Source organism: Elaeis guineensis, chromosome 2 (assembly GCF_000442705.2).
Source record: "Elaeis guineensis isolate ETL-2024a chromosome 2, EG11, whole genome shotgun sequence".
Classification (NCBI taxonomy): Eukaryota; Viridiplantae; Streptophyta; class Magnoliopsida; order Arecales; family Arecaceae; genus Elaeis; species Elaeis guineensis.
Window position 1 is genome coordinate 83,849,226 of NC_025994.2, and position 72,089 is coordinate 83,921,314.

Below are 72,089 nucleotides of genomic sequence, written 5' to 3' on the forward strand. Positions count from 1 at the left end.
GAGTGAATGCAGATGACCCAAGATGTTTTAATGACATTCAAAATATCTAGGTAAGCATACCAGAATTCTTCGAATCGAGATAATTTACCTCTTTTGATTGCTGAAGCGATTGAAGGGGTGAGAGAGATCTTTAGGGGTATGTGATCTGATGTGGATCTTACCATGGCAGTGCAGTTTGTGAAAAGGAAGGTATTTTGCTAGTCCAAGTTGATGAAGCATCTGTCTAGGTTGGCCAAGCAAAGCTTTTGTCTAAATTTGACTAGATGAATCTTCTTTAATTGTGCCAAGATGATTTCAATCACCTCCAAGTTGTTTAACAGATTATTGAAGATTTTAGAAGAGGGGGAACAGCTTCTACGTCTAAGTCTATCTTCCAGTCATCGGATGATGTTGAAGTCACTTAGGATGATCCAGGGAATCTAAATATGATGTTTAAGCTGCATGAGTTCAAAGAAAAAGAGTTCATAGTCTTGAAGATCGAAAGGGCCATAGACATTGGTGATCATCCATTGGAGGTGGGTGTTAAGTTTCCTAAACTGAGTTGTTAGGGAGAATGCACCTTTGTGGAAGTGTGTATCGAGTAGAAACAAACTTTTCCAACACCTAACGATGCCACTGCAAGAGCCCTCTACTTCTTTAATGTCCTAAAGATCAAATTCTTGTCCACAAGTTGATTCGAGCAATCTCCTATTAAAAATACAAAGTTTTGTTTCCTATAGACAAGCAATGAAGCATTTTGACTGGCGGATCGAGTTCATGATGATGCACCATTTGCAGAGTCGACCCAATTAAACCTTTTATGTTCCAACATTGGATAATCATTGAAAGTGTGTCCAACTATGTACAACCATTAAGGAGCTTGACAGAAGAAAAGGGAGATAACTAGTATTTGATGGAGTTTGATGACAAAATCCTATGGGGAAATAGGTTACAAAAGGTAGGGATATTTTCAGCAATCTCTAAAAAGTTTAGGTTGCGTTTGGTAGCTGACAATCTATTCAAATTATTAGTAATTTAATATGGTAATCTAGATTACTGTGTTTAATATGCTTTTTTCGATGGTAATTTAGATTACCTCGACAATCCAGATTGCCTCATGGAAAACAATCTGGATTGCCTTAGAAAGGAGTGGCTATCCAGATTACCACTTCTTTAGCAATATTACAATAAAAATTTTGGACAAAAGTATTTCTTAAAAGAATCACACAAAATCTATGGCCTAACCCTCTTCCTGTTGGGATGCATAGATGATTTCATGCATGTATTTCGAATTTTTTTAAAAAAAATTATAGTGAAAGATAATTAGATTAATCAAATTAATCTAATATGTATATGATCTAATCATCAAATCAACCTACTCTAAGATCTATGACTTGTTATATTACATATAAAATCAGCATGCATGTATATGAGCAGTAGATCACATCTACTTCTAATATGAATTCAGAACTCCATACTTGATCACGGGTTGACGATCTCTACTACTAAAAGATTTGATGGAGAGGATCTTTGCTTGTTGCTCATAGTTGCACATACATCCGACCTCTATGAAAAATTCACTCGAAGCCCCGATCTGTTCGGTCTTCTCGAGAGTGCTAGCTTATATGATGACCTTCTTGACTGATCTGGATCTCTTTTTCAAATCTCTGAAATCTTTTCAGAGATTGAAGATGGACTTCTGGAGGAGATAAAAAGGTGAAATAAAAATGAAGAAGAAAATAATTTTTTTCTAATTTATTTTCTCCTCCCAAATCCTTAGAACCACAAACCTAAAATTTAGGTTTTTGCGCACACCCCAAGAGAGAGGACCCTCCATTTTATTTTTCACATCATGAACCATGCCCAAACTTCTACCATATGAAGAGCTCTCTTTTGCTATCTTACACCCATAAAAGAAACCACAAAAGCCTCTTTTATAGACGTTTAAGGAGGTGGGGTGAAGAGTCCTAGTGATCTTGGACTCTTATAGAATTTCACCTCCCTTCACAATTTCACACCCCAAATATATCAAAAAAATATGGGATACTATCCCATATTTTTTTATAGTAAATCAATTCTCTAATTGATCTCCCACAAAAAATCACTTCAAAATGTCATAGATATAAGGAGAAAAAAATTTATTGGCATGGAGAGGTTGATCTGGATGAGAATAGATTCTCCTGATAAGGAATATTTTAAAATTTAATTTCAAAAATTTTCTTTTATCAAAATCAAATTAGATTTGGATGTGAAATAGATAAGGAAAAGAACTCTTTTCTGTAAAAAAATCTCACATAAAATAATTTTATGTGTGGAGATATATGGCATGCAATCTGGGTTGGCACAAGGAGAAGAGTCCTATTCCAATAAGGACTCTAAGTTTTCTTATTTGAATCCAAACCAAATCACATCTGGTTTAGCCTAAATAAAATATATGAAACCCAATCTAATTAGGTTCATAAATTTTTAATCAAATTTTAATCAAATTAAAAATTAATTGAACCAAAATTCTAATCAAATCAGGGATAATTCTTTCTTAGCGATTAGATCATCTCATAACCTAATCGGGTCAAACCTAATTGAATCCAATTTAATTAGATTTATTTAATCCTCTTTGCTCAATTAAATTGAGCTAATCAGTAATCTAATTAGTAATTAATCTTTCATTAATTCACTAACACTTGATGAATTAATTTATTATAACTTTTACATAAGGTTAACCATCAATCAAATTGACGATTAAGCCCTTGAATGATTCTCAATCATTGATCAACCACATGATCAGTCAGAAATTTTTTTTGTGTGTGATCCTATAGGTTTGAACCTAAGCTGATAGTATAGAAACACCTTTCTGAATCAATCGATGTAACCATCTAGCAATGATGACCCGACGTCCGGATAGGTCGAATGAAGGTGAAGCAACATTCAAGAACCTAATGGCATATGGTTACCGTATAATTCATCCCTTTGACCCTAATACTTGAGGACGATCTAAGATTTAATTATCAATCCTAGATAAGTCATTCACATTGTATTTTAATCTTTTTCAAATCTATCACATGAATTATCCGGACCCAGATTTTACTAAGTTGAAATATATTGATGCATATCTCCTGCTAATTTGGAAGGATCAATCCCATCTTGACTCACGCATCAACTTGACAAGCACTTGACTATACCCAAAAACCTTCCATCATTGAATTAAAAACTCAGTTAGTCTGACATCAAAGTACAGTGAGTTGCTTGCAAATCACCATGGTGATCTCAGGTCGGAGGGATACTTATACCCATACCCTTCGTGAGCTACTCTTGACAGCAAAGTGCTCTGCAGTTGGTCACGTTCAGTGATGATGTACTCCTACATCTCACCTGCATGCCATACCAATATCTCCATGCCATTTGCTTATGAGGATAACCAATGCATATGGTACATAATGATCTACACTTGATATCGCTATCGTCCTAATAATAGCGTATCGTTTGATCGCGAACCAATTTAAAGACAACGTGATAAATCTTCCTTTATCGATCAAAGTAGTCCTAAGGACTTTATCATAATATAAGAGTTCATTAGAAGATGTATCCTTATGATGAAAAATATCAAATAATTTTTATTATTTATCAATTTATATACATTTATAATTAGCACAATCGTCAAACGATTGGCTTTAGGACATAATTTCCAACAACTCTCATTTGGACTAAAGCCAATCAGTATAGTATCATATATCCATCTTCGATTTATCATCTCAGAACTCTTAGATACTGAGACTTTAGTAAATAGGTTGGTCAAGTTCTTCTTTTCGTTGATCTTCTAAAGTTCGACGTCACCTTAGATTTTCTGAATAAGATAGTAGCTATGCAAAATGCCTAGTCAGCTAATGGGACTTCAACTCCTTGGCATGAGCTATGGCTTCGATGCTGTACAATACAGCAGGACCATCATCGGAGGGTGCCACTCCTAGCTTGTCAGTGAACCTGTACAATCATATAGCTTTCTTGTAAGCATCGAATGCTGCAATGCATTCTGCCTCGCAATTTGAATTTGGCTATATTGCTCTACTTGGAACCATTCCAGCAAATTACTCTATTATTTAGGGTAAAGATATATTCCGACACATTCTTGTTATTATTATGTCCAACTGAAAACTGGAGTCATACTCCATAAGTTTTAAGTCAGATTCTCTATAACCAAGTCACCGATCCTTAGTATTTCTCAAATACTTAAGGATGATATTTCAGTGATTCTCACTTAGATCTTGCAAGTATCCACTCACTACCCTAGTGAGTATACCATATCTAGTCTCATACATGGTGTAATGATAGAATAAATTCTATTCATAAACACTCTATGTATGTTGGATTGAGAAAACTTAAGCAGTCTCTTAGATCTATCTCTATAGATCTTCATCCCTAGGATGAGAGATGCTTTTTCTAAGTCCTTTATAGAGAACTATAATAATAGCGAAACCTTTATTCCCTGTAATGTAAGGAATGTCATTCTTGATTAAGAAAAATTTATTCACATATAAGATAAAAAAATACGCTCATAAAACTATTAATCCATTTGTATTTACAGGATTCTTCTTCGTTCTCAACGAAGCCATGCATTTTAATCACTTATCAAAATGCACGTTCCAACTCCAAAATATTTAGCATTGCCACAAGAGAAAATATCTCATTATGGTCAATTCTATAATGTTGACAATATTCTTAGACAACTACACGAGCTTTATAGATCTCCACTTTCTCATCTACGCTACTCTGATCCTATTGGAGATCACTTATACTCTATGGGTATTATCCCTTCGAGTGGATCAATGAGTGTCCATACACCATTGATCTTTATGGACTTCATTTCGAATCTATGATTTCAAGCTATTATTCAGAGTCGAACCTCTGCATGGCATCCATGTAGGTGATCAGATTCTTATTGTTCTCATCGAGTTCAACAAGTTCATGTCCTGGACCTAGATACCGAAGTATCTATCTAACGGACACGGTACTCTATCGGATCTCCTTAATGGTACCTTTACAATGGATTTTGAGTTTGATCTAATCAAATCCAATTCTATGATTTCACTAGATTATGTCGGTTCTTCTACCTGTCGAACTTCTAAAGTTTCACATTAAAGGCATCAATACCTTCATCAAGGTACTCCCTTTCTAAAAAGAATGCCGAACAAATTTTATTCTTTAGTAAGGTAGAAGTTATATTTCCTAGATTCTTTGAAGTTATCTTATAAAATAATATAATAGGATCAAGATCCAAGCTAATCGGTCTGCAAATGCTTGACATAAACCAAATACTTTCAAACCTTGAGATAAGAGAATATTGGCTTATGCCTAGTCCATATCTCATATGGAATTATTGCGACTGATTAATTCAGAATCCAGTTTAAAACATAATAAGCAGTCTCAAGAGTATAACCTTAAAAAGAGACTGACATACTTTTGAACCCCATCATGGATCAAACTATGTCTAACAAAGTCGATTCCAATAGGAGAAAATCCTATTCTCTTCTAGATATGTTAAAACTTACTTGAAATGCATTCTCCTCTTTGGTTTGACCGAAGAATTTTAATGCTCTTTCAAATTTATTTCTCTATCTTATTATGGACTTATTTGAATATTTCAAATAATCTAAATTTATGATAAATATTTTCGTAGATCCAATACATCAGTATATATCAGATTCAGAACATCATTAGCTCGTTCACCTTTTCCAGCAAAAGGTGACTTAGTCATCTTACTAAGGAGACAGGATTGATAGGTTAACAATGATTCATAATCATTGACTTTGAGAATTATCCTGTTGATCCTATTTTTGTTTATATGATCGAGCCTAAATTATCAAAGGTAGGCTTTCATGATATTATCTACTCTAAGGAGTTTGTTTGATTGTGTACAATACACTAACAGATTGTGACTATTCATAAATATCATTTTTTAGTTATTCACATGATTTTAACATCATTCATAATGAAATCATAAAATCATTAGACAATAGTGATAATTACTAAAATGATATTGTTGGAATTGAAAATAAGCTCGACCATTTCTAAAATCAGGATTGGAATATGACTTCCAACTCCAATGTTCAGAAATCTCTTATGATTTTCAATATTTCTACTAACCTAAAGTTATTACAATAATTTGCATAGACTTCTAATATCCAATACTCAGATAGTAGTGTCATAGATAGAGAAATCATAAGGTGTTATCATATAAGTATCTTGTTTAGTAATCCTTTGCTAATTTCTCTTCCTTAGCCTGCTCGAATCAAGAGATTCTGCCAGACCAAATTAACCTTATACTCTTTTGTCAGTTCAGACTCATTAGCCCAAGCACGATTTTTTTACACCCTTTTTTTTCTTTCTTAAAGAATTATTACCTCACTGAAGATATATCTTCAGAGGTGCGAAAGAACTCCTTCAACATTTGAAAAATTTTCTTCCACTGAGCATCATCGAATTTACAACTAAATTCATATTTTTTACTGCTCTCAAAAATACCACATGATGATTTGATCATGTGGCCACTTCTGATAAGTGTCTTTGATCGCATCATATGTGTTGGATGTGAAAACTTCAGATGTTGGATCTATAATCATATTTAGGATCTATTCATACTCTAGAACTATTTACAACTTTCGATATCAATTATCAAGGTTGGATCCTATAAATCAGTCACTGTCAAATAGTGAATGGAGTAACGTACATCTAACCATAACTGAAAGAAAAATATAAGACCTCTATATTTATAAATTGATTAAGTCTAAAGACTTGAACTTTAGTCTAAAGGTTCTCTCACTATTTTAGTCGAATTGGTAGCCTCTACCTTCAATCCAAAAAATTATCTTAATATCTTAGTGGGTACCAGAATCCACACAGACTGCATACAAGTCTGAGGATGGCTCGATCAATCCATATACATCTATGGGTAGGTTCTCAATCAATTATTTCTTCAAATAACTTTTCATAATTAATTTTGCTCCAGATTTTATTTCAGTAGATGATGGGCCTCCACTAAAAGTTCTGGTTAGGTCAAACCATTAACATGAATCTATTCAGTATTTCTAACTAATAAATGAGCAGGTCCGAGAATGCCTTAGTCAATCCAACCATTATCAAATAGTACAATAGAGTCATCACATGATGAATAATAATTTTATCATTTAGAGAGAACACCAGACGGATGGTGCCTGCAATGTCAATCAGAAATAATGGACCCATTATCATTCATCTTAATGGGAGGCTATGATCTAGTTATCTCCATAACTAGCTCATTTTAAGGATCTAATAATTTAGAAGATTTTAATCAATTTAGAGAAGAGATGAGAAGAGATTAACCAGTAAACCACAATCTTCCCACTGACTTCATCAAGTCATTGAATTGGATTAGGATCATGCTGGTTGAACTGGCATCTAGATCAGTCACACTGATCAAGCTTAATGACATAGGTCAACTAGAATCATTTAGCGGTCTAATCAAAACATAATTCACCAAATTGATCAGTTAAGTAAGATCAGTGGGAGGGTTTGTTAAGCTTGCCTTAGACACCATCGAAATGGTCAGGTAAACTGCTCCCAATTAAAAACCACCAATCGAAATCACATAAAATCTATTACCTAACCCTCTCACCTTGTCGGCCCCCACCTCCTCCACGTGCGCCCTTGGCCAGTAGCTCCTCCATCTCTCTTTGCCTATCCTGGCTTCTCCGCCTTTATCTCTCATCATCCCTCGTGGCTCCTTCACACCTGTCCCCACTACGCCCATGGCTCCACACATGTTGGTCTCCTCCCCACCGCTCCAATACCCACGGTTCCCCACACTCCTCAGTCCGCCACTTCTCCGTGCCACCACCACACCCTCATCACTTCTATTACTTCTCATCAGGAAAAAAAGAGCACCAGGGCAAAATTATTGAATATATTTTAAAAATTTGATTTCACATTACTGGTAATCTGATTATCATATCAAACATATCAATCAAGATTTTCAGTAATTTTACTGTAATATTATCTATGTGTACCAAACACGGTAATCAACATTACTGCTAATTTAATGGTAGTAATATATCCCGAAGGCAATCCACGTTACTTTTCAAGATTGCTTGGAGATGCACCAAACGCAACCTTAAGGATAAGATAGAAGGAGCGGCTAACTGCAAGTACAAGCAAGTGATTTGAAAATCCAAAACAAAGACATTGCTTTGCCAAAAGGAAGTTGTGATATCGATGTTCATCAAGCTTCAAGCGCAGCAAACTTGCAAAAGAATTATTGCAGTATTTCTGTTCGAGCATTTTGATCATGCCTATAGGGTCGTTGTTGAGATCGGGTAGAAACTTGACACCGCACGCAGCATCAAGCTTGGTGATGTTACCGACAGTCAAAGAGTTAATAAAGAGGATGTCTTCCTCGGAGAGGGACTCGATCTCGAGTTCGAGAGCCCAGCTTTCATGGTGCAAAGGTGGGTACTTCTCTTGGTGGTCGAAGGAGAAAGCTTGGTGGAGAGATGGGTTGAAGGAGAGTTGGAGATGTGAGTCAGATGATTGAGGGATGTCTTTAGGGTGGAGAAAATATGATGAACTAGGACAAGTTTAGTAGAGCCACATGGGGTTTTAGTTGGTGTTGGGGTGAAGGAAAAGGTATCAAGAGTGCTGGTCATTGGCAAGGTGAGTTAATGGAGGTGATTTTGAATTTGAGTGAACCACAATCAATGGAGAGGAGAAGGAATGGGTAGATTTTGATAGACGGCATGATGCGTATAGCGAGTTAGTGGTCAAGAGGAATAAATATGTAGAGGCTACAAGCTTCGATAAATCTAGGATGAGGATAAGATTAGAGAGAGAGTGGCCAATGGTTAGAAGGAGAACAGTTTGAGTCGAGAGGTGAGGTGATGTAAGCGACAGGGAGTTCCGACTTGCCTGATAGTGGTGGATCATCTGCACTGGTGAATTGGCATTGGATCGAGGCTTTGGCTATTGCAAAGTAGACTGATCAACCCTTTGGTTCGTACCATTAAACCAAAACTCTGCTTCATCTTCGTCCATACTTTTATGATCTTCATCTTGGGAGAAGCTGAGATCCTTTGAGGGATTGTGAGGATAATAGTAGTTGATTTGTAGCTTAACTTCATAAGTATACCGACCCACAGTAACTTTAATCACCTCAGGCAGAGTGTCAAGATTCTTGCATAAAAAGTGAATGTCAAAACTTGTAAAGTCTTCCCAACAAGTGCAAGCCCTACTTGCATGAATATTCTACAACTTCGACATTCCAGCAGATCAAAGGGAGGTTGAGGAGACTTGTAGCCACTTTGAAATTCAGATTATATGGCAATCCTCCATATGTTTGATCCCTGTGGACTACTTTTAGGGAGTACCCATCTCCGAGTATGGGACTCGAAGCCACTAGATTTTGCACCACTGAGAGGGAGGGACAAGCGACAAAGGAGTTGGCGCTTGAAAGCTTACGAGCAGTCCAGGAGCTCAGAGCATTGGCTTTTTGGGCAAGAGTTGAAGCTACATCATCCAATTTTATTAGGCAACCAATTGCTTCAACAAAAGCTGCCAGCGTCAAGTAATTTTGGGTTTCTAACATCTTGCACGAGTCGGGATGAATGCCTTTGCCTTGCGAATAGCTGGAGCAGGAGAAGGGCTATCCAGGAGAGGATGATCAGGTAGAGGACACTCCATGGAGAAAGATCTGGTAGCGGTCGATGATGGAAAGGACAGAGGTTCCGACTAGAGAGGAGGTTTTTGTCGATGAAATTTTTCGGCAGCTTAGGAATGAATCGACTGGAATAGAGATAAGAGAAGCACCTTAAAGGACTTTTACAACAATCTTTGGTATGGTCTCGGTCTCCACATTGGAAGCACCTCCCCTTCTTAAAGGGATAAGGAGGGGCAATGGAGGGCACTATGAGGACTGAAGTGTTAGATAAATGATGATTACCTCGAGCAGTGGGAGCCAAAGAAAAGATTTTGTTGAGAGAAAAATTCGCAAGGCAAAGCGCATGCTTTGGAGGTCTTGGAGGAGAAAAATTCTTGTTTCGGGGGAGACGGCTGAAGTCAAGATGATGGGAAGGATCCCAAAATCCCGTTGCCTCGAGCTGCAAACTTGGACGGTGATGAGGGTGCGAGGACGCGGTGTCCCAAGGGTATGAAATTGGCACTAGTTAACGGTGTGAAGATGCTCCTGACAAAATCAAGTGGTCGTCGACGAACCACTTTTCCCGCAGGAAAACGATGGTGGTCTTGAAACCTTGCAGACCCTCGCGGCCTCCAAAGGGGAGTACTGACTCCGAACTTTCTAAGATGCCTGCACTGAGTGCCTAGCTGTTCAGGCTGATGCCTCTCAAGTGAGGTATTAAGAGTGGATCCAAGCGCCGGTTGGAGCGTTTGTCGGAGACGATGTTGTCCCCTACCCCTAGCTGATGGGTTCAAGGTTGGAGATTGGTAAGGGTCATCAGCATGGTGCCTCCGGCGTCAAGTGTGAAGTGGAAGTGGTGACCATGATGATATTTTGTAGGGAGAGCATGACTCCAGGTACCAGGATGCAAAGAGGGAGTTTTGAGGGAACGGGCGGTTCTAGGCTGATTGGAGACAGGCTTCTGATGTTGTGGTGTTGCTTGAAAGGTTGGGGAGTAGAAGCGGGAGGATGGACGAAGGGGGCAGATTTTGTCGCAATCCTTTCGCTGGAGCATCTCTCTCTAGACCGGATTTTGTGGCATCATGCTATCTACTTTGTTTCAAGATACCAGCTTTATGTAAAACCTATAGACCATCGATTTCAACTCGTGCAAGCTATGCATGCAAGATTAATCATGCATCTTTCCCTGCTTTAAAATGATATTGTTTGTGTTTGAGAAGATAGAATGAAATGATTTAAAAATCGGAGCTACAAGAATCATATAAGATCAACATTCAACATTGGAGAACTACTTGATGCAAGTTTAGCTTGGTCTTTATATAACCTTCAAGATTAACTAGATGTAATATTCTTGGGATCATACAAATACATAAATACCAACTTCGTTATCCAAACCATATCTTATACATTTTTGACAATACAATCAAACATTAATCATATTAAGCACATCATATCTTTTCGCAGAGAGACACACATGCACAGAGAGAGAGAGAGAGCGGGATCTTATAATAACTAAGATGTGATCAAGAACCCTAATACCATAGATCATCCAATACTCTTTGAGGGTGTTTGGTTCGCAACCAGAATCAGAATGAAAATCAGAATCGGAATGGCTTGGAATCAGAATCAGAATGATCAAATTCCCCAAAGCGTTTGGTTCATAACTGAAATCAAAATTAGAATTAGAATGAAAATTTGAATCCATAGAGGAGAGTAAGAATTGAATTCTATATAGATTGAACCATTTTCATTCTATCTCGAAATCGGAATCGGAATGGGACTCCTTCCAAGCAAACGGTTGAAATAAAAGTCACCGATTCCAATTCCGATTCCAGATCCCCACTCCCTCCAATCAAACACCCCCTTAATTCATAATTTATCCAGACATGCAACAACAAGCTTCCAAATCAAGGTCGACTGCAGAAGGATCTAGCTCCTATCCTCATTCAATAGTGACAATATAATAATAGCCAACCACACAGGACCATAAAATCTTAAGCTGCAGCATTGTAATTTTTAGCAGGTGTATTTGCATATTTCCACTTGTAATGTTCTGAATGGACAAAGGCATTAGATCCCGCCACCTCTTCTTCATTCACTGCATTTGATATTTCCTTCAACTCCTCTTTTGTGAGCTTCAGCTTCAAAGAACCTATATTGGCATCTAGGTTTTTGATCTTGGTCGTTCCTGAAAATATTGAAGTTAGTTACAAGATAAAAAAATTGTCATACGTACACAGACAAGCACATATGGTATCCAATTCAAGTCCTTGGTGCTTCACATTATGCTTAGGTTGGATACATGAATGTTTCATTTGTTTAAGCATCCATCATATTGGTAAGTTTATTATGGCTGCACAATAATGATATTGACCATGCCTCTGTGCATCCCAATTTAATGCAAAGTTCCAATTTAAAAATTTAACTATTGGGAGTCATTGTTGAAAAGTGATGGAGAACACCAAAATCTTTGATATCTTGTATGAACGTCCAGCTTGACATTTTACAGGTTTGTGTGTATTATTGAGTTTATAAAATAATGCAAGCACCTACTTGATTATAATTAACAACTTGCCAGAAAGGTGATGCGTGTGTTGGGTTGGGGGTTGTTGTGTGTGTTGTGGGGTGGGCGGGCTGGCGGCATGGGGGGGTGTTAAGCTACTTAGGCTTTATATCACTGTCATGCAAGCATGGCTTATTGTTCCTGCTGATAATGGCAGAGCAAGGCCTCTTTGGAAAAGCATTAAACCATGATGATTGAGTACATCACATAAATCATGCTGGATGTAAACAGAGCAGTAAAACAGTGCAACATAAAATTACTGGGAAGAACAATCATCAGATGATGTTTCAACCATTCAAGTACATTCAATAAACTGCAAAGACACTTTTATAGGATTTTACAAAGGATTAGATCCTTAAAAATAAAATTTAACAATACATGCATTACTTGCTTTCTTGAAAAACAACCTATGTAGACATATCAGACCAACATAGTTTTGATCATTTTCGACCATTGTGGGCTTGATATCTTTGGACTAACTAGATTCAGTTCATTAAAGTTCCATAACCCTAGTGCAACTTACTACCTTTTGAACCAAAATAGCTATCCAACATTAGTCATAAAGCTTTTTGGAGAGAAGGTCCAAAATGTAGTTTTTCTTAGATAGAACTTTTCAACTTTCTAACATAGCCAAAATAATTTTTTAAATTTTTGCCAAACACCATTATTCCATCCGAGAATGCTTTTGGAGAGCCAGAATCCCTCCAAAAGCTTTGCCAAATAAGGCCTTAGTCTAGTTAGTATTTATATCCAAAAATTAAGAAACAATACTAATAGAAATGTAAAGCATCCTTCAAATATGTGTGCTAAATTTATAATGATAAACTAATTTTCACATAAATACACACTACACACTTCAGGTCCAATTACTTGCCTGGGATAGGAACCACATCATTCCCTTGATGAAGAACCCAAGCAAGAGCTAGCTGAGCAGGGGTGCACCGATACTTTGCAGCTAGTTTCTCTATTCGCAAGTACAGAATCTTGTTCTTTTCCAAGTTTTCTCCAATAAACCTCGGATGTGAAGCCTAACCAATAATATGGATGCATAATGAGTACAGAAATTTCATTTTTTAAACATTGTGCATGTTAGCATCTCAACATAAAATAACTTCTTCTTCAAAGGTGAAAGTTTCAATATAGAGGTTGTGATTATCTAGAAGTTCTTACCAAAATACTGCCGGCAGAAATACTTTCTCCAACTCCTTTTCCTCCAAAGAAACCACGACCGAGAGGACAGTATGCAACTATTCCGATGCCAAGTTCTCTGCATTTTATAAGATACATCATGTATTTGTGAACTTCAAGTGCATATCACATCAGCCAAAGCCCCCAATTATTAAAGAATACAATGATCCAATGGTGCCCAAGATAGTTTATTAGTCAAAAACTAGTACCATTCTAAGAATTTGTTTCTTTTTTTTCTCTCTCTCTCTATTTGCTCCACAGGATAATTCCGGAAGGATTTCCACAATAGCCTATTTTACAGGCATGTTTTTTTTTTTTTCAAAACAGTTAACCCGGATTCTAAGTAGACCTGCAGAGTGGGACCATTTCTCCTTCTATATCACGAGTCCACAGAGACCACTCCATCTGGAGTGCAGTGATGGGATGCACGGCATGGGCGCGCCGGATCATGCCGGGGCTGGGTTCTGATAGTCCGATGTACTTCACTTTGCCCTCTTCCACCAACTTCTTCAGCTCCCCCATCTATCAAACACCAAAACAAATATATGTTCCACTGACACAACACAAAAAGAAACAATAAGTTGAATCCAAGAAGCTAATGCTTACAGTATCCAAAAAGGTGTCGAAAAAGGTGATTCCCTTGCTGAAGGCATGCTTGATGACGGCCATACCATCTTCGTCGCTGAGTGAAGCATTGTATGCTCCGGTGAGGGTGTAGCACCCCAATCCCAGCTTGGATACCTGGAGGTCATCACAATTCACAATGGTATTAGCACTGGAAAAAGAAAAAAAAAAAAAACAAATTAAGTATTTTTCTTTTCTTTTTCCTTTTTGAAGGAGAAAAAGACAACAACAGCTGCATTCCTAAGAAACAGATCAGAAAACATAATAATAATAATAATATGGAATCAAGAGGATGAGAGGTGAGATCAGACGTGTATCCACTGCCATGATCATCAGAAGGAGGAGGATAGCTTTCTAATCAGAGTTCAGAATAAACCACACAAAATATGATTAGAAAACGCAGGAGGTATAGAAAGAAGGAAAGTAACCTCTAATCCCTGGGATCCCAACTTCACTCTGGGGATCATCAGAGTCTGTGTCTGCTCCTCCATTTGTCTACAGCCCAAACTGAAGAGAACTCGACTTTGTCCAACAATGGTCTCTGAGTTAGCTTGCCTTGCCTCACCCTGTTCTGGTAGTTTATATCATTATATGATTCTGTTTGTAAACCAGAGTGGGTGAAACAGGCAGAGTGGTCTACAGTAAATTAGTAATTTACTTGGTTTCCATTACTTTCTCAACGGTACATGTTTTTGTTTCCAGCGAACCGCATGGGTCCCGACGACCAGGATGAGAGTGGGAACGAACTGGCCGCTCAGAAGCCGTAATCCGAGCTAATGGATGAAGATTTCAACTTAAACAACTATTTTTTAAAACTTATTTGGTATTTTGGCAACCGCTAAATTTAGTTTCACTTTTTCTTTAATTTTATAATTTTGTACTTCGGCAACAGGCAGAAATTCCTGACTTAATAAATCTGAGAGCAAAATAAGTCTAATTCGTATTCATTTATTTTTCAGGATTGTATTTGATTTAATAAATCTCAGATTAAAATAAATCTTTCTTATTCATTTATCTCTTAGCATTATTTCTTATCAAGATTAAAGTCGTTTGATTGAGTAGGGTAGGCATAGCATGAGGCATGTATCTGATAGGCTCTTATCCATCGCCACCTATCCCATAATACGCTACGATTGGTGATGGTGGACTAGATCCTGGACTGAAGAGAATCTTAACTTGCGAAATTGGCCATCCATGATACTTGAGATCATAAATACATAACCATCAACTGCTTATCCAAGTTTTTCAATTAAACCTTAAACCTTAATCATATCTTCTCACCACAATATGTATATAGAGAGTGGACAAAACCTTATAATGTTAGTGTTGGTGTATTAAATCAGCCTCAAGATATGTGGCATCATCATACGAGATCAAAAAGATGTCAATTTGAAGATGCTAGATCTCAGCAAACCAATTTATCGGTGAGCGGATTCAGCTCAATATTTTACCGATCTGAATAAAGAACACCATTATACTCTGATCGGATGACATTTTAACTAACAAAGAAATATTCAGATCGGATATTTACCGATCTTAACTCCGGTACTGCCTTATCCGAGATAAATATTATGGCATCTCTATTTCATCCCGGTCATCTATCGAGATAAATTATTATAGTGACGTACTTAATCATTCTACGAATGTCCATGGTGATTTTTTCAACCAAGACACAGGTGGCTACGATCTCATGTCCAGATCATATGCACAGCTATACGCCAGCTCGCTTACAGGTGGCTCTCTAATCGTCTAATAGACTTCTCTAACGGCCTAACAAACTCTAAAACGGCCTCCTCAATCCCTCTGTAAATAGAGGATCGGGAATCCTCCATCAGTAAGTTCTGTTCTCGAAAATTAGGAGAGACTCTGCTGGTAGAAAATTAAGCTAGACTCTTGGCTTTCACTCAGTTCTCCTCCAATTCCATTCAATCTCTCTTGCTCTTCCACTCTTTTCCACCCTTGTTCTCAAAACTCGAACTTACCTAAACATCGGATGGTCAAGAACCGTAAGATCCCCATCCGATTTCTTGACTAGTTTTGCAGATTAGAAGAGTTTTCACCAGGTCACAGAGATTGCTCCAGCCCAATCTCACCCAAGTCAATCCACTATACTCTAGATTTCGAGCTCTACACCAACAGATTGGCGCTAGACGAAGGGCTTTGATTTCTTTTATGACAAAGATGGTTAAAGCACGAGCTCAGCATCTCTCTCCCTTCATTCTAGAAGAAGGAGCACTTGAGAAGCCACCATAGCAATCAATTGCTGTTGACCCTTAATAATTCAGCCTTCTTGTTCAGCAAGTTCAAGTCTTGATAGCAGCTGTTCAACAGCTTCAAAAGAAAGAGGAACAACCATTGAAAAAAGTTTCTCCCTCAAATGCTTCATCCCAGTACAGTCTTCTACCAGTCCATCAAGATGAACACCATATTGATGAGGCGGACAGCGAATTTGCCTCCAATACTTTGAAAGTTTAAAGAGAGGATGATCTGGAGCACAAAATCTTGGATCTTGAAAGGTATCTGATGGAGCTCCAGATAGGAGATTGATCTCAGAATAAAGATAGCTTCAATCTTCGATCTCCATTCTCTCATGAGATCTTAAGTGAACTAGTTTCGAACCGATTCAAGATGGCCGCCATCGAATTTTTTGATGGCTTTACTGATTCGATGGATCATATTGAAGTTATAGGGCCCTCATGGCTTTACAAAGGGCTTCTGATGTCCTACTGTGCATTATTTTTTCTGCAACACTCAAGAAGGTGGTGAGAGTTTGACTTTTTAGACTCCCACAAGAATCCATCTCTTCTTTTAAGCAGCTTAAAAAATTGTTCGTTACTTATTTTGGTACTAACAGACTTCATTTGAGACATGTGAATAGTCTTTTCTCTGTTAAACAGTAGGAAGGAGAAGATCTCCAGAAGTATGTAGCTCATTTCAATGCTACCATTTTAGAAATAAAAAAATTTAATGAATCAGTTGTCATGTCTACTTTGAAAAGAGGACTTCAGAGAAATCATCTAATTTTTTTTCTCTGAATAAGACCTTTTCAAATATCTATGACAAGATGCTTGATCGAATGCGTAAGTATGCCCAGGTCAAGGAGGAGGAGTTTATCTTAAGGCAAGCGAAGAAAGATACAAATGAAAAAAAATCACCTTGGAAGAATGATGAGCAGACTGAAAATTCAAATCGACCTCAAAAAAAATTGAGATTAAGAATCCCACCTCGGTGCTTTAATTCTTATGCCCCTCTGTCTGCTCTCCGAGCTCAGATTCTGATGAAAATTGAAGGAGAGAGATATCTTCGAAGGCCTGATCTCTTAAAGACCCCTCGAAAAAAGAGAGACAAGTGAAAGTATTGCCACTTCCACAGAGATCATGGTCATGACATCGAGGAATGCAGGTAGCTACGGGATGAGATAGAAACCTTGGTGCATCAGAGTTACCTCGGCAAATATGTTAGATCAATCAAAATCGGAGAATACAGGCCTCCAGTAGAAGAAACTTCTGATGATCACAATCGACTAACTACTGGTGTTATCAATATGATATCCGACGTCTTATCTGGCACTGATGACCCACTCCCTAAGAGACAGAGAATTGAAGATATTATTTTTTTTTGAAAATAATGTAAAAGAGATCCAAACCTCTCATAACAATACTGTCGTCGTCTCTATGATGATAAAAAAAATGATGTAAAAAGAATTCTTGCTGATAAAGAAAGCTCTACTGACGTATTATTCTATAATGCTTTTTCAAAAATGAACCTGGTCAGACAACTCAGATAGATCGATACTCTCCTCATTGGGTTCTCAAAAAATTCGATGGTAGTTGAGGGAGAAATTACTCCATCGATTATAGCAGGATAAGAATCAAGACAATCAAAGGTGCAGCTCATTTTTCTGATAGTTAGAGTCCCATCTGCTTATAATGCTATCCTCGACCGACTTGATCTCAATGCCCTCAAGGAGTCGGTGAGATACATGGTGACCAGACGGTGGCTCGACAGTATCTTATGATTTTTGTTAAAATAAATCATTCAACGAAAACTATGCCAGTTGACATACCGGATGCATTGGATGAGATTGAAAGAATTCGAGGTGAACCGACAGAAAAGCTTGAAATTGTTCCTTTAGGAGATGATTCAGAAAAAACGATCCAGATTGGTGTAAACCTTAAGGCTAGTTTAAGAGAGAAAATAATCAAATTTTTACGAACAAATACGGACATCCTTGCTTGATCAGCTTCTGATATACTTGGCATCCCTACCAACGTGATTATTCATAAACTAAATATGGATCCAAATTTCAAGCAAATTCAGTAGAAGAAAAAATGTTTCACCCCGAAAAGGCAAAAAGCCATCGATGAAAAAGTAGACAAGGTTTTAAAAGTAATGATTCATCAAGAAAGCTCATTATCCAAAATGGATAGCCAATATTGTTATGGTCAAGAAGGCCAACGACAAATAGAGGATATGCATCGATTAAAAAGATCTCAATAAGACTTATTCGAAAGATAATTTTTCTCTATCAAGAATTGATCAACTCGTAGGTACTACCTCTGATCACAAGCTCCTCAGCTTTATGGATGCCTTCTCAGGCTATAATCAGATCCAAATGACTCTAGAAGATAAAAAAAATACTATCTTTATCACTGAAAGAGATTTGTACTGTTATCAAAATGATATCTTTTGATCTTAAAAATATAGGTGCTACATTCCAACAACTCATTAACAAAGTTTTTAAGCAACAAATTGATCGAAATATGGATATCTATGTTGATGACATGATAGTAAAGAGCATCGAAGAAGATTAACATATTACCGATCTGAATGAAGTATTTGGAGAACTTAGAAGGTACCAGATGAAGTTCAATCTTAATAAATGTGCCTTCGGAGTTGGCTCAAGTAAGTTCCTTAGCTTTCTTATTAATCAAATAAGAATAAAAGCTAATCCTAAAAAGATTAGAGTATTATTAGAAATGAAGTACCTGACCTCTATCAAAAAAATCCAACAGCTCATCAGACGAGTGGCAGCCCTCAGTTGATTTTTTTCTGATCAACTGAAAGATGCCTTCTTTTCTTTAAAATATTAAAAAATATTAAAAATTACAGCTAGATAAAAAAATGTCAGACTGTTTTTGAGGATCTTAAGAAGTATCTTGGCTCTCCACCTCTTCTTTTTAAGCCAATCAAAAGTGAAGAACTATACATCTGTATTTTTGTTTCACCTTATGCAGTCAGCTCAACTCTTATTTAAAAAAAATGGACATTCAAAGACCTATCTACTACACTAGCAAATTACTGTGAGACGCAGAAACTTGATATAAGAAGGCCGAAAAGATGATATATGCTTTGATCATGGTAGTCCGAAGACTCAAGTCTTACTTTCAAGTTCATACTATTACAGTATTGATGAATCAGCCACTCAGATCGATATTATAAAGAGTTGATACTTCAGTTCAGATCGTCAAATGGACCATTGAACTCAGTGATATGATGTCTACTACTGACCTCGAACTGCAGTTAAAGGTCAAGTACTAACTGATTTTGTTATAGAATGTACTATCCCAGATGATGGGTCAATCCTGACAAGTTCTAAAAGTGATAATTCATTCTGAATTTTACATATGGATGGAGCCTCAAATTTTTAGAGAAGTGGCATTGATTTGATTTTGGCTAGTCCTGAAGGATTTGTGACTGAGCAGGTCCTGAGGTTCAATTTCAATATTTTCAATAATGATGCTGAATATGAAGCCTTAATGATGGGTCTTAGAATGGCAAAAGAGCTCGAAATTAGAAAGTTAAAGATTTTTATAGATTCACAACTCATCGTCGGCCAAATTCGAGATCAATTTGAAGCCAAAGATTCTATGATAGCCTGTTACTTACGGAATGTCAAAAAAGTATCCAAAAACTTTGAAGAGCTTGAAGTGCTCCAGATTCTTAGGTCAAAAAATACTGGGCTAACACTCTATCCCACCTCGACACTTTTAGTTTTTCCAAACTTGAACAGTTGGACAGGCCTAATATTGAGGTGCTCTCTGTTTTTCAGATCGATCATGAGTCAAGTTGAATTAATCCTCTCGTAGATTATATATCTAAAGGAGTTCTACTCGATGATCCAGCCAAGATCAGAAGTATTAGAAGACAAGCTCCAAAGTATGTTCTTTAAGACACCTACTTATATAAAAAATCTTATTCTCTTTCTCTACTTTGATGCCTGATATCATATAAAGCTGACTACGTACTTCGAAAAGTACATGAAGGGATATGTCTAAACCATCTGGAGGGCAGGTCACTTGCTTATAAAATAATCCGACAATATTACTACTGATCGACTATTCAAAAAGATACAGCTGATCTCGTTAATAAATACGACCAATGCTAAAGATATGCTAATATCTAACATCAACCTGTTACTGAGCTTATTTCTATTACCACTCCTTAGCCCTTTACAATTTGGGGGATGGATATATTAGGACCTTTCCCAATAGTGACAGACCAAAAAAAATTTCTAATACTAGTCATTGATTATTTCACAAAATAGATAGAAGCAGAATCTTTAGCCTAGATCACAGAGAAAAAGATGCAAGATTTTGTATAGAAATATATAATATGCCTATTTGGTTTACCTTGGATCATCATCACTGATAATGGTCGACAGTTTGATAACCCCAAGTTTAATGAATTCTGCTTCAAGTTTCATATTGATCACCAACTTACTTTTGTTAGACATCCACAGTCAAATAATGAAGTTGAAGTACCCAATAGAACTATCCTTCAAGATTTAAAAACAAGACTCACTAATGCAAAAAGATTATGGGCTAAAGAGCTATAAAATATACTGTAAGCATATCGAACCACATATCGGATTCTGACAGGAGAGACTCCTTTCAAGCTCACCTATGAGATTGAAGCGGTGATTTCTATTGAGATTGACCTATTATCTAATAAAGTCAAAAAAATTTATAAGAAAATCAATTTTGATCAGTTGAGGACCGACCTGGATCTTCATGATGAAGTGAAAGAACAAGTCCATGCCAGAATGGTGACCTATAAGTGGAAAATTGCCAAATATTACAATATCCATGTAAAATCAAAGTTATTTCAGGAGGATGACCTCATCTTGAGATGAGTTGAAGTCTCAAAACCTACCGAACAAGGTAAACTAGCTCCCAATTGGGAAGGACCTTATCGGATCACTAATATAGTTCGCTCAAGGGCTTATGAAATTGAGAATTTAGATGGGTCTATTATTTTTCGCATTTGAAATTCTGAAAATTTCAGAAGATATTATCAATAAAAATACTCTAACGAGCTCTTTCTCATATGTCATATTTTTTCTTTTGTTGAAATCTAGATTTCAGTCCAATGAAGCCCCAAAGGGCATACATAATTAATCCATATTCCAGTCTAGTAAAACCCGAAGGGCATACATGTTAATCCAAATTTCAGTCCGATAAAATCCCGAAGGGCATACATGTTAATCTGAATTTCAGTCCGGTAAAGCTCTGAAGGGCATACACATTAATCCAAATTTCAGTCCGGTAAAGCTCCGAAGGACATATATATTAATTTGGATTCTAGTCTGGTAAAGCCCTGAAGGGCATACATGTTAATCCGAATTTCAGTTCGGTAGAATCTCGAAGGCATACATATTAATCCAAATTTCAGTCTGATAAAGCACTGAAGGGCATACATATTGATCCGAATTTCAATCTGGTGAAGCCCCGAAGGGTATATATATTCATCCAAATTTCAATCCGATAAAGCTCCGAAGGGCATACATATTAATTCAGATTTTAGTCCGATAAAGCCCCGAAGGGTATACATAGTGATTCAGATTCCAATCTAATGAAGCTTTGAAGGGCATACATATTAATCTGGATTTCAGTCTGGTAAAGCTCCGAAGGATATATATGTTCTGAGCTTGCTCTCAAAAATGACAATGATGATGAGAATGCTGATGTTGAGAGTGTGGAGCTTAGTGAGAAAAGGAAGAAGCCCCATCCGAAATCCACAGGAAGTGGTTAAGGAATCCAGATTCCAGTCCAATAGAGCCCCGAAAGGCATACATGTTAATCCAGATTCTGATCCGGTAAAACCTCGAAGGGCATGATTCTCCCATCAATCGATAAGTCTTATTTTGAATACAAGATCGAGAGGATCTTACATCGGTTTCAAACCAATGTGATCCTATGTTGATCTCTAAAGTGAGACTATCTTTGGATTCTCTTAAAAATATCGATCTCCGGATCAAATTTCAAACTTGATCCGTTCAAGGTCGTATAGATAAAGGTACGTCTGAATCTTGATTTTCAATTAATTGATGATGAGTAAATTTAAAGTTTCTAATTTTCAATTCTATCAAATTATAAAGATATGTATGGTTATTTTATCCTAGCAAGTAATGAAATTTATTAGAACATATGGATTAAATCATGATGTTTGAAAAAATATTTCTTGGATTAATATGAAAAGAAAGTATAGAAGTGGGAACCCGCATTAGGTTTACATGTTCCAAAAAGGAAGAAAAAAAAGGAGACCTGTATCAAGTCAGTACATCCTTAGAAGAAAGAAAAATTTTTACTGGATGATCACAGGCTCATCAGAGCTCTCCTTGGTCAGTTCCTTTTTTGCTTGCTCCAGCTTTCCAGTAGTATCGATGGTAGCAGGCTTTACAGCTGGGGTGGACTCCGACTTCTTGCCGACCTCGAGGACTTCGATCTCTACTGGAGGCACCACAGATATAGGCTCCCAGTGATGGCTTCAGTTGTGTTCACCTCGGTAGGAGATCGATCAGATTTCTTCGCTGGCTTCTTTGTCGTTTCAAGGGGCGACTCAAGATCCTCCTTTACATTTGTCTTGATGGCCATCTTTGGAGTGACCTTGGAGATATTCATCTCGAGATATAATTTTTTGATCAGATTGCGGCACCGACTGAAGGCGTAATCATATGCACCCTCGGAGCTCTCAGATACTTCATCCTCTAACTCTTTGGAGGCTTTGTATAGCTCCGTCACCTTAACTACCTGGTCCTACTCCTTTATTTGCCTCTTCAAGGCCTCTATGGCCTTCTCATGAGCCTCATTGAGCTTCTCTCCCTCTCTAAGCCTCGGCTCCAGTTCTTTAGTCTTCTCAGTGACAGTATGCAAATCAAAAATCTTTTTCTCCTATTCATTGACCTTTCGTTAAAGATCTAGTAGATTTTGATTCTTCTCCTTCAGTGCCTTCAACTTTTCTTTAAATTGATGTTTGAGTCCCACAGCGAATTCGAACTATTCTTTTTCTCCTCTTAGAGAATGATTGGATTGGTGTCCATGGCCTCTTTATTCTTTAACAGGTAAGCCATGTTCTCATACATAATCTTAAAGTCAACAGTGACCTGTAAGACAAAGGTTTAGATTCAGGTCGATTATTCATCGAAGTGAAAAGAAAACAAAAAGAGAAATAAAAAAAGAAGAACTCACATGCATGAGCTGTTCGAATCTGTGGTTGGTGATCTCCTCTAGCTTATTCTTCCGACGTGCCTCCAGATCGACGGTCGGCATCACTGACTCAAGAAGATCGCGGCCCAATTAGGGCCGCTCCAAGAGTGACATCCTAATCACAACATCTCCCTCGGACAAACTCGATGGGGTCACAAAAGTTGCGATCGATTTGCATCTGGTCTCTTTGGAAGGCGGTGCAGGTCGGGCAGTGTTATTCTTTATCCTCCCTACAGCAGGTTAACGAGGTGGGGGTTCCAGTGATAAGGCCCAGAGAGAATTTTGTGGTCTTTGAGAGGCTTCACTCCTTGAGTTAGCCAGAGAAGAGGTTGCTGAAGAAGGTCGGGATGCCGCTTGGGCGAGGGGAGGCACCGCACCTTTGACTCTCTTCGATGCAGGATCGGTAGCAAATGGCTTTGGTTAATCCTTCCTCTTCCTCTCCTCCACCTTCACCAAATTGAACCTCATTTTTGCATTAGACAGGTATTTTAGAATAATGAAGACAGAAAAAAAATGATAAAGTTGAAGAGTAAAATACTTCGGTCTTATCCCGAAGAGAGTACAGGCTGATACCACATCATACAATGCTTAATCATTTATTAGAGAAGATAACTTGAGTGTTTTGGTGGTAATTAGGGTTGAATGAGCCACCTCATTCCTGAGGAGAATTTCATCATTGAAGTTGTATTTGGTGTCCAGATGTCCTCAGAAAATCTTAAAATCTCATAGAATAGGAGCTCGGACGAAGAAAAAATGGCTTTTCCAGCTGTGAATTGAAGAGGGAAGGCTAAGTCCAAATTTATGATTTTTTTGAGATGAGAAGTACCACCAATCTTTCTTACTTGGATGTATTTTCAAAAGAACCAAGGATCTAAATAGAGAATTCTTAAGATCTATGTGAAGCAAGTTACACATGATTATGAATACTATAATCATCCTAATTGCGTTCGGAGTTTTCTGAGTGAGGTGGGTCCTATAAAAGTCAAAGACATTGCTAAAAAAGACGTGCAATGAAAACCACAGATCGGATTAAAGGGACTCATTGTAAAAAGCTATGCAACCTTTGGAAGGTTCAAATACCCGATCTTTCGGACCCGGCACTATCATCTTATACTCATCTGGTATGTCATATTTATCCCTAAGGGATATAAGGTTCTCCTCGATCAAAATAGAACCCTCTATTTCTAGACTGAGATAGTTTGTAAGATAATGCACAAGAGATTCTGTGCTGTGATCTAAACTCCCCTCACTTATAGGACTGATTTCAGCATCCTCCCGAGGTGGATTTTCTATCTCAATGGTCAGTAAGGGCTAGGTTGAACCAATCTATGAGTCACCTACGGTCTCTTTCCCCTCTCTACCTCTCTTAGACATATTTTTGGAAGAAAATGTAAGAAAAAATGAAAAGAATCGAAAGAGAAAGAAGGGCTACCCTATGGTTGGAAGAGAATAAATGAGGGAGGACCAATACCTAAGAGAGATGAAATCCTCCCAAGAGATGGAGAATGAACTCTTTTTTCTCCTGCTCTGACAAAGCTTCTCACTGTCCCCAGCGGCCGTTCAATGCAGGAAAGCTTCAGAAAATAATTTGGCAGCACCTTCGCACGGTAACAGTAGAAATAAACAGTGATCGGGAAGCAAAAGCTTTTTATAGATGAACCGACAGTCTGGATTAACAGATTTTCTTATCGATTTGTGACACCTGACATTTATCTAACGCTCGATCAGACGGCAGTTAGGCATATCTCCCCTCAGATTCTGCCACAACATACCGATCCGTGCCCAAGTTGATAAGCCAATCAGATGTTGATAGATGTCGCACTCTTATTTGATATTTTCAAATCGCCTGTCCAAGCAATGATGATAGAAAATCAAACGGATCATTTTCTTAAAGATCAAGTCTCTTCATTTTCAACCAAGTAATTAATTTTTATGCTCTTGAGGTGTGGCGCATTTATTCCAGATGGTGGCAACACCAGTCTGAAAAGTCTCAAGGTAAAATATGGAGATAAGATCTTTTGGTCGGTGAATGATCAAATCAAAATTTAAATATGAAGATAAGATCTCCTGATCGGTAAAAATTAGATTGAAAATTCAAGTATGAAGATAAGATCCACTGATCGGTGAACGATCGAGCCAAAATTCAAATATTGAGATGTGATCTCCTGATTGATGAATATCGGAATAAAAATTCAAACATGGAGATAAGATCTCCTGGTCGGTGAATGACTGAGCCAAAATTTAAGTATGGAGATAATATCTCTTGATTGATGAAAATCGAATCGAATATTCAAAAACAGAGATAAAATCCCCTAATCGATAAAAATTTAGATCAAAAATTTTAATTCAAAAATAAAATATCTTGACTGATAAAATCTGGTCTCTATGATAAATGCCTCCCAAATTGATGAAAACCCAACCTTATGAAGACACCTTTACCTCCTAGTCCGATCAGAGAATTATCATCTCGGACATAGAAAGTGGAGGGCAAAGTGTTGATACATTAAACCAGTCTCAAGACATGTAGCATCATCATACGAGATAAAAAAGATGTCAATCTAGAGGCGTCAGATCCTAGCAGACTGATTTATCGATTAGCAGATTCAGCTCAGTATTTCACTGACCTGAATAAAGAACATCTTTGTGTTCTGACCGGATGATGTTTCGGCTAACAAAAAAATATCCGAATCAGGTATTTACCGATCTGAACTCTGATACCTCCTTATCCGAAATGAATGTTATGATATTTCTATTTCATCACAGTCATCTACCGAGATGAACTATTATAGTGACGTACTTAATCATTCTGCGAACATCCGTAGTGATTTTCTCAACCAAGACACAGCTAGCCACGATCTTATATCCAGCTCATATGCATAGCTATATGCCAGCTCGCTTACAGGTGGCTCTCTAACCGCCTAATAGATTCCTCTAACGGCCTAACAAACTCTGAAACGGCCTCCTCAATTCCTTTATAAATAGTTTGCTCTCAGAAATTAGGAGAGACTCTGCCGGTAGGAAATTAAGTCAGATTCTTGACTTCCACCCAATTCTCTTCCAGTTCCATCTAATCTCTCTTGCTCTTCCACTCTTTTCTATCTCTGTTCTTAAGGCTCGAATTGACCTAAGTATCGGAGGATTTTCATCTGATTTTTTGACTGATTTTGTAGATTGAAGGAGTTTTCATCAGGTCGCAGGGATCACTCTAGCCTAATCTCACTCAAATTGATCCACTCTACTCCAGATTTCGAGCCCTGCCGTAACAATTAGAGATAATCAGGTATTCTAATATCATGGATCAACCAGCATTCTTGTTCATATTACCTGTCAATACAGCAACAAACTTCCAATCCAGGTGGATTCTAAATGGATTATGTTCTCTCTCCTCATTCAACCACCATAATATAATCAAGGCACTAGAACCTGCCACTTCTTCTTCATTCACCACATCAATGTTTCTTTCAAATCTTCTTTAATGAGCGCCGTTGCAAAGTGCCTATATTAAAAATCTGGGTCCTTGATCTTGGTCATTACTGAAAATACTTAAGCCGGTCACATGATGGTTGTGTCATGCACAAACATGCTCACATGGTTCCCAATATAACACACACACGCACGCACGCACGCACGCACACGCACATGTATGTGTATGCGTGTGTGTGGTGCTGAACGTCTTAGTTGGGCTGTCAGTTTATTTTTTTTATCAGGGTATCACACTGCGAATCAGATTAATTTGCACGCATTTTTGTAGGCAGTTTACAGTTTGCTTTATGATGGTGGTCATTAAAACCGTTTAAATTCCCCATCAAAAAGCAATCTCTACCGTCCATTTCCTTAATCAAAACATCACATGTATCAGCGTATCCCAAGCGCATCTCCCTCCAAGCCCAAGTATGAAACCGAAATCTATTCGGATTTCGCTTGAAACCGTCTAAAAATTCCAAGCTGCTCTCGCCGTCGGTAAAAACATAAGAAACGGCTCTCGACCTCGATCGATCAATCGGGCGTCCGCAAACTTGCATATTTCCGTAATCTTGGAAACCGTCGTTCTCCGAGGAGTAATCGAGAAGAAACAGCAATGGAGAGAAGGAAGAGATCGATTGGATTCGCGGAGGTCTTATCGATTCTTGGGCTTCTCCTCAGCTGCCCTCGCCGCCTCTCTGCGCTCTCCATCACCGTAAACGACGTGGAGTGCGTCTCCGAGTTCGTGCTCTCCGATGGTGACACCATCTCTGGTAACTTCGTCGTGGTCGATCGCTCCCGGAGTTCGGATCATCCCGGCATCGATATGGTGGTACGTGATTCGAACCCCTTGATTTCTCGATAGGATTTTTTTTTTTTTTTTAAATGATGGGATGCGGTTCTCCATGGCCTTCAATTCCATATTGAATGCGAAATTAGAAGTTACTCGAGTTTTTTTTTTCCCGTCAGTTCGGAGGTAGCAATTAATTGAGTTCGTCCTGTCTGTTAATAAAAATTCAGTCTTTCTTAATTTCTCCTGAAGAGATGGTATTCATATTGCAAATCTTTTGGATTTTTTTTTGTTTCTGGGAATCTTTCCACAATGACTTAGTTCGATGGTAAGATGTGAAAGGTGAAATCTTGGCACTGCATTATAAACGTATTGCTGAGATGTAAGGTAGTGTCTGGTGACCTAAATCCGATCACCATGGTAATATAAGGTCGGTGGTGATTTGAATCCTATGGTAATCTGATTACCAGTGATTTAAGATCATTCTATTTGGTAGGCTATTGTTCAGTGATTAAAGATCGTTGGATATTCACAAGGAACTTGTTTGTAATTTTATAGGAGTCCAAGATTTACTAATTATATAATATCAAAACTACCTATAATATATGCCATAAAAATATATTTATTAATCATATATAATATATTATAAATAAAATATTATTATATCTATTAATAGATTCTATAAAAATATATTTATTAGTCCTATAAATTATTAATCCTATAAAAATACATTAATTGTTATTATAGAATTAATATTTTTATTTATATCTATAATATATTATTTATTAATATGAATATTTATTTTGATTAGAAAAATAAGGCAAATAAAAGTAATATATTAAATAATGTTATTATATAAATATAAAGTATAATAAGATATTTTTTACTCTAATTTAAAATTATCATTGAATTATAATATGATACTAATATGATTAATAATATATTATAATATAATATATATCATAAATATAATATATAATATCAAATATAGTATAATATCATATATACAATATTGATATAATATATTAACAATATATTGATATACCAAATTTTTTACAAGACCAAGGGATATTTTTGTCTTTATATTTTAGTCTAAGATCATTGCTTTGGGGTGATCTTGGATTTCTGACCTCGAGGACAGGTATTCCATCACTGGATCGGGAGGTAATTTGAGGAGTGAGAGTGATCTGAAAGCACTGCCACGTGGAATCACTATAATACAATCAAACATGGTGATCTTATCACCTTCATCCATATCATCCTTGATCTGAGATGGATCACCCCACACCAAACACCTCCTAAAGGATATGACAGTGTCTAGACAGGAAATGAAAGAGGTAATATAAGTTTCTTTTGCATGACTGCTTTATAGAAAAGAACCAATCACCTTCCTTCTCCATAAGCAACTTCTAGCTTTCATAGAAAATTGTTTCTAACTTCCTTTCCAGTGCCACTTTTCAAGTAAGTCTTGAATGATTCATGGAAGTTGTGGTAATTCCCTTTGCTATTGGTAGTGGCGTCTATGGTTTTGCCGGTTGCAAAGTACATGTTGTGGATTGCACCATGCTTGATTCTTCCGTTATAAAGCCATGGATGTTAAAATAAAATATAGCTGTAGATGTAGGAATGACATAATATAAATGACCCATGGAAAATCTCACCAAAGATTGATACTTAACCACAACTTTCTCAGAGTCATTCAGTCATGCTAGGTGGTAGGAATGTTCGTTCATCGCCATCTTTTTTTAATTTAACTTCTCCAAGTACATTTTTCTGTAATACGTCGATCAATAATGAGATGACATAATTTGCCTGGGCCGGTGACTGGAGCTTTAAAAATGCTGTTCCTTCACTAGTTAGTGCCTGAGCATCGCATCCATGCAAAGCTAATTCTGCTCGCATCACCTGCATTTTAGAAGACAAACTCACAATATGCCCTACTCCTCCACGCTTATGACATGTGACAGCCTCTTTTTTGGCCCAATCAACACGGTTTCTTGGAGTTGTTCTTGTGGCGGACATCCAGGTTTTGAAGCTTTGGCTGCGGAATTATTTTTGTATGTCAAGTGGCTTTCAGATTGTTATTTGCTGGTTTGACTTATCTTCAATTTGTAAAGTTACGTGCTTTGTCCACTACAAAAATATGAAACCAGCCATCTCATCTTGTACCACTCTTTGGAGCTGCTGATTCTTTAGTTTCATTATCCTAGCTTGCTGGATATGTCAAAGAATTTCTCAATATAAATCCACAATGCTTGCTTTTTCTCAAGATTGGTAAAACTCAATAAACATGCTCTGCTGGTGATCCATTGGGAAAAGTCATCTTTTTTTTTTTTTTTTTTTAAGAGTGTTTATCTCCCAATGCCACCACTATTGCCATGTCACTTCTCCTATTTGCTTCTTGAACTTAACTCTTCCACATATTTTCGGCTCCCTTTGGTTTTTTTATTGCACCTTCTGTACTATATTGCACCTTTGTCTCCAAAAATATTGTGGATTCCTTTTAATTCCATGTAAACTAGCAAGATCTCATGAAATCCCCGGTTAAGGAGACAAAATATAGAGAAAAAAAAATTAAGAAAGATACCTTTACCCTCTCTGCAAAACATATCACAATTCAGGATGTTTTCTATAGAAAATATCAATATGGTGGATGTATTTGTTGCATAAGCAGGTTGGATCCAGTAATTTTGGATTCATTTATACTTCATGTTTATTAGTACTTGATATTTTTATAAGAATAAAGTTGATATTAGATAATTGATAGATGTACATACAGATAACTTATGATTTTATAGCAATGGTTACATTGTCAGTCATAGCTTTTTTTTTTTGCTAATTTAATTGGTATATATAAGTTTATTCCTTAGATACCTAAGCAAGCATTTACCTGTCATTTTTAATAATCTTGGTCCACATCTCCTTCCCAATAATTTGCCAAGCAATATATTAAGTTCCAAAGTATTGGGTTAGCTAGGGAAACACATTAAGAGCCCGCTTGGACACTTGGCTGCAGGTTACCAAAGAATTATAAAACTATAGAAATAGAATGAATGCTGTAGGGAGATCCCATAGGAAAATTCCTTTAAAATTTTTAGTAATGTTGTTTGGCTGACTACTGAAATTCTATCATTTCTATGGAGAAAGCCCAAGAGGGACTCATTCATCTTCTCGGCCAGCATCATCTCCAAATTCTATGGAAAAACTATAAGAGGGGCATCATCTCCATCCTTCATTCCAAATTGGGTTGTTGGAATCAAGTAAAATATTCACTCTAAGCATTGGGCATAGCACCAAACTTGATCAGATTAACTTGATTTAACAAGTCTATAATGTGCATTAAGCTTCTCTAACGCTGGCGTTGGCAAGATTCAAACATCAATTCATCCTTTAAAAAAAAAGGGCCTTTGAACTTCTCCCTATTGCCTTTCTCTTCCTCTTTGTTTCATCTCGCCTCCCATATTTTAGATTTCAATGAAGTGTAGAAGAGCGGGCAATCATGGATGATGGCTGAGCAAGATTTGGATAAGGAGCATCTTCCATAGCATGACAGAGATGGGAGGATGCTTTGGATTGGCCATGTGTGTTTGGGGGAGAGAGTTGGGGGTTGAAGGGGGGATCCCTGTCTTGAATGGATAAGATCTGATAACCCCCTTGTATTTTTCTGCTCCTCATGAGGTGATGGAACATAATGTATTGGGCGCAGTTGGGGTGAGGGAGGTGACTTGTGCATCCTATTTGCTTTTGGGTTGCACTCACCACCGGTGTCATGCAAACCCTTTCCCACTTTGTAGTATTTACGGTGGTATCCTTGTTACATCTTTATTCATCTCGTCAATCCCATATATTTGAACTTCTTTTTGAGAGAGGTAGAGAGAGAGGAGGAAGGTCCACCTGCATTATAACTATCTAGCTCCCAAATCTTGGGGATGCACCACCCAAGGTTCCAGCCCATTATCTCCGGTTGATAGGCAAAGGGGCATGAGCATTGGAGGAAGCTCCAATTTGTTACCTAAAATTATTTCTGAGATTTGCTTGTTGCACCTAAATTAACTAGCCAGATGAACACGCCTATTAATAAAATCCATGTTGTCGGATCCCTTCACCCTAATCACTAGTTAAAATTTCATGAAGATCATAACCTTGAAAAAGACATCTTGCTCATGTGAAAGTTCCCATAATCTAATCCTTTGGTTTTGTTAAATTTCAACTTTTCACTATACTGACTTATACTACATGGTACCATGCATATCGTACCATACCTGTAAGATAGGACTCAATACCATACTGACACATGGTATATATGGTTGTTGTCTCACCTCTAGCAGCATGCCATGTGTTGGTATAGGGGTGTACCATACCAATCGTACCATTCTTGTACCTTATTGATATGGTGCATGGTTTCGGTAAACCTTGCTTCAAATTTTGCATGCATGATTTGAGATGCAAAAGGGTTGTCTTTCCTTTTCCTACCATTTTTTTGGAACAATCAAGTAGACAGATGCTTAAACACAATATGCAAAAAAAAAAAAAAAAAAAAAGGCATTAGCATTTCTAGTAGGTGTAACCATTACCTTATTCTAGTTGCCTTGCCTTCTAGACAGTGATTTTATTTGCGTGGGTATTGTTAACAAAGTGAAGGATCTCCTCAAGATCATGGTGGAGTAAAAATTAATGTCCTGAAGTGTTGCTTTCACCTAATGTAGCATGAACCTCTCAAGTCTTTATCAAGAAGGTGTACTCTCTCTATCTCTTTTGATGTAAGATAATTCTTACATTTAAGAATCCTCAATAAGAAGAAAGAAAACAGTATGGCTGTTCTGTTTTCATTGGTTATATGCTTTCTCTTTCCTTTTACATATTGCTTTCAAATCAATTTGATTTCTCAATGTTTGTACTCATACTGCATGTATGCACACCTAGTGTATTAGCAATATCCCATCATCTTGCAATATAGTGACTGGGCCATCACATTTATAGATTTCGTGTGCAATCCACTATGGAAGCATTCAGTGTCTCAAATGTTTTGATTTTTAACTTTGTGATTGCTAAGTTGCTCAAGATCAATGAAGGTGAAATCTGGAGCTTACGCTGCTAGATATACCTTGAACCATAAACTGCAGTTGACTTTCGCCATTAGTTCTATTTTGCTGTGCATAATTTTGTGGGCACGGCTTCCTTTTTCCTTCATTTCAATCCACAACATGGTCATTGATCTCAGAATTTGACAGTTTACATTTAAGTCTATGGCATATTATTGAAATTCCTTGAAATAATATGCAGGTGCAAACTTCTAGGGGCGACACTGTCCACTCTCTGAAGGGAACTTCTGGTGACAAATTTGAGTTTAAAGCCCCAAGAGCTGGAATGTACAAGTTTTGCTTTCATAATCCAAGCAGAACACCAGAGACTGTGTCTTTCTACATACATGTTGGCCATATTCCCAATGAACATGACCTGGCCAAAGACGGTTAGTCCCATAAAATCTTTGCTGTTGCTACAAATTGTTGCTTTCTGAGGGCTTCTAAGCATTTCTTTCTTTGTTTTTTTTCGCTTTTGAAAAATTGCTGTATATATAGGAAAGATGATGAGAAAGGAACTTGTCTATTTTTTATGTCAGTTGAATGCCAAGGGTCTTAAACATTCCTTGCTAAGATGGATGTTTCTAATCTAATTTATGTACAGTGACGGTTCATTTTTGTAAGATAAGTTGGCATCATACAGGGTCCTCTCACAGTCCCACTGCATCTTCTATTCTTTATCCAATAAATCACCACTATCTTTTCATGTTAAAATGACACTTGGGTACTGCAATCGAGTGGTTGAGTTGTTACTTCATATATTTTGACAATTTTTTGTTTTATTTTAATCTTGTAGAGCATTTGGATCCCGTAAAGGTAAGGGTTGCACAGCTCAGGGAAGCACTGGAGTCTGTTACATCAGAACAGCGGTACCTGAAAGCCCGTGAAGCTCGCCACCGCTGGAGTAAGTTAAATTATATAACTTTATATGTTGTCATATTAGCGAGACAGTGGAAGGAAACACATTCTAACACTTCTTTGAAGTTCTTAGCTATTACAATTTTCTCACTTTAATCTAAATAAAGAATTCTGGTGAAATTGATCTTTGGCCTTCACACTTTTCCAAATGCTATTGTGAAAGTATGCATCACCTCCGCGTGGTTGATCGTTTTCTTAAGTAGTTTTTGTAAACAGTTAGGTTGAAATTAAAGAAATTTTCAGGTAGAAAATAATGGAGGGAAAAAATCTGAAACGTTATTAAAAATATGATATCTTACTTTATAGATAATTAAGAAGTATTTGAGTATTGATTTTGTAAACTATGACAACATCTTCCCAAAATGATAAGTCACTTGAAAAAAAAAAAAAGAAAAATATTGAACTTAACAATAATGAGTTTTGTAACTATCAGGAACTACTTGTATTCATTATATTATGAATCAATTACTGAACTTAAAATCACTTGTTTTCCTCCTTTTAATAAAACGAGAAAAGCTCATTTGTTCCATTGATCCCAAATCGTGATGCCTGGTTGGCTTGAGCGTGATTTTTTCCATGATTTGGGAAAGGTAATTATCTCTTCCGCAGTAAACAGAGGACCTAAAGCATTTTGTCTTCGATAAGCTCTCAGTTTACTGAAAAATTTAGCTTTTCTAATCACGAGTCATGTAGATCTGGTCATTTTTGGTTGTTTTCCTCCTTTCAACATAAAGACAGATCTTATGATGTCAAATAATAATGCTGTTTAAAATCTTTGAGAGAAGTTTAAAAACCTTTGCTGAGAAAAGGTCTTCACCACCCTTTGCCAATCAAATGCAAGGGTTGTTTGCAACAAAGAACCTTCTTTTTTTTTTTTGTTGCTTATTTCTTCCATACAGAACTTGTTGGTGAATTGACATAGTATCGTATGGTGACATAGTGTACATCAAATGATTTCATTTTATAGCTATCTTATTCAGGAAGTGGGAGGTAGTAAGAATGATAACTACTGGTCACCATCACCCTGAGAGTTGAAAGAATGTTTGGTGGTTTACCTGTCATTCTTCACTGAAGCATTTAGTTGGAAAACTGCAAAATATCTCTCACTTACACTATTTCTTTCATATGCATGCAGCAAGTGAGGGTACTAGGAAGCGCCTTATCTTCTGTACAATGATGGAGTACTTGGTTCTAGTATGTGCTAGTGGACTTCAGGTGGTCTACATCCGTCGCTTGTTCAACAAATCAGTGGCATATAACACGATTTAATGCTTGAGTTTTTCTCAGCTCTGCAATCTAATATTTAGTATCCTTCGTAGTTTCTTAAATTAAATAAAACAGATTTTTTTTGGTCATTTTTGTATGATCATTACCTCCTTCCCAGCTATGAGCAGAATTTTGGTTATGCCACTATTTTTGGCTGGTACTAAAGTCCTGCAACCACAGAGGACTATATTTATTATGATGATTTAGTTATATGTTACCTGACAAGAAAGGGGAAGAAAAGAAGCTGACTTCTGTTATTGAGTTGAGTAAATGCAAATTGATTTCAAATATGCTTTCTAAAGCCATAATTAATGTAAGCTTTTGAAGCAGATTTGTAATAGATCTATTGGCATATTACTGATACAGCACCAATATATACATATATTCTCAAGAGATGAATATTCTTTTAGCAGTTGACAACATGGAGACCTTTGTTAATAGGTAAAACAAGAATTTGAGCAAGGAATTTATTGGAGTGAGATTTTTTTTTTTTTTTGATAGCAGTTGTATCTCCAACATGAAAAAGATGTTACCAGCTTTGTTAGATGGGGTTCGAGCTATATCTTTCACAATATAGAATAACTAATCTTTTTCTACAACATCAACCATTAGATCATATCTCATATGGATTTCAAAGCACTCCAAATTCTCTCTTTCATCCACCTACATAAATCTCATATTAGCTAGTATGCAATCTAACACTGTATATCACAAAGAAAAGATGCATCATTCTTTCACGTGAAAGATACAACCTAAACCCTATTAGATGTATGACATTGGCTCACTATTGCATTAGCACCATTGTAGGCTCATGCTGATATGGCGCATACTGTCCAACATCTAGGACAATGCTTAATGCATAACGTAAGATAACACTTTTGTGCTCCGTAATTCTATCCTCACTTGATTAAGAAGTAATCTTGATTAAACTCATTCTTGTGAATTAAAAAATATATTTGTCATATCTTTTCCCAATATCACTAGAAACATAGTAATTACGAAGTTACACTCTTATAATAAGGTGCACAAAACTTTGCCATTATAATCATGAACTGATTTTTGGCAGCATAAATTTGAATGCTTTGCAGGAGGAGACCTTGAGTTTCATTAGCCTCAAAAACCACCTAATTTGCAATTTATACAATGTACAAGTAACATGCACAAGTGCTCGGAAAAGGATATAATTTGAGGAACTTATAGTCGGAGACCCCTAGTTTCATGTATAAAAAATTTCCCATAACGCGTTATGAGTCAGGTGTTATTTTGTGATTTGCATGTAGATAGATGCCATGTTATTTTGTGATATGCATGTAGATAGATGCCAAGCCACTAATATACGAATTAAGAAAAAATTACATTAATGATTGGTCACAAATATAAATTTTTTCCTGCCTTTTTGCTTATAAATAAAGGAATAGTTGTGCATTTGTTTACGCCACCCTCATCTAACCGTCCATTCGTCATGATGTCGAGTAGAAAAAGAATGGAAAAGAACGGTCGGAAGTGGGCGGTGCCGGTGGTCGAATGGCAGCGCCTTTTCCTTTTTATTCTCGACCCTTCTGGACTTCCGCATCATCTGATCCCCCTATTATTTTATGCAGCACCGCATTAACATACCCGATCAAATCTATCCACCATCTTTCCTCTCTTACCCCTACCAATTTCGATTTATTTCCCTCTAAAACCCCACTCGATCCTGAAACTATGCTCCACAAACAAGGGTACAATTGGAAATTTAACAACCTCCCTTCAAGCCGATCGGCGATTATATCCACCACGTAACATCGGAATTACAGAGAGAAGGGTAAAGAGCGAGCAGCGTAGGTAGATTTCGGAGTTTTGTGTGCATCGGATCGACGGTCGAGGATGCTGGCGGTATTCGATCGGACGGTGGCGAAGTGCCCCGAGGGGCTGCGGAACATGGACTCCGGGCCAGGGGAGAAGGGCGTCGGCGGAGTGGCTTCGCTGGTGGACCACTTTTCGGCCACTCGCGAGGGGGCGGTGACCATAAGACTCGGCTCTTCTGGCGCCGTGGCATACACCGCCGAGAAGCAGAACCTCCTTCTTCCCAGGTAATTATAAAAACAAAAGAGAAAAGAAGAAGAAGAAGAAATGTGCATGGTCGTTCTTTAATTTTAATCTTGGAAATGATCAAAAAGCAATTCTTTTACGGATTTTTCCATCATGAAATAATTATAAGCAAATGTCTTCTGGGCATTTTCTTGACATTTTCTTGATTCTGTTGTCATTTAAAAATAAAATCTAGAAATTTTCTTTTGTTGAAGATTTTTAGTATAATTAGTTTTTGTTATCTCTTGATCAATGGGTGCCCTTTTTTTCTCTATTTGAACCAAGTTTTGCTTTAAAATTTTGAATTTTATCGATTATTATGTGCTAATTGCGTGAGGCTACTTTTAGTGAACATTAATTGTGGGTGGACTGCGTAAAATGACATCGATCGCTTAGATATTGTTAATCACCATGCCATCGATTTATATAGGGTCCAAGTTGTGAAGAATTGTTTTCAGTCTCCTGATTTTTATATGAAAAGCCTGTTGGGAGACTCAAATAGGTTTTATTCCCTCAAAATTAAGATGAAAGGTTTTTTAGATAAACTTAAATATTGCTATATTTTATTTTGGGTATATGTGAGTAGCTCTAGGTTGAAACATAATCTTAATTAACTCAAAGTTGTCAGAGCAATTAGATTGCAGATTTGCATCAGTTGTAGAAGTGGATGTATCAAGTCTCCTTTTATATTTTTAATGAGCATATTTACGTATACTAACAGTAGATGGAATCCAATGCAAACATAATAACAAAACAAAGTTAACGAATTTAAGATTGCTAGGTGGAATAGCTGTGGACGGAGTGCCAAATTTTGCACATCGTTTAAAGAAGATCAATTGGTTTAAAGCTTGAAGCATGTTCCACCAAGAACGTTTGGTTTGAAACTCTATTGAATATTGTCCTAAACACCAGTCATGTTTTGTTCATGATGGTATGTAGAAAGGTGTTTAACTTCAGTTGGCCTTCACACTAGTGCTAGCTTGGTAGACCTGTAAATTTAGATTTTACAAATTAAATTTGCAATATTGTCTCCTTTAAAGCTTTCAGCCTAAAAACTGAGAACTTCTCATAATAAATACCATTGTTAATATTATTTATAATCCAGTTTAGGAGTTGTGCTTTGTTAATTAATTATGTGATACAAACAAAGCAAGCCATTTTTGTTTTACTTATTGAGCCATGCTGCCCTGTATCTCTATTGAGTTTCCTGGTTATGATGTTCTGCTTTCTACCAGCTGACAAATGACAGAGAATATGTTTTAAGTGCTGTTCTAATAGATACATTTAGTAGTGGTAGATGTTATTGCAATTGTTGGTTATTGTTTATGAAACCGGTTGCCAGTTGGTCTGTCTTGCTCCATCAAGTGAAGTAGGTAAGATCTCTCTATTTTCTCATTTACAGGTCTCTTAATGATCTGAGTTGTTTGTCGAACCATTTAAATCAAACATCTAATTGATTTTGCAAATTCTCATAGGGTAGTCTTGGAATCTGATATTACTTATACTGGTCTGTGGTAGGAACATTTATCATGAGGTGGTCTAATTCATAACTTTTATGAATATGTAATACCATATGATTGTTATGAATTATATTGATATTGAAAAACTGAGTTTGATCGACTATTGCTCGGTGTGATGACTTGCCTTCTTGTGTCATTTCTGGTGGTTCTGAGAATATAGGAGGCAGTTCTTGTCATGCCAGTAGTGCACCGCATTGGAAGTGCAAAAGCCCTTTTTTCTGTAAAATTCACAGTAGTTTCTTTAGACACATTTACATTATAGAAACAGATATCCAGCAAATGATAGATGCAAGGGACAAATAAGTGGTAGATCTCATGCAAAGTTTTTGGCAAACAGGGATTTTCATGTTCTTTTTATTTTTATTATGTCTCGATATTATTTGTCTTTCTCTTAATTTAAATCATTAGAACTTGTCCGAGGCAATGGTCTAATCTTTATGTTTATCCTCTGTCTTTTTTTTTTAAATAAAAAAATAAAAAAAGGACTCCTTTTTTTAATCTCTATTCACTCTTTTTAACTATGTCAAGTATCTTAAGAGGCAGTGTCTGCATCCTTCATGGGTAATTTTCTTGCACCAGTCAGTTCTCACCCACAACATGGTGACATTTTTCTACCTTTTTCATTTGCTTTGTTTTTCTCTGCAGATTATTTGCTGCCGTGGATGATATATATTGCTTGTTTCAAGGACACATTGAGAATATTGCTCATTTGAAACAACAGTATGGATTGAACAAGACTGCCAATGAAGTTATTATTGTAATTGAAGCTTACAGATCCTTAAGGGACAGAGGACCTTATCCTGCAGACAAAGTTGTGAGAGATCTTAATGGAAAATTTGCATTCATTCTGTTTGATTGCTCAGCAAAATCCACCTTTATTGCTGCTGTGAGTAAACCCTACAACCAGTGTACTTTTTACAATCCTTTTTTTTTAAAAAGTAATGTCTAATTTAGTTATTTATCTAACAAAAGAAAAGTTTATAATGCAAACCAGTATGGAAGTTGTTAATCAACCAACTGAACCCAAAGTTTAAGGTAATGGAGAAAGGGTTCATAATGTATATCAGGCTTTACACCGACCCTCACATGCAGCCCAGACCATGCATGTGGAGAGGATGCAATCATTGAAATAAGTCAAGATAACATGGTGACCAGAATGAATAAAGAAAATAACGAGGATAATTAAATAAATAATTAGCATGGAGGGGGATTCAAACTACGACCTTCAACAAACCTGCACTCTGATACCATGTTGAGTAATTGATTGACCCTAGATGCTTAAGCTAATAGGGACAGGGTCAGCCACACATATCAGGCTTGATAGAAGCTGAGTAACCTGATACCACATTAGTATGGGAGACACAAGCCATAGTGACTATTGATAGAAGAATTAAAGAGAGAGATGGAAGATAGGTCATGGGTAAACTAATTCAGGAGCTTTTCCAATTCTGGAGACGGACTTCCCTTGGTTTATTTGGTCTGGAGTTTACTAAAATTCTGAATGAAGGTTTGAACCTAGTGTACCTAGAGTTTTTATTTTTTTTTAAAGAGAGAAATGGAAAATAGGTTATGGACTTACGGTTAAAGTAATTCAGGAGCTTTTCAAATTCCGTAGATTGACTTCCCTTGGTTTAGTTGGCAACTGGAATTAGTAAGGTTCTGAATGAATATTTGAACTTTGATTACTTAGAGTTCTTTTGAAGTTCATCCCTGGTGTTTCAAATCTTTCATTAGAGAGCCATGGGGATCAAATACACACTTTGATTTCTTTTTTCTTCTGATACTCTGTTATTTGCTGTAGTTCACTTTTTTCGTATACCTTGCTGCATTGGGGCCTCTTTCAAGTTCCCCCTGGTCAGTCACTTCTAATTATTTCTGGAAGATACTTATCTTAACAATTACAACAATGTTTGTGCAATTCATAGAGAGAGAGAAAAAATAGAGACAATAGAAAGAGATGCAGTTACTAGAACGTGGCTTAGGATGTTGGCAATTATAAGAAAGCGTCCTCTTTGATAACTTCCTAACTTTCTAGATTTGAATAGAGAATCGTATTTTTGTCTTATCTTGGCTTAAGAGTATAGAAAGTTACGAGTGTATCTATTTCTTGATGGTCTTTGAAGTTCCTAGGCTTTTGCAATAAGTGGTGATATTCCAATAAAAAACAGTTATTTTAGAGTTCTCAATAATAAAAATTGTGGAAAATTTAAGTCTAATTATGTAGAAATTTCTAGAAAATTAGGACCAAATTTATGGCAGTGAAATATACATGCGTGGAGGCCTTGTAAATTATGATCATCCTAATATTCGATAAGAGTTGGATTAGAAGAATGAAAAATCAAATATTTACAATCCTTTTGCATTCTTTTATAAGTGGTGCAAGAATAAAGTTGTGTATTCGTGGTTGTTATGTGTAACATTTTTTTCTGAAAGGTGAATAATAAAACAAAATTTGGCTATGAATTATCCATGGAGTATGCTTTAGTTCAGTATCGATCATGAATGTATACTAACCATGTATAAGTTGCTGATACTCTTTGGACGCACATTACAGATTACTGATGATTACAGTAGGTTTCTTTTTCCCCTTTCAAGTAATGTTGGACATTACAGAAAGGATCACCAAATGGAAACCTACTTGAGAAAGGGAGAAAAAAGCTTCATAGTTAGAACCGTCATACCATCTGCATCCCACTTGTTTGGTATTATTTTTGTGAGTTGATTCAGTTTATTTGAATGAGGTCTCAACCTCCCAATGGATTTTGTTTCTTTTTTATACAGGATGCCGACGGTAGCGTTCCCTTTTACTGGGGAACTGATTCAGGAAGCCATCTTGTTCTTTCTGATGATGTGGATGTCATTAAAAAAGGGTGTGGAAAATCATTTGCACCATTCCCAAAAGGTATCATCCATAAACCAACTGGAGATAATAAATCTATCAAGTCCGGTAATGGGCTTCTTTTTCCTGTTCCATATATGGCACTCTCTAATTTTTTTATGTTTCAACCAGGTTGCTTCTTCACGACCTCAGGGGGATTACAGAGTTTTGAACATCCTCTGAATGAGGTGAAGCTCATGCCCAGGGTTGACAGCCAAGGGGAAGTGTGCGGTGCTACATATGAGATTGATGCCCAAACTAAGAAGGAATCAAGCATGCCAAGGGTTGGGAGTGCTGCAAATTGGTCTTCTCACTACTAATCTACCAAGTACCATTTAATTGGGCTTTTTATGCTTTTGCCGTTCGTAATAATAATAATCTATGCTTTGACTTTCTGGATCCTGAATGAAATGTTTAATGCATAAATGAGAACCTTATTGCAATAAATTTTGAGCTTTACGTGAGTTCACTCTATCCTTTGGATCATTTATCATTCTCCCATATTCATGTTGTAAATGAAACTCAATGTTTATTAAAGATTCTTACAACCACGCCTTGCAGTTTGTGGTACTTACTGAATAATGCATATGTTTCCATGTATCTTATTCTTGGAGGTACCTGAGGTGCACCGAATGGGATTACGAAAAATATATTATTGGTTGTTGAATATGACCTTCTGAAACTGATTGTCTAGCTTAATTCTAGTTTATAGCTTGTGTCTGGTAAACCTAAATAAAGTCTGAAAGGTGTAAAGAAAGACTTGGGTGTCAAGCTGATGCTCACATTGATGCTTCCGTGGCTAATGAAGATGCCTGCTGATGGGAATTAAGGAAATGGAGTTATCATTCAACTAATATCTTACTGACCTAAGTGACATTTCACAGTTTGATTGTGTGCTTCTTGTAGTATTTCATGTCCTATGACTGTGTTCTCATTGCTAATTGTTGATGGTGTTTCATAATGCTTGTTGTTGTGAGGGAAGTATCGGCACTATCAGTGGAAATACAGCGACCCCTGCACAAAATATGAACTCATATTTGGAGTCAGTGATATATGCAAGTTTCTGATCGGTGGAAGATGAGACATTTAGGGCAATGAGAGTTATAGTAGAAAATAATCTTCAGTTACTGCAGGATCATTAGATTATTTTGGACAGCTGGTTCTTCCTTATAGTTTGATATGTATTCCAGTTATGGTGATCAATGAAAACTAAATATTATTCCCCTGGTTATCTTTTTGCTTTAAAGCGATGACATGCCGCTATCTTAATCATCTCTTTGATGCTGAAATATATCCAATTTGTCCATATGCATGTGCATATATCTGCATTCTTGTATGTGCAGAATGCATGTGTGCGTGCATGCATATTTGCTTCTCTGGTTGTCCAGAGTATCCATATTCTCGGTTGAGGCCTCGGATCTGCTCTTGCTGATCACCAGCAGCATCAGTGGAGGTGGCTGATAGCAACCGATTTTGTGTAGATTAGTTGCAGTGGAAAGACAATTCTATTTAGATTTCAGCAGAAAGAAAATAGAAATTTTTTTCTTTTTCTAATTGAATTTGTTTTTGTTGCAATTATACCTCTATGTCTTCCCTGTTTTTTTCTCAAATTTTTTTATGCTCTTTTTCAATAAATTTATTTTTTTTGTCGGCAGAGTTCTTTATAAAGTTTTATCCTAATCGTCTCGTGTGTGTGCCTTCTTCTTTGTTTGTTGCTGTCCTTTTATGAGATTACTGGCAAGTAACCGTGTTATGCAGCGGGCTCTTCTTTGATGATGAAAAAAATAATTAATAAAATATAACAATAATAATTAGTATTTAATTATCTTGGCCATTTAAGGGAATTCGGAATGGAAAGGTGGCATCGGGAAGAGCAAGATGAGGAATCTGGAGCCTCTCATCTGATTGAGACTCCTCGATGAGCAAAGTGAGGAATCTGGAGCCTCTCACTTGATCGAGAGTCTTGAGAATAAAAAAAATAGAGAAAAATGAGAAAAAAATATAATAAAAATTAATGAAAAAAATGAAAAAATTAAAAGAGATTTTTTTTTTCGCATAGATTGTTTAATTTTTTTTGTTTTTTTTTTTTTTTGGAGATTTATGGGAAGGAAAGTATTTGAGGGAGATTGGAAAGGAGGGTCGATGCCGATGATAATGGAGAAGGAAGGTGATGGTGGAGATTGATGGGAGGTGGCATCGAGAAGAGTGGGGTGAGACTCTTGAGAATGAAAAAAAATAGATAAAAAATTAGAGAAAAATATAAAAAAAAATTAATTGAAACAAAGGAAAGGTAAAAAAATTAAAAGAGAAGACCTTTTCTCACATAGGTCGTTCCAATTTTTTTTGTTTGCCCCTTCTTTTTTTTTTAATTTTTTTTTTTGAAGATCTGTGAGAAGGAAAGCACCCATAGGAGATCGAAAGAGAGGGCCGACATCGACGATAATTGAGAGGAAAGTAACAAGTGGAGATCAGCGGGAGGTAGTAGCGAGGAGAGAGAGAGAGAGAGGAGGTAGGTGTCTACGAGGATCGAGAAGGTTTGAAGCATCCGTAAGATTCAGCAAAATTTGAAAAAAAAAAAAAATGCTGCATGCCGCTATCCATCGTGGAGAATCTAAAGCTCAACACGTGGCATGTTGGGAGAGTTCTTACTTCTCTTTTAATGTATTGTATAGATTTTTATTTTATTTATTGTAGCTTTTTGCATTTCATGTTAGCAGGTGAAGTTGTTTATCGAAAAAAATATTTTCAAAATTTTATTATTATTATTATTTTAATTTTTTCTCTGACATATTTCATGCATTTCTATTTTACTAAGCTAGTATTTTTCTTAATATCAATGAAGAAGTTGGTTGGGGGGTGGGGTGGGAAGAGAGATTATTTCGTTATATTTCTGTCTATTTCGTTTTTAATTCTTTTGTTTATTTGTTGAAGAGTGCTAGATTCTCTGGCATGTGTTGATGAAAACAACCAGGCTGTTTTGCAATGGAACTAGAGCAGTGGCATTGGTTCTTTTTGACTTACTTTTTTAATTTGTTGATATTTTTTTTTCCCTTGAATGGTAGGGACGTACCAGCCACGGGTAGGGTGTTACTGTAGCTCGGCAGGCTGCTGATCCAAATTTACCTTCACAGGCTGAAAATAGAAGATCCAATATGGATATGTGACTACGTTTGAACAACTGACCTGATGAAAAAAAAATTCAAAAACTCTTTCATTTGTTAAAAGCTTTGAAGATACTTATCCATCATGCATTTACTCAAAAAAAAAGAGGCATACATATTTGTTGTACTTTCAAAGGTGGGGTTGTATCTTTCGCATTGAATCCACCGTTGGATCACCCACTGCACAAAACCCTTCAAACTCACATATCTCGAAATAACCAGCGGATGATCGACCATCATACGTATCATTTACAAGGTTAGTTTCGGACTCGTGAACTTGCAAATGCTTTACAATTCCAGTCTTATAAGGTCTTTTCATAGAAGAAAATAAAGTTTTGAACAGAATAACATTATAAAGGAGAAGTTTTTGGAAATAATATATATCTGACATATTTTGCTCCAACCATGAGTCCATGTGCATATCGAATTCAACAAGACCCAGATTCAAACACGACTAGCTTATTGGAATTGAGCCACTGAGGGCACTTTCACGAATTTTCATACAAAACCCAGGATCTTTATTTTGTGAAGCAAAGCAGAAGTTGAAACAGAAATATCGAACAAGAAATGTACGAGGTTACCAATATTTCAATCAGAACAAGAACTTGGAGGGTCAAAAAATATCAGCAGAACAGCACTTACAATACCACTTTGAATCCAACAATATGACATGGTTGTTGTGGATTTATCTAAATTCAAATTGCAATTAGCGACCATGGCATGGCTCGGTAGAACGGCCTCTGCAGCTCAAGTGACATAATAGTACGCAGTTAATTTGTAGGCAGGTTGCAAGCGCTAACTCATCCTATTCTCATATGATCAATTACAATAAAATATCCATCATGGTGACCAGTCCAGTTCCTAAAAAGATGAGGATGAAGCTCATACAAGAATAAATGAAGCAGATCACAAGCAATGCAGGCCCAGATGTTGATTAAACCATCTAATCTTCCAAGGAGAAGACCACATATGGTGCATAGCGATAAAGTTTTGTCTATTAATTGTATGCTGCAGTATATTATGTGAATAGTGGTGCACTCTTACAATGTAGGGATCCAAGAGAGGGACTTATTTAATTTACCTCTAAAAATCTGTTGCTTGAATAGCTTGTCTAGAAAATGGAAATGACCTCTAAGTCAGGATTAAAGCATGAAAATAAGTTGGAATACAAGATAAACACTTCACTCAACTGGAAAGCCTAGTCTTAGCCGAAAAAGGGCCAAAGCTAAATATCTCACCTCTTTTCACCCTGTCATCCATACGCCGGTCACATGATATCCTTGAGCCCTCATTTATACTCTGCTATAAGTTCAACGCACCGGTAACATCGTTAGAAGTGATAGGCCAGCGCAAACTAATCCTACTGAACTGAAGTAGGGGCAGCATTGCTTAACTATTTAACTTGCTTAACTTGATTTAATCCCTTATAGGTCAGTTAGGTTACTTATTTAAGAAAATAGTCAGCATTGGCCTAGGATTTTTTATCTATGGGATTTAAACCGGCCAACTCCAAACATACTCCTCAGCATTTATGAATATAAGTTCAGTCCAACCGGTAATTCTATTATCATATTGGTTATACTGGTCTAACCCAGAAATCTTACAAGATTTTCAATCCAATCATCCAAACGAGTTTTTAATAAATAAATCGGATTTGGATTGATAAATTTTGATCTTTGAAGTCAGGCATAGCCCTTTTTTTATTGAAAAAAAAAAAAAGAAAAAAAAAGGCCCAAGAGATGCGGGTGGCAGTCCACTCTCCAGAGACCAGCACACACCTTTCCCTGTTTTTAATCCCCCCAACTCTAGGACGAGCAGCTTTTCTAATCTTTCACGAGCTGCATGGCATCACATTCAAATAAGCTTTGCCTCTTTCCAAACATACGTTTGAGCCATTGGGGTTTGGTGATATGAACTGCGTTTTTAGAAGGGCTATGTATTTAGTATCAGAGTACATGATGGCAGCACAGCATATTTTTCTTCTTGAGCAACGATGACAGCACAACAGTCCAGGAATCAGAGGACAGTGGGCTCAGGGAAGCTTCGTTTGATGGGTCCTGGCTGGGACCAGAGCAAGCAAAGCTCTTTACAGCAGGTTGCTCCTCTCTATTGCTACTTTCAACACACACAGGTAGTAGATAGAGGGTGCTGCATTCCAGGCAAGATTCCAAGTCTCAAGTCTAAGAAGAGTGGTCCATTACTGCCCTACCCTCGACGTTAGGAGTGGGCTGCAGTCTGGCATGCCGCTTTCGTTTCCAGATATCCTGCTCCTTCCACCTGGTCCAGCAATTCAACTAACCCAATCTTCTTCTCTGATAGCACAGCTTGTTATGATTTCTACGATCGGCTTTACCATCGGCCTCTTTGTTAATCTTTTGCACCCACTTTTTTTTTTTTTTTTTTTGACGTCGAAGAGGAGCGGCAAAGCCCCTCGTACTTTATTGCATTAAGCTTTGTGTTTTTTTATAACGTGTACGTACAGATCGAATTCCTGTGAGACCCACAGGATATCTGATGAGATCAAAAAGCAGGAAAACAGTACTGCACCCGCTTATTTTAATTCTCAATATTAAAACATATGTCAACAATCAGCATGCATTAATATTAATATGTCTTCAATTAGTTTCCTCGGAAAAAATGTTATTAGTTGAGGTGCACATTGTCTTGCTTAGATGTTTGCTTGTTTCAGTTTGTCCTACTTCTATCTGTAGAATATTTTCAATACAATATATTGCCAAGGCACAGTTTACTCTGGATTTCAGCTAATTCTGATCTAGGTATTAGTCTTATTGCATGCCGTAGGGGCACCTATGCCTACACCCACCTTCTTTTGAGAAGAGCCTATGCCTACACCTTTAGTGTGCGAGAATGGACTAACTCTCAATTGCTGCTATGAAGTGCTTATTCATAAATAGGAAAAGACCAAACTGCATTTACTTTATAAATAGCATGGTAATATATGCCATGGAATATGAGCTAATTATTCAAGCACGCTTGCTTCTCGAGACTATTCATTCATGCGCGTATTGGATTTTTATGGCAGCATGTGCAGCTGGTCACACAATGTGATAAAGGCCCTGCGACCACCCCAATGGAATCCAACACCGATCATGTGCCGATGGTCCCATTCCATTCTGTCTGATGGCTATACCGATGTGCCATGAAATTATAAATAAATGAAACAAGACAACATATGTAACACACTCTGTTGTTGATACATGGAACTGCTGCAGACTGCAGTTGCCCGGGATATGTTCTTTGTTGGTTGGGGAGTATTATTGAATGCATGGGGGAGATGAGAGGGCAGGACCACGCCCTATGGAACAGTAGTGACGGAAAGTGAAGGCCATCAATGGACCACTCATCCAGAGTTGCTGATTCTTGGGCTTTTTAAGGGTCTTATCAGGACACCTTGGGGAATGGCTTCACTGTCTGTAAGCCTTGCATGGATTTTGTGAACTGGCATCTCCTTGGAAGTGGTTGACAACTGAATTGGCATGGACAGTGATGGATGAACTGTGAGTTCTTTCGCAGATTGGTACATGTGCATCTTTCCAATTTGTTCATAATAACCTGCTACTATCATATATATATATATATATATATACACATCGGGGACCACTGCATCATAAGTGATGGTTTGCCGATCGATCTGGCCACGATGTTACGATTAATGTTGATTAGATGACAATTTGGAAAGCATATTGAATGGAGCTACTAATCACATAATATAGTTTTGATTCGCCACTTTGATTCCCTGTCCATTTCATAGGTACCCACGGCAATGTTGTACTGGTACAAAGAAAAGCTGCCGAGCTTGCACCAGCTTGGATACAAGACAATGGGAACTCCCATATTTAACCCAACTGGGTCGGACTGGCTGTGCGGCTTTCTCTGTGTGGGCAGAAGCAAGGAGATACACATGCCATAATTGGAATAGTTGGTCATATCGAGCCATGTTATTCTATATCAACAGAAGAGCCTTTTCTAGTGAAAGGAGTTGGGAGGGTCATAGAGTTCTGTGAGGTGCTAAATCTTGCCCTTGTCAAGACTTGTACACAATTAACGCTACCATATAGGCTGTTATATATGAGAATAACATAGACGAAAGGCATGAAATCCTGAATGAAATGCAAATATTTAATTAGTTAAAGATTCTTCAGACATTATCCAGTAAACAAGCTATGTTTGGCTTTCTTTTAGTGAAACAATTTCTACCATCCTGAGTCCATTAATGGCCTGAGAGTGTAACTTTTCCTTGCTCCGAAGTTGCCGGTATGCTGATTTGCAAGGAAATGGAAAGGAAATGTTTAAGTTTATCAAGGCAATCAGTTTACATGATCTGATGAATGGCAGGTAATGTCCTATTGTGCATGAGTTGTGTTGAACGTATTTTAGTTAAGCAATTATGGAAGATGATCTTTGAAGAAGGTTACTGTAATCTGAAGGGGAGTTGAATCGCTCAACAACACATAAAATGGATTAATGTTGATATATCTCTTCACCGGATTTTGAATCTTGTGGAGCCTAAGATGTGGGACCTCATATCTTGTGGACCCCGAGATATGGGACCTCCTTTATCTCTTTATTCTTCTATTTAAAGGATGAAGTACTACGTCTCGATCGTGCAAGAGAAAAGATGGCCATGTGATATCAAAACGGGATTTAATTCTGATTTTAAATGCTGCCATCATATGAATTAATCGCCATGCTCAAATATAAAACTTCATGCTTGATTCAAAATTTTAAAATTTATTTTTTTATATAGAGCATAGATAATATTTAATTTAAATTTTAATATAAATATGTATAAATTATTTTTATAAAATTTAATTACTAATATTTAGTATATTTTTGGTACGTATGTAAAACCAGGTATTATAAATTTTAAATCAAAATATATAGCATGCATGGTAAAATCATTACCGGCAGAGGTACCCAATAGTTTAGACTTACAAGGTCTAGAAATTTCTTTTGGCATGGTTGCACATGACCTTCATTAATGGATTATTATAAAATACAAATCTATACTAAATTTCTCCTTGTTCTGGTGACGTGCCCTAAGTGAGAAAAAAATAAAGTTTCTGACAGACTGAATTCATCTTATTCTTGACGATAACCGCCTGTATTGTGAAAGTCAAGAGAAAAGCACCACAACAGGAATGTTAATGGTGGGCGTGCCAAGCTAAGTATAGGGTGGGGATTGACATATTAGGTGGTTGCAAGAACACTAATTTAAAATCCTTTACAAGAGTTGACTATGAAGGTGATTCTTTATTAGAGCTCATCAAATTAAGAGGATGTTTGGTTGGGAGAAGTGGAGGTCTGAAGTCGAAATCGAAATGGATGACTTTCATTCCAACCGTTTGGTTGGAAGGAGTTCTATTTCGATTTTGATTTCGATGTGGAATGAAAATAAATCAATCTATATAGAACTCAATCTCTATTTTTCTCTATGGATTTAATTTTTCATTTTAATTTCTATTTCGATTTTGATTTCGGTCACGAACCAAACACTTCGGGGGATTTGGCCGTTCCGATTCCGATTTTAAGCCATTCCGATTCTCATTTTCATTCTGATTCCGATTACAAACCAAACGTCCCCTAAAAAAAAAGAGAAGGAGAATGGCGATGGCTACAGAGTGATAGTCCATAGTGATGATAGGTAGAGGCGAGTAGTCGCCAATGACAAGCCACGACGTATGGCCGATAGAGAGAAAAAAATAATATAAAATCTATGGATCGAAGGGTTCCTGACATTTTTTTTGAGTAGGGCCTACTTATCCTCCGTTGAGGCTCCATTATTTATCCTCAAGCTATTGTAAGAGGCTAAATTGGCAGGTCTTTTCGATGACGAAAATAAGGGAGAGAAAATGGCAGCTAAAATAGAGAAAGCATATTTTAGGTTGAATCTTAGCAATTATTTAAAAAAATCTTGCCACAGTGGCTGCACATAGGAGGGACAAAGGAAAGAATCCCGTTGGTGTACGTAGGTCACGGCTCAAGTCATCCAAAAAAATTAGTTGAAAAATATTATTTAGATTTCTTCGTTCCACGTAAATATCCAAAACCTTCCTAATACTTAGCTAATATAGGACTAACATATAACTGTAAGGATCGTCATGGTTGGCTGTCAAGAAGAGATATATAATCCAAGTCTATCACGGAGGGAGACATAGATCCTAGGTATGCTTAAAGAAATCTACAAGCTTCATGAAACAAGGTTCTGAGGTTTATGTCTTCCCCAAAAATGAAGGGTGATGTAATTAAACCGTCCCTTTTTTTTTTTTTTTTTGGGTAAGAATTAAACCGTCTCCTTGCTAATGCCACTTGATGAAAGAAAGCTGTGTTTTTGTCATCTGCTTTTAGCTAGGGAACCCTTGATCACTATCTCCATTGAATCTCCTCATTGCGCGGTATGCCATAAGGATCATGTTTGGACCAGCTGTGAAGTGTCCAGAGTATCTACTTCTTGTAATCCATCTACCAAAATCTGGTTCTCCTTCTAGTTAACGATGTTTATAGTGTGTTGCTTTGCCTAGATGCTGATGGCAGCTCTGAGATTGTAGAGCTTAGAGGCCCAGTTGGCCCCACCATCAGGGTTGGAGGCTGAGTTTGTCTAAGTGGTGGTGACAAAATCATTAAAGCCTGGAACTTGCACTTGAAAATTATCAGATCCAGAAATGTGAGAGTAATGGGCCAGTTCATTGGTCTCTAGAAGGAAGAGAGCATAGCATGGTCTGAGCACGGGTTGCAAAGGGCTTTGAGCATGGAAGAAGGGAAGACGGGAGTCTCGATCTATGGTGAAATACAATACATCAAGCTTGGTAGAGGAAGGTTCTAATTAATCTTCCTTTGAGGGAAGCGTCAATAAGGTATACAGGGAAGAGGATAATTAAGGTAAAGGCTGATCTGGTATCTCTATTTATCCCTGAGAGTCCCTTCTCAATAGAACTGCGAGTGGCGTTGAAGGCTTGAAGCCGCTAGCTAAAAAGCCATGACATTAAGAGCATTTTATCTCTTACATCACAAAAGAGCTTTTTATCTTCAGACAGTATTTATAAGATCTTGAAACCAAACAGTCATAATGAATTGCTTGGTTGAGGATGAGATGTTTGAGTGGAATAGGGGTAGGAAGGTGATCAATGGAGATTTGGGTGGAATGGGTGGCAATGGAGGTCGATGAAATGAAAGAGGAAGGTGGGGAAGCAGAGTGAGAAGGAGATCAAAGAAGTAGAGACAGGAAGCGAAGGAATGGCAGCACAGGTGGAGATACCGGCGGATCCATGTAGAAAAATATGGGATCATTTGATCCTACAAAAAAAAATTGACCCCTTATACAAGTAGCAAAAGTCATATTGACCAGTGAAAAAAATCAAAATTGACCCCACAATATTAAACATATATATATATATATATATACAACTATTAGAAAAAGTTAAAATTGATCTACTAATTTTATCAATTGGTCTCATATCTCATATAAAATTTTGAAAAAAAATAAAGAATAAAAAAAGTTACATAAAAAAATAATTATGATTTACATTCTCTCTCTTTAATGACTCACATATCCTATCGCTCTCTTCCTCTCTCTCTCTCCACACTACTTTGATCTCACTTCCTCTCTCTCCTTCTTTCTCTTTCTTTATTAATTACTTCTTTATTTATCTTTTAATATTTCAATTCAATCCCATCCGTCCACTTCTTATATTTAAATCTCATATTAATTTATTTTTTATAATATAAAAAGATCACATCAAAAAATGAAAAAAATAATTATGATCTATATTTTCTCTTTAATAACTCACATATCCTATATCTCTCTCCCTCTCTCACATCACTTTGACCTCTCTATTATTCTCTCCTTTCTTTATTTATTACTTCTCTATTTATCTTTTAATATCCTATCCCAATCTCATGATCCCCATCCGTCCATCTTTTATATTTAAACCCCACATCAATTTATTTTTTATATCCTAACCAATCCAAATGCAATAGAAAATCATATATTCTTCTTATCTATCTTTTTAATATGAATTAGTATATATTTTTTAGCTTTTTTTTTGTAACATTCTTTTAGTTTTTTCTATCTTCTCTTTTTTTTCACTCATATTAAATATATATGTTAGAATAATTTTTGATTAGCCATTATAATTTTAATATTTAATAATATCTAAAATTTTACTATGATATTTTTTTATAATATTTTATTATAATAGATATTTAAGATATTATATATTATCAATTTTTTATATTTTTTATTATTTTTTAAAATATTATTTTATTATTTTTTCGCAGTTATTTCACTTTTTTTATTATATTGACCCCACAAAATAAAATTTCTGAATCCGCCAATGGATGGAGAGGGAGGTAGATGCAGGAGAATAAGCGTAGGTGGACATAGAAGTAGAAACCATGCCCACAAGTAGCTTTCTATGTAAACTTGTTTGCTGTTCAATCTATTCAGATTTGTAGAAACTAGCATGGGCACTCATTCTACCAGTGATAGAAGGTTGCAGCCTTGGATAGATTCCGAAAGACATGAAGATCCTCATGATACATCTTTTTTTTCTTTAGCAAGAGGTGGTTTACCACCCAGATTTTGTTAAAAACCAATCAAAATTTATTTGATATTATATTTTATTATTGAGCAACAATGGTAATCACTATGAGTCAAGTTCAATTGATCACATTAGAGAACAAAGAAGCTATCAAAATTTTCACATTCTTCATTTTTTCCCTAAAAGTTGGATTTTTTTTCTCGGACACTTAATTTTGAATTTTACATAACATTCACTAAGTAATTTTTCTCTCCCTAGCTAAATAATTTCCACCCAAATCTCACTAGCCTGTCCACATTAGGGCATTTTGATATTTGCCTTCCAATATGGTTTCTAGAGTAACTTTCATATTATCTGTTATTCTGATTTAGAAGGATCATCAAATCCTATGTAGACTACTTTAGCTACAACAAGGAGGCTTAGATAGGATCCACTGTATTGGAAGTTGGATTGTATATCAAATTTCTGGAGGTATTAACTTACCATTACAATGTTTGCTTGAAGTGCTCCTACTTTCTAAAATCAAATAAGTTTTTGAGCTTTACAAGGTGATGCCAACCTCTAAAGAATTTGGTGCAGCTAATATTCTGGACCAATTTCATCATCTAGATTTTGAAATGGGCTGACCAAGGTAAACATTTTTTAAGAAAAAATTTGACTAGACATATCTCTCAACCTAAGAAGAATTTGATGAAGTGATTATGGAAAAAGCCAATGTAGAAATCAAGATTTATTTTACATAGAATTTAAGCTTCTTTTATGATTATTTTCACTAGTTATATCTATTTTATGAAAGTTATAGTTTTTTATAAATTGAGAAGATCTAACTCGGACCTTGCAAGTGGATCTTATTAATACAAATAGAGCTCTCATAACTTATTCTTATAATCATTAATGAAATAAAAGGAGATCTAGCCCGTATCTCTATTAATTTTAATTTCTAATTTTTTTTTAAAGAAATTCGAGCTGAGCAAGTTGAAGGAATTTCTTCGTTCAAGAAGAACGGATAAGGTTTTGTTTATATCTATTAAGTATGTAGATCAACCTTAAGCATCTTTATTCAAAAACTATATAAACTTGTGGTATAATACTGATGATTCAAATTAAAGTTTCATACTATTAGTTCTTGGCATCATGACTCAATTACAGGCATCTCTCCTAATGTTCGTATTATTTTCTCATTGAGTAACGTTAGAGGGTGCTAATTCATACTTGAGAGGTTCTTTTGCCACGTGGCATAAGCGAGTTCCTGTAACTCGTGTGAATTGGTCTCATGCATGGGTTATGTGTGCTTAATGGGAAAGCGCTCTCATCATTCATTATTTTAGTCAAAAGATGATGATAGTAATCCACCGGTTGTTATTTATCAAGTCACAGCTTTTTTCAAGAAAAGAATGTTGATTAAAGAGCATAACAAATTTTTAAGATTATGCAACCTCTTTTGTTCAATGTTTAAATCCGCTTGCGACTTGAGGCCGTTCAAACTTAGATTTCTGCCTATTTGAATATGGGATCTTATTTTATGTAGCATTTTACTCTGTTGCCAAACAGTATATTACTAATTAATTTATCATTGCTCTTTCTTTGCTATTCCTTCTTATCATCACTCGTGAATAATTTTAGTTATGGCATCTCGGTAGAAAGCAGTAATGATCTTAATGGGCCATTGCATTTGTATCTTGCATGAAGTTGCTTTTTATGAGGATATTATTATTCCTTTTGTTCGCCGCATGCCTTTGTCTTTTACTCCTCCCCCGCTCATGTCCCTTTCAGCATCCTTCTATCTTCTTTTATAAATTCTCATACCTCCATGTTGCTCTTAATTGATTGATATGAATCATTTTCTCTATATTCATCTCCACGGTGGTCTCCATTTCCATTCCCCTCATTCTCAGCCATGACCAATGCATGCGTATCTATTTTTTTAGTAACACTCCATGGCCGTTCTTGCTTTCAACAATTGTTTCTTTTCAGTTATCTCGAACCCAAAATTCTCCATCCTTCCATCCTTTTCTTCTTTACCACTCTTGACTCTAGGGCACCCCGTGTTCCTACCACAAGTGTTATGATAAGCCATGTTAGCAATGTGAGAGTCTTTGGCTTTATGACTTACACCGACCCCACGCTTGCATGGCCTATCTTTATCACTTACAAATTATTGTTTACTCTCCACCTTGATATGGTTAGCTTGCGGCCTTTTAGATAGATATTTGAACCTTTTCAATTACCATTAGTAATATCCGGCTAGCACTTGAGCACCAAATTACGATTCAAATCATTTCATGGTGGGTAAACACATAAAACTTTACCTACTCTTGAAGAAGCTCGAATTAATGTAAAGTTTTATATGTGAAACGATCTTTTACTATATATAAGCCAAACTCTAAAGGAGACATTCAACAATAGTCACATGACCAACTCTCACAATTGTTCTTGAAACAGAAAGGTAGTGCACGCGCAGTCTAAGTGTCAAGAAGTCTGCTTGATAGGTGATTTATTTTTATGTGCCTTGCGTGTGCCTGATACTAGTTAAGACTAACTTTTTTAGTTCAGAAGGTTGCAAAATCAAACCATTTATCCAATGGCATGCATAAAAGGATACATGGCAGTGATATATTAGAGTTAGCCATATATATAGCTAGTAGTGAATTACAAGTTTTGAACTCTTATCCTTTGTCTTCTCTAACTACCAAAAACTCTCCATTTCTGTAGCCCTAAGTAGCAAGAACCTTCTCCAGAAATAGTAATCAAACTTCAAGTGTGTTTGTGTGTGCGCGTGGAAATTGATTCTTACCTTTAATTATAATCTCTCTTAATTCCAATTCTATCCTTTTAGTGCATGTTGGTGTGATGATTAACATGTATACACAGAGTAAAATAAGCATTGAAGCTAAATGCTTTCAAATTCTAATTACCAATTGATTCATTGCTCGGTTTAGACTCAATCTATTTTGTCTGGACAAGATGCTCGCAGATTCTTATCAACCATAGAAATTTCCTACGTATCGTGTGCCCCTCTTTGGTCAGGCTCTCGACGTACCATAGGGAACTTTTGTTGATCCTAACATCATTTGGCCTGTATGTTTCACCAGTGAGCCAAATTAAGTTATTATGCAAATTTATAATGGCACAACTTTTCAAACAATTAATTACTTTAAATTTTATAATAAAAACATTATTTGAATTTTTAATAGATATCTTATTATCAGTAGGTAAGAAAATTCGCAGATTAAATTTAAGTCTTCATTTATGTGATCTTTCACCAGTCCTGTCTTGCTGACAATTCATATCTTGCTCTTTTCGAGAGACCAAATGTCATGATTCAAAAGTTGCCAGACTATGTATGCTCATTACTCATAGTTTCTTTCTTACACCCTTTTAATTTATCCACTTCGTCCTATTGTGATAGCAGCAGCTTTACTCATGCTAGTCTAGTCTTCCACTAACAAGCAAAAGCATACAAAGATGGCGGTCGCTTTTGCCAGAATGCTTTAAATAGCTCATATTATGTCACGTTTAATCTATATCTTCACAACCCTATGTTATTGCTCAAGATCCAATAGCCAACTTGAAGTAGGATGTTGGCACTGTGTGTATAATTGATCAAATGTATAACCTGGAGAAGGCTATATATTTTGTCTATGAAAAATGTTCATGTATTGATAGCTAGCTATCTGTTAGTCTAAACGCATGGATGCCACATTTATTCACATGTACATGACTCACGAGTGTTGTTTTATTCTCTCTCTCTCTCTCTCTCTCTTTTTGGGTACAAACATTAATGTTGTTTTATTCGTTCTCTCTTTAATTTGGACTCATCAGCGTTCCCTTTCTTCAAAGCCAGGGCTCTCAAAAAAAAAAAAAAAAAAAGGGGTTCACGAGGAGCGCTCCTGCTGAACCCTTGGAAGACAAAAAATAATGTAGTGTTGGCATGTAACGTCATGGATCTCCCGCATGCTTCAGCGGTTGTATGTGTGTATTAAATTGGGTTGCAAGCCTTTTGCTCCTCCTCGATGTGATAAAACTTTAAGGCCAATAATAGCTATCTGAGCCCGCATGGGGGTACGGCCCCGATGACCTGCTCCGATCCTTTGGTGCTGTACGATGCCGCCCTACACCCTGCAACCCTAACCCTCCTCCTTCCACTGTACACCTATCTCACCCTATGCTCTGTCAAACTGGAACCCTAAAACCTAACCCTAGTCTCCCTCTGGATCCTTCTCTTTCTTCCGCTCTCTTTACTCTCTACTTTATGGTTCACCCACCTTCGATTCAAATCCAAACATGGGATCTTTAGCCAACTCCCCACCAGCTCTCCTCTCTATATATATCCAATACTCCCATCAACTTCCTCCACTAAGGTTTCATGGTATAGCTTTGCTTTCCTCTTTAATTATTCCATTCTCATGTCTTGACATGCCCAACTTCTACGCTTTTTTTTTTTTTTTTTTTTTGGTGTTTCTTATTTTCTTGCTTCTCTATCCAGTCTACTTCTCTTTTGAGCTTTGTAGTTGCACCCACGTAATTCGCTTTCTTCCTATACTTCGTTCCCACATTCTTGAATGGTTTTTATCTAGCACCCTCTTGTCTTTGTTGCCTTCATTTTCCTTTCATGGGGCTAGACCAACTCACAGTTCGAGTTCATTAAAAGAACTGTGATCTTCTCTGTATTTTTTTTTTTTTTTGTGATTTGTTTTGTGGTCCTCCTACCTCCTTTATATCTAGAAAGTCAAGGTTGAAAGGCATTGTAGTGTTTCTCTTCTGGTTTGTTGAATAGTTTACCTCGGAGAAAGCCCAAGTGGGGGGGACCTAAGTTTGCTTTTCATACTTACATGTATATATGTGGTTTCCTTTTTCATAATAATAATAATGCTTCATCCAGTTTTTTTTTTTGGTTTATAATTGACCTAGGTTTTTTTGTTCTTTCTCTTTCAACATTAAATACCTAAGGCTATTTGTATGCTACCTTCCATAGATTGTAGTCCCCTAATTGTGGGAGCCTTTTCCTCCTCTAATTTCCCGTAGAGTTGGGCACCCTATGATGGTCAAATATTTCCCCCTCATCTACTGCTAGCTCTCTCTCATTTTTCCGATGTGATTCTCCAGGCTTTCGAGTATTGCCCAGGGGAATGAGTGAAGCTGCCAGCATGATCTAGCTTTGAATGACTAAAACAATATCCATATTATAAGTCATTCATTGCTAGGTCATGCTCTGACAGCCTCACTTCTTCCCATCCTCGGGCATACATGGCAGGCTCTCTAACCAAATGAAAGGAGGGTAAGGGACCAGGTGAGTAGATTCCTCCTACTCATGTTGCTTCATCATGCTTGCATCCTTCTCTTACTTGTTTTTTTTTTTTTTTTATCTTCGAAGCATCAGCAAATAGAAGTCTCTGCAACCTGCTAGTCTGCTCTAAAGAGTGACTCTCTCTTTTAATGGTTGCCTCTCCCTTGCTGTGGATGTCTTTTTATTTATTTATTTTTTTTCCTGTCCTTGTTAATATTTGGGATCCAATGGTGCGTCTCCTTGTAGGTACAGTTGCCTGGCTGTCTTAGATCAGTTCAGGTGGTCCACACGAACCAAGTTCCTTCTTTTTCGGTTGGGTACATCAAACCTCTGAGATCTGTGGATCATAATATGGAGATCAAAAGTTGATTTGTACCTATATATTTCAGCGTTGGAAACGCGTCCATCATCCGTAGTTTTGCTGTTTTGTCCTCACCAGAAAAGTAGCTATGCATTAATTGACGTAGCCTTGACAATCTGCATGATTCATATGAAGGGGGAAAAAAAAGTTTCCACGCACATGCATGCGAGCTGTTGTGGAGCCTTAAAAATTATGTCAACTGCAGGAGATAACATGGCCATCTCGGTGCCACTGAGATGTAGGGGGAGCAAACAATCATAATCTCAAATAGACTGGAGGATCTAAATTTTAAATTTTATTAAATAATTAAATAAGTACTATTGATTCAGAATGACTAAATCAAAATTCAAACATCAAGATTCAGAACATCAAAATTCAAAGTGATCAATTGTAAGATCTAAAATTGTGCTATAAAATCATCAAACTTGCTGGTATGAATTCAAACTAAGTGTGGATTATCCTTTATTTTTAGTGACCCAATTCATCGAGTAAATTTGATACAATCTTATCAGATTAAGTATAAATTTTCACACAAATTTATTTAGAAAAAATAATTATTTTAAGATTAAAATATTTTATGATATTATATAATAAAATAAGTCATAAAGCTAGTAATGCATACATAAATTAATATTTATACACACGATTTCATGTATATAATATAAGCAAAGTCATAAAATATTTGACATTTAATCATATTATAATTTAAATTACTTCTATAGATTAAATGCTAAGGTTATTGTTATACTTGTGATAAGATTATAATCGGCAAAATAGAAATTACTATTATCCATTATAGTATTGTATGCCAACTACTACTATCACTAGTAGGATTGTAAGTCAATTATTGTTATCTATGGGAGATGATCATATGGAACTAATTTCGAATGTCGATCGATCTCAATTTTAGGAGCCATATATAACTATTGAGAGTTTTTAGCTATGTTTCTTAAATTATATTTTCTAAGATCATGTTTTCTCAAAATATATTTTTTAAAATCATATATAAAAGAAAATATTAAATAGCTTAGTCGACAAGTGAGGAGCAAACCAATCATGAATCATTCTTTAATTGATAACAAAAATATTAATTTTATAATATGGAGTTCATATTTCGTAAATTAGCTATTAATAATTAAAGTATTTGTAAAATTATTATTTTATGATAAATCATAAGTCTCATAATATTATATACTCGATCCTTAGTTTTAAGAAAAATATAGAATCATTCTTTTTTATTGTTACAATAAATTTTCAATAGTTTAAAAAGTAATAAGGAGTGTATCTCATTTTTAGTTTAAAAAGTAATAAGGAGTATATCTCATTTTACTTTGAATCTTCAAAATTCAACTATGGTAATCACTTGAATTTATTAAAGCCATTAGAAGCAATAATTAAAAGCTTCAAAACCCAAGAGAATCGAAAGTAGTTAAAATTAGACAAAACAATTCAATTTGGATATAGCAAGGTGTGTGGCTTCATACTCGAATCATAGTTGTGGAAGGATAAGGTTCACCAGGCAGCAGTGGTTGGTCCAAACATGATAAACTCAACTAACCAAGATTGGCTATAGTTTGGATCACTAAATAGGGGTCAATGGTAATCAGATTCCAGATATACCTAGCAAATGTTAAGATAAGGGTTTTTAGTGGAGGAACTTGAAACCCTTACTAGAGTTCATAGATTTGATAGAGAGAGAATGTCATGCTCCAAATCCAGCATTTGGAACAACCACATGACACAACTATATAAATCTTAAAGCAAAATATTAGAGATCATACAAGGTCTATAAGATAGACTCCATCATTCGAACTTCGACTCAAATCCATCCAAAAGATATCCTATAACTCTGGAAAAAGAAAAGAGGGTTGTCCCACACTCATACCAGCATGAACATAGATATCTTTTAGCAAATATATATAATTGATAGAAAATAATAAGATTGATACATCATCAATTTAATATATAATTAAATAATATCATCACAGCTCTGGTCAATACATCATATGTCATCAATTAGCAATTCTATTTAGCAATCATTTAGAAAGATTATTTATCATGCATTAACTGATAATAAATTCTAATTTTGATAATTTTATCATTCCAGTACTAGACTAGATTTTGTCCACACTTCAGTCCATGACCAACCAAATATACATCATATTTCCATCAGTGGCCAGCAATCACATCTCAACCTGTGGATGACATTACAAATACTATGTTTCATGCAGCCGACTAGTCCAAAAACCATTTAATTAGACATAGTTCATTATCTTATGCATGGCTAATTAGTCCACATGCTTTCTTTTTCTCACTCTTACAGTTATATAAATTTATATATCTTTTTGGTATTGAACTAATTAAAATCATGTCCCAGTCCATGGTATATCAAATACAATATTGCACCTCGATGCAAGACTGATCCAGTATATATACCATATTTTTTACATAGCCAATCAGTCCAAATACTAATGCATCCATATTATTAAAATTATAAACTAATTTTTAGTATTAGATTATTCATAGTCATGTTCTAGCTCATGGCAGATTAAAAACAATGTCACATCCCAACTCGAGACTGACCCAGCATATATACCACATTTCTTGCATGACTATCTAGCCTAGATATTGCCCACATCCCATCAATTATATTAAATATTATGATTTTTCTTATTTAATATGATATCTATAATTAAATACCAATTAATCATAAATCATACAACATCAATTCATCAACACATGATACAAGAACCAGTATATAAATAAAATACAACTATGTAGGTTTAGTTATAAATAAAATTTATCATAATGATATAGATGATTGGACCAAAAAAAAATTATCTTTACTGATGACAGACCCAAGTATGGCGAACATTGATTGATCTGCTCCTCAATTTACAAATCTAGTAAAATGTTCGACTCGACTCCATCTTATCTAAACAATTATTCACCTATAGAACCAATCCAGCCATCAAATCAATTGTAAATATTTAGGATCCTTATAAAAAATTATAGAAACTTACGTAGGTGGTTGCATGATATTAGCCCAGGATCCTAATTATATAATAAGGTCTGGGACCCCTCCTAGGGCCAACCAATCTATCTAGATTTGCTTAAGTATTCAGATCATCTACTAGTCCAAAAGACATCTAGAGAGAGAACCTATGGGAGAGAAAGTACAGAAATTAAAGAGAGAAAGAGAAGAAAAAATTTTTTTCCTTTCTCTTTTTTCTTTTTATCCTCTCTCTCTCTTTCTCCTTTTCTTCTTTTCTTCTTCATGGAAATATAAGAAAGTAAAAAGATGGTAGGTTGGCCACCTCCCATGGTGGTGACCCCCATCGATAGTAGACCTTGGTGACTCCAACCCTCGATAGCCCCAGCACGGCTAGCAACGGTGGCCAGCATGACAAAAGAAGGGAAGAAGACGAGAGCAAGGGAACAAACGTTCACCATGAAATCCCGTAATCTCCGACAGCAATTAGGTGATTCAATCCATTAACAATGGTTGAGGAACCTTGAGACAGACATGGAAGAGAGGTTGGGGGTGGGTTATCTCATTCTAGCAATTAATCAGCAACAAATCACCAAGCACAATCAACAGAAAAATAAAATGGATCCAAGGGGTTTCGTCAATGGTGGATTGGGAAGGAAAGATGAGATATCTAGAGGAAATGGAGTGGGCCTTTTATAGTTGGAGGCTAGAGCTCACCAGTGGAGTGGGCTTTTTATAGTTGGAGGCTAGAGCTCTAGTGAGCTCTAGACTCCCAAACCCTATCAAGCTCGGGGAGAAGAAGAGGACTCCATCGGAAGTCGTCTCCACCTCTTTCACCTCATGTGCCAAGCACATATGGTTTAGAATTTTTTTTATTTTTTTTGCTTTAAAAATCATGTAGGAGAAAATTTTGTTTTAGATGATTAAAACATTGTATCCTTACATCCTTCTCCTCCTCAAAATAATTTCATCCTTGAAATTATTATATCGCAATGCCCAAATCTTAAGAGTACAAAATTCTTATCTGATCTTGGAGCATCGAAATAACTTCCTTTATTGAGAAAAAAAAATAAATCTTTTATCATAACACATTCACTTAAACAACCATGCTTTCGCTGTATATTCTAATTTAACTATCAAATTTCTTAGATTTGCTAAATAATTTTTGAACCAATAAAATCATATATAGATCCTCAACTCCTCGAATTATACCTCGAAAAATAAATTATCTATCGAAAGTCAAATCCTATGAATCACCTCTATCACAATCTATAGTGATCATAATTCTAAATTTTGATATCACTTATGTTATGCTCTAATCACTTATACTGCAATCTCAAGTGATCATAACATAAGCTCTGATACCCACTCTATTATGCCTCGAACCCAATATCTTGCTCGACCACATGATACGGCCAATATTATGCAAGGCTTATAAGATAACTCCGTCGCTCGAACTTCAGATCAAACCCATCCAAAATTGGTCCTACAATTTTGAAAAAAATAAAGGAGGATTGTTAGTTTTACAGTTCAATAAGAATCTTTCACACTCACACCAGTATAAACATAGACATCCTTTAACAAATATATATAATTGATATAAAAATAATAAGATTCATATATTATCAATTTGATAATTAAATATATCATCATAAGTATGTTCAATATATGACATGTCGCCAATCAATAATTTTATTCAACAGTCATTCAAAAAGGTTATTTATTATTAACTGGTTAATACAGTTCTGATTTTGATAATTTTATCATTCTGATACTGGACTATATCCACCCATGCTTCAGTTTATGGTAGGCCAAATACATACTATGTTTTCATCCATGATTGGCAACCACATCTTAGTCCTTGACCAACATCACAAATACTATATTTTATACATACCATCTAGTCCAAATATTATTTAATTAGACAAGATTCATCATTTTGATTTGATTTTGGCACTGGACTAGCCACAACCATTCTCCAGTCCATGGGTCCAAATATCTTAACTCGAAGCTGGTAAGCCATATTTCACATATGACCAACTAATCCATTTTTTTTTCTATTCTTGTAGTTATACAAATTTATGTATCTTTTTGGTATTGAACTAATTACAATCATACTCCAATCCATGGTAGGCCAAACACAATACTACACCATAGTCCAAGACTGATCTAACATGCATACAATATTTCTTGCATGACCAATCAGTCCAAATACCATCCATGCTCCATTCATAGTATTAAAGTCATCTAATTTTTGGTATTAGATTATCGTAGTCATGCTCCAGCTTGTGGTAGGTCAAAAATAATACTGCATTCTAGTCTGAGGCTGATGTCGTACATACACCATATTTCTTATGTTAGATGTATGTCCTAGAAGTCAATATGGTTGACACATTGTAATAACTCTATAACATAATTTTATACTTAATACATTGATTTAATCAATAAAAGGATAAATTTATTATTCATTCAAGTGTAATGTGTCTTTGAATCATCCATAGAATTAGTTTCGATACATATTCTCAAAGTGTTGAGAATTAGAGATATGTATTTAATTCCTAAATATTCTCGATCATAGGATCATCATGAGAACAGTGATCGATTTGAATAGATTGACGCACAGATCACTTTCTTTGGAATAGACGGATCTCTAGTCTACAGTATAGAGACACTGGACGACGAGTGTGGGTAGTTGTTAGAGAATAACTAGTACTGAGCATGACCATACGAGAGATCACTTAGATTTTTACTCGATCGTCAATGATCATCTTGATACTGTAATTGTATGAATGGTCCTTTGATCTGAGATTATACTACTGCCCGCAGTAAGGCTGCTGGAGTTTGACTGACACATAAACATGTGTCTCAATGAATCTTTGTAGTGGATGTTGGTGATAGTTGGTCTACTGTAGGGGTAGGGTGCACATCAAAATGAAATTATCAACTTTGGTAGAAATGAGTAGTCTTATGAGATTTGAGAAGCTAAGTCTGAGAATCTGTGATCACAGTAGTGTGATTGATAGAAAAGAGTTTTCATAGAAGTCACAACTGGACTTGAGCTAATCGAATCTATTATATGACTGATGATGAGGTTTGACAATTTATCCATGACCTGCCATCTAGTCGAAACTCACGATAGAAGGATTGAATCACACATTAGCTACACCTAAAGGTTCATTTCAGTTCTACTGAGTTGCCACTACATACTGCTAGGTATCACTGGTGGATTATGAGAGCTCACTAGGGTTATTCTAGATCATTAATCCTTGATGAGTTAAAGTAAAATTGTTCCGACCCACTGAAAAGAGTTTCAATGATACTTTGATAGAGATCATTGTATGTCTCACTAACAGATAGAATTGAACCTATGAGATCACACAATAAAGAGATTAGGTTTGAAATTAGTAATTAAGCTTATGAAGTGTCAATTGAGTTTAGAGAAACTTAATTGGATTCATGATAATTTTGCTAGCACATGGTTGGACCCAATTCCTCTTTCCGTTGGAATTTCTTATTTGATAAGATAATTCAAACTTAATTATCTGCTAATAACCTACATAAATATGATTCATGAGACTCCAATTGTTATCTTTCTAAGGTTATAGATCAATTAAATTAGGATGCAAATTTTTAATTAATTTTTTTGATAGTTATTATGGGGTGCCACCTTGATTTGATCAAGTTGGGCATGTCCTATGATTAAAAGGCCTTTTGATTTCATATGAGGCATCCGTTGGGTGCAAAAGAGGGTGTGAAATAATGGGTGCAAGGACTCCAAGAGTTGGCGCCTAATAAGATTCTTAAAGTAAGTTAAATAACTTAAGTTATTAGAAAATCTAATATAAGTAAGATTTGTATCACGAGATTGAATAGGATTCAATCTTCATGTCTATTTAAAGAGATCTTCCCTAAGATCCCTGGAGCATCCAAACCAGCAGCCCCTTATGCCTAAAAGGATTCTCCACACCCTCTCTTCCTCTCCCTTTCTCTTCTTCTCCTTTGGGCGTCCACACGCCCCATCTTGGGCATCCCTTCTTCCTCACGCCAAGGACTGATTGGGCATCCTCTTGGTGCTGGTTCTTGGTGTCTAACAGCAGCACAAAGCAAGAAGAAAGGCTAAAGAAGAGAAGAAGAAGATCAAGGAAAGAAATCAAGTGTTGATCATGATTCAAGCTTCGTTCAGATTCAGCAAGTTAAATTTTCTTAGAGAAAAAAATTTAAATTCTAGAGGACTATTTCAGACTGATCTCGAGTGGATATCCGTAGAGGTCGGACACTTGTGCGGCTAGAAGAAAACTTCTTCTCTTCCAGATCCAGATTCGAAGAAAAGGATTGCGAAATAGGTATGTAAACTGATCACAATCTGAATTTTATCATATATCAATTTCAGTACATGAACTAGATCTTTGTGATTTTTATTTTTGTGCATGCATGATTTAGATTAAAAATATTTTAATCTTATATTCTACTGCAGTATTTAGAAAATAAAATTTTGAAACACACATGCATATCCCGAACCTCGAATTTCAACAGTGGTATCAGAGCCACGGATTTTATATTGCTGAAATTGTCATACATATTTTGAAAAGAATTTCAAAATCTAATTTTTTCTTGATACATGAGATGTATAGATAAATTTTAAAATCTAAATTTTAATTTTAGATTTAATTTTAGAACATATAGTTGATATGTAAAAGCATGCATAGATCTGAATTTTGATCTAAAAAGAGTTCTAATTCATATTTATATGATACAGATGCATGCATGAAACTTAAAATTTTATATGATCTTAATTTTGACTCATATATGTGATATATAATTATATTTTTAGATTATAAATTTACTTTTGATATGATCCATGATTAGTATATGAGATATATGATATCATGTAGTGAATCTAAATTTTATTTAGAACTGATTTTACATGCATATATATGATATATATTTGTATATTAAATCTAAAAATTATTTTCATAATTTAAAACTTACTTTCATGCAAAGAATTTAGATCTAAAATTTTGATTTTAAAATCTAAAATTTGTGTTTGTGCATGAGGATTTTGGTTATGAAAAAATCAAAAATTAGGTTATGTAATAGGATTACATCTAAGATTTTTGATTTGAGTCATTTGGATCTAATTTGATTAAGTAATTGATCAAACCGAGTCAAATATTAATTAGAGTTAGATCAATTAAGTTATATAATCATGTAATTATTGTTGATTAAATCATTTGAGTCTCATGTGTAGAATCGATTAATCTAAGGACCTAATTTGGCTCGATGGTTTGAGCTTGATTCGCTAAAGTTAATCTGTTTGCACCAATTGACCTATTGGTGTCTAAGGCAAGTTAATGAGATGTGGTTATTTAATTGGTTTCGTTTACTTACCTGATCAATTTATTGGTGTCTAAGAAAAGCAACGGGAGGACCCATTGATCTCCACTTACCTGGCAAATTTGAAAGATTAGATCTTAAATTGGATTACTTAGTGGTTTGGTTTAGCCTATACCAATTAGATCGGTCATATGATGACTGATTAGATGAGACCTAAACCTAAACCTCTCCATAAATATTAAATCCATAGGTCTTCCATCGTTGTAGATGTGCGGGCGTGCTATCGATGTTGATTATTCTCGACTGGTCACAATGGTTCAATTGCATCAGGAACATGCAACCACTCTATTAGCAAAGAGTTGCTCCAGGGTAAGGATGAGATTGGGCCCAATAACTGTTAAGTGAGAGACCTAATGACGGCCTTGCACCTGCTTGTGAACAGTGGGTTGGGCTTAATTAAAAAGTATGGACAATAACTGTTAGGTGAGTCCATATGACTTAGAGATCAAGTCGCTGCAATATGCTTAGAAAAGCATCTAGATAAATAGTTGCCTACGCATCGGTGTACATATTACCAATAATTGTTAGGTGAGGTGCATGTCATCGGTGGGACTGCAGCACCCACTAGGAATCCTTTATCGCGTTAGGGTTTTCATTTTTTTTCCGAAGAGTGGAGGGATCCGATAAATTAGTGGGAGTCATTATTTATATCTTAAAGTTTCTAGAAGTAAATATAACCATTAAGTACAAAAGTCTAACTTGAATCTCTACTCTCGTAGTTAAACAATATCAGCCTCGAATCCTCTAGCCCGCATCTTTGAAACCAATCGTTTGATCGGAACTAATTACAAAGACTGGCTCAGAAACTTCAGGATTATCCTGACCTCTGAAAAACTAGATCATGTACTCGATCAGGAACCCATAGTATTACCAAACCATCCTACTACTGAGCAAAAGGTTGCTTTTGAGAAGTGGACGGATGAAGACAGACGGGTTAAGTGTTATGTGCTGGTGTCTATGTGAAACGAGTTGCAAAGCCAGCATAAGCATATGCCTACTGTCAGGGCTATGATCACTCACCTGCAAGAGTTGTATGGTGAGCAGAACCGCACAGCGCGCTTTGAGGTATCCAAAAGATTCTTCAAGTTGAAGATACATGAAGGACAGTCAGTCCATGAGCACTATATGACAGTGATTAAGGATATTAAGGAGCTTGGAAAGCTTGGGCTAAAAATATAAAAGGAATTGCAGATGGATTTGATCATTCAATCCCTTACAAGTTTATATAGTCAATTTATTATAAATTTTTATATGAACAAGCTCGATTGCACTATACCCGAACTGGTTAATATGTTGGTCACTACGAAGAAAATCTTGAAAAATTCAAGAGGCACTGTTCTCGCTGTGGAGCGAACTTCTTTCAAGAGAAAATCTACTGGGAAGAAGGAGGCAAAATCCACTAAGAAGCAGAAAAAGGAGAATAGGTCAAAGAAGGAAGTTCCTAGCAAGGCCGAAGCAAAGAAAAAATATTTTCACTGTCATGCTGAAGGCCACTGGAGGAGGAACTATCCAAAATATCTGGAGAGTCTAAAGACCAAAAAGGATGATAAACCTTCCGAAGATATGCTCGTAATTGAATCTAACCTTATGATTTCTTCTACTTCTAATTGGATATTAAACTCTGGCTCGAGTGCTCATATATGTACCTCAATGCAGGATCTGATAGAAAATAGAAGGTTGAGAAAAGATGACATGATTCTTCAGATCGACAATGGAGCAAAGGTTGCTGTAGAGGCCGTTGGCACTTATCCTCTTTGATTATTGTCTGGTGTTAGATTAGATTTAAAGGACTATTATTATGTTTCTATAGCTAGTATATAAAGGTTTTGAAATTAATTTCAATAAAAAATTTTTGTTCCATTTATTTACGAAATAAATTGATTGCACGAGGTCTTTTAATTGACAGTCTTTATCACTTGTATATTGATGTGAATGTGAACTTAAACAAGCAAATAGTGAGTGTCATAGGTCAAAAGAGATCCGAGATAAAATTAATCAGAGTACTTGTGGCACCATAGACTAGGCCATATTGGAGAGGACAGGATAAACAGACTAAAAAAGGATGAAATCTTTGGCTCTCTTAACTTAGAGTCATATCCAGCTTGCAAATCCTACCTTCAAAAAAAATGACCAAGTTACCTTTTGTAGGACATAGGGAAAGAGCCACTGAGTTACTTACCCTGATACACACCGACGTGTGTGGGCCATTTGATGTGCAGGTCAGGAGTGGTTATACCTACTTTATTATCTTTACCGATGATTTATCTACGTACAGATATGTGTATCTGATGAAACACAAGTCTGAGGTCTTTGAAAGGTTCATAGAATTCAGACATGAGGTAGAAAAATAAATAGGCAAATCCGTTAAGGTTCTTCGATCTGATTGAGGAGGTAAATACCTTAGTCAAAAATTTCTAAGATATCTTAAGGACAATGGCATAGTCTCTCAATGGACGCCTCCTGGAACACCTCAGCTCAACAGGATATCCGAAAGGAGGAACAACACCCTATTGGATATGGACAGGTCCATGATGAGCTTCACTAATCTACCATTATATCTTTAGGGACATGCCTTGTTAACCGCAATTCACCAGTTGAATAAGGTTTCATTAAAGTCTGTTCCTACCACACCGTATGAGATATGATTCGATAAAAAATGGAGTCTAGATTATCTTAAGATTTGGGGATGTCCAGCCTATGTCAAGAGACAGATGGCGGATAAGTTAGAGGATAGATCTATTATAACTCACTTTATAGGGTATCCTAAAGAATCTATGGGATATTACTTCTACTTTTCATAAGATCATAATATGATTACGAGTCGAAATATCATATTCTTAGAAAAATAGTTTATCCAGGATGACAGTAGTGGGAGGTTAGTTGAGCTCGAAGAGAAGGTCTCTGAAGAGCCAAGAGCTATAGATCCTTAGGAATCCGTTATCCATGAGCCAGTAGTAGATGTTTCTCAACCACCTCGTAGATCTAGCAAGATCTCTCGACCTTTTGAAAGGTACATGGGTATGCTAACGGAGGAAGTAAAGAAAATTTTTCTTATGGGAGATAGGGGTCATGGTGATGATCCTAATACCATTGATGAGACGATGTCTAACATCAATTTTGAAAAATGGTTAGATGCTATGAAGTCAGAAATTGACTCATGCACTCGAATCAAGTCTGGACTTTAGTGGATCCGCCTGAGGGTATTGTACCCATTAGATATAAATGGATCTATAAAAGGAAGATAGGTGCCGATGGTAAGGTAGAGATCTATAAAGCTAAGCTTGTGGCTAAAGATTATAGTCAGCCCGAGGGTATTGACTATCAAAAAATCTTCTCGTCCGTAGCCTGCTGAAATTCATCCGCACTTTGCTTGCTGTTGCAGCTTACTATTATTATGAAATCTGACAAATGGATGTGAAAACTACCTTTCTGAATAAATATCTTGAGAAAGATATCTATATAGAGCAGCCTATAGGTTTTATATCTGGTTATGATGATCACAGAGTCTGCACGCTGCAAAGATTCATAAACGGATTAAAGCAAGCTTCTCGGAGTTTGAATCATCATTTTGATGAGGCAATCAAATTATTTGATTTTATCAAAAATAAAGAGGAAGCATGTATATATAAAAGGATCAGTGGGAGCGCAATAATATTTTTCGTATTGTACGTAGATGATATTCTCCTTATTGGGAATGATATTCCCATGTTGACCACGATCAAAAGATGGTTGTCCAAAGAATTTCTCCATGAAAGATCTAGAGAAAGCATCTTATATTCTTAGAATAAAGATCTATAGGGATAGATGTAAATGGATACTAGGCCTATCACAAAAGATGTACATAAAGAAAGTGCTGAAGAGGTTCAGTATGAAAAACTCCAAAAGAGATCTTTTACCTCTTAGGCATGGTATTAATCTCTCCAAGATGATGTGTCTGACCACATCTGAGGAGGTGCAGCGCATGAGTAGGATTCCTTATGTCTCAGTCATAGGAAGCCTCATGTATGCCATACTATGTACTCGACCTGATATTATCCTTGCATGAGTGTCACGAATAGGTATCAGTCGAATCCAGATGAGAAGCACTAGATAGCTGTGAAGAACATCCTCAAGTACTTAAGAAGGACTAAGGATTTGTTCTTGATCTTTGGAGGAAATTCTGAGTTGTGAATCGAAGGATATACTGACTCAGACTTTATGTCTGATCCTGATAATAGAAAGTTTACGTCAGAATATGTGTTCGTTTGCAATGGTGGCGCAGTTAGCTGGAAGAGTTCCAAGCAACCCATCATAGCGGATTCGATCACGGAGGTTGAGTATGTCGCTGCTTCGAATGCTGCAAAGGAAGACTTTTGGTTCAAAAAATTCATCACAGAACTTAAGGTTATGATATCGAATGTCATACCACTGTACTGCGATAATAATGGAGCCATAGCACTTGCTAAGGAGCCGAGATTTCATCAGAAATCGAAGTACATCGAGCGGTGGTATTATATCATATGCGACTACCTCAAAAAGAAATATGTCGAGGTGTGAAGAGTAGACTTCGTGGACAACATGGCGGACCCGCTGACTAAGCAGTTGAGCCAACCAAAAATGAAAGTCCACTTTGAAAAGATGAGACTTAGATTTGTGACCAATTAGCTTTAATCTAAGTAGGAGATTGTTAGATGTATGTCCTAGAAGCTAATATGGCTGACACATTGTAATAATTCTAGGACACAATTTTATACTTAATACATTGATTTGATCAATAAAAGGATAAATTTATTATTCATTCAAATATCATGCGTCTTTGAATTATCCATGAAATTAGTTTCGATACATATTCTCAAGATATTAAGAATT

At 36.3% G+C, this 72,089-nt stretch overlaps 3 protein-coding genes across 3 annotated transcripts; 2 read left to right on the forward strand and 1 right to left on the reverse strand.

The window, feature by feature from the left end:
• Positions 1–11,537: 11,537 nt before the first annotated feature.
• Positions 11,538–14,503, reverse strand: LOC105056751 (perakine reductase-like). Its single transcript, XM_073251164.1, has 6 exons — positions 14,412–14,503; positions 13,995–14,163; positions 13,738–13,910; positions 13,371–13,467; positions 13,075–13,228; positions 11,538–11,825 (listed from the first exon to the last, which is right to left on the reverse strand). The coding sequence occupies exons 1-6, from the start codon at positions 14,501–14,503 to the stop codon at positions 11,632–11,634; spliced, it is 879 nt and encodes a 292-aa protein (XP_073107265.1). The 3' UTR covers positions 11,538–11,631.
• Positions 14,504–27,443: 12,940 nt separating this feature from the next.
• On the forward strand, positions 27,444–35,185 carry LOC105055572 (transmembrane emp24 domain-containing protein p24beta3). The gene is made up of 4 exons (XM_010937424.3): positions 27,444–27,794; positions 33,036–33,222; positions 33,630–33,737; positions 34,887–35,185. The coding sequence occupies exons 1-4, from the start codon at positions 27,579–27,581 to the stop codon at positions 35,018–35,020; spliced, it is 645 nt and encodes a 214-aa protein (XP_010935726.1). The 5' UTR covers positions 27,444–27,578; the 3' UTR covers positions 35,021–35,185.
• A 1,527-nt stretch (positions 35,186–36,712) lies between these two features.
• Positions 36,713–41,959, forward strand: LOC105055578 (stem-specific protein TSJT1). Its single transcript, XM_010937437.4, has 4 exons — positions 36,713–37,089; positions 39,253–39,493; positions 41,389–41,509; positions 41,618–41,959. The coding sequence occupies exons 1-4, from the start codon at positions 36,884–36,886 to the stop codon at positions 41,803–41,805; spliced, it is 756 nt and encodes a 251-aa protein (XP_010935739.1). The 5' UTR covers positions 36,713–36,883; the 3' UTR covers positions 41,806–41,959.
• The last annotated feature ends 30,130 nt before the right edge of the window (positions 41,960–72,089 follow it).

Excerpts from the sequence above, each read along its gene's own strand:
- LOC105056751 (XM_073251164.1), bottom strand. The coding sequence starts at position 14,503 with ATGGAGGAGCAGACACAGACTCTGATGATCCCCAGAGTGAAGTTGGGA. Across the intron at positions 13,911-13,994 it reads TCGACACCTTTTTGGATACT|ATGGGGGAGCTGAAGAAGTT; the intron begins GTAAGCATTAGC and ends GGTGTTTGATAG. Across the intron at positions 13,468-13,737 it reads GAAATGGTCCCACTCTGCAG|AGAACTTGGCATCGGAATAG; the intron begins GTCTACTTAGAA and ends TATAAAATGCAG.
- LOC105055572 (XM_010937424.3), top strand. The coding sequence starts at position 27,579 with ATGGAGAGAAGGAAGAGATCGATTGGATTCGCGGAGGTCTTATCGATT. Across the intron at positions 33,223-33,629 it reads ACATGACCTGGCCAAAGACG|AGCATTTGGATCCCGTAAAG; the intron begins GTTAGTCCCATA and ends TTAATCTTGTAG. Across the intron at positions 33,738-34,886 it reads TGAAGCTCGCCACCGCTGGA|CAAGTGAGGGTACTAGGAAG; the intron begins GTAAGTTAAATT and ends ATATGCATGCAG.
- LOC105055578 (XM_010937437.4), top strand. The coding sequence starts at position 36,884 with ATGCTGGCGGTATTCGATCGGACGGTGGCGAAGTGCCCCGAGGGGCTG. Across the intron at positions 37,090-39,252 it reads CAGAACCTCCTTCTTCCCAG|ATTATTTGCTGCCGTGGATG; the intron begins GTAATTATAAAA and ends TTTTCTCTGCAG. Across the intron at positions 41,510-41,617 it reads ATTTGCACCATTCCCAAAAG|GTTGCTTCTTCACGACCTCA; the intron begins GTATCATCCATA and ends TGTTTCAACCAG.